The sequence below is a fragment of the Oncorhynchus mykiss genome, chromosome 23 (genome assembly GCF_013265735.2).
Source record: "Oncorhynchus mykiss isolate Arlee chromosome 23, USDA_OmykA_1.1, whole genome shotgun sequence".
NCBI lineage: Eukaryota > Metazoa > Chordata > Actinopteri > Salmoniformes > Salmonidae > Oncorhynchus > Oncorhynchus mykiss.
Genome location: NC_048587.1, coordinates 26,128,438 through 26,200,526, shown reverse-complemented (window position 1 = coordinate 26,200,526; position 72,089 = coordinate 26,128,438). Strand labels below are relative to the sequence as shown.

The window sequence follows — 72,089 nt, the reverse complement described above, 5'->3', positions numbered from 1 at the left end:
GCAGCTGTCTTTGCCCTCTGCTGTTCTCTATTTTTACTAATGACCTACCACTAGCATTGAATAAAGCCTGTGTGTCTATGTACGCCAATGACTCAACACTATACATGTCAGCTACTGTAGCACAGCAAATGAAATCATTGCAACCCTTAATAAAGTGCTGCAGTCAGTTTAGAATGGGTGGCTAACAATAAGCTAGTCCTAAATATATACACAACTAAAAGCATTGTATTTGGGACAAATCATTTGTTAAACCATAAACCTGATCTAAATCTAGTAATAAATAAAGTGGCTATTAAGCAAATTGAGGAGACTACACTGCTTGTTGTAAGCCTAGATTGTAAGCTGACATGGTTAAAACATATTGATTCAACGGTTGCTCAAATGGGGAGAGGTCTGTCCGTGATAAAGCACTGCTCTGCTTTCTTGACATCACAATCGACCAAACAAGTCCTACAGGCCATAGTTTTATCATATCTACTGCCCAGTTATACGGTCAAGTGCTGCAAAGAGGGACATAGGCAAATTACAGTTGGACTGGAACAGAGCAGCACATCTGGCCCTTAAATGTACAAGGAGGGCTAATATCAACAACATGCATATCAATATCTCATGGCTCAAAGTAGAAGAATGATTGACTGATCACTTCTGGTCTTTGTGAGAGGTATTGATGTGTTAAAAGTACCAAACTGTCTGTCTAATTGGTTAACACACAGCTCAGACACTTATACTGTACATATTCCACAACACATGTCACCAAAGGTTTCCTCACAGGCCCCAAGTCCAGAACAGAGGCTAGTAAACGCACAGTACTAGACAGAGCCATGACTACATGGAACTCTCTTACACCTCAGCAGTGGTGACCTGTTATTTATTTATTTATTTCACCTTTATTTAACCAGGTAGGCTAGTTTAGAACAAGTTCTCATTTAGAACTGTGACCTGGCCAATATAAAACATAGCAGTTCGACACATACAACAACACAGAGTTACACATGGAATAAACAAAACATACAGTCAATAATACAGTAGAAAAAAAGAAAACAAAAAATGTATATACAGTGAGTGCAAATGAGGTAAGAAGGGAGGTAAGGCAATAAATAGGCCTTGGTGTAACGGTTTTCTATATGAGAAGGAGAGTCGGACCAAAATGCAGCGTGTCGATTTCGATTCATGTTTAATGAAAAAACACACTAAACACAAACACTACAAAAACAATAAACGTAACGAAAACCTAAACAGCCTATCTGGTGAAAACACATAGACAGGAACAATCACCCACAAACACACAGTGAAACCCAGGCTACCTAAATATGGTTCCCAATCAGAGACAATGACGAACACCTGCCTCTGATTGAGAACCATATCAGGCCGAACATAGAACTGGACAAACTAGACATGTAACATAGAATGCCCACTCAGATCACACCCTGATCAACCAAAACATAGAAATATACAAAGTAAACTATGGTCAGGGTGTGACACTTGGAGGCGTTGTAAATTACAATATATCAATTATACACTGGAATGGTAGATGTGCAGAAAATGAATGTGCAAGTAGAGATATTGGGGTGCAAAGGAGCAAGATCAATAAATGAATACAGTATGGGGATGAGGAAGTTGGATGGGCAGTTTACAGATGGGCTATGTACAGGTGCAGTGATCTGTGAGCTGCTCTGACAGCTGGTGCTTAAAGCTAGTGAGGGAGATATGAGTCTCCAGCTTCAGTGATTTTTGCAGTTTGTTCAATTCATTGGCAGCAGAGAACTGTAAGGAAAAGCGGCCAAAGGAGGAATTGGCTTTGGGGTGACCAGTGAGATATTCCTTGCTGGAGCGCGTGCTACGAGTGGTTGCTGCTATGGTGACCAGTGAGCTGAGATAATGTGGGGCTTTACCTGACAGAGACTTGTAGATGACCTGGAGCCAGTGGGTTTAGCGACAATGTATGAAGGGAGGGACATCCAACAAGAGCGTACAGGTCTCAGTACTGGGTAGTATATTGGGCTTTGGTGACAAAACGGATGGCACTGTGATAGACTGTATCCAATTTGTTGAGTAGAGTGTTGGAGGCAATTTTATAAATTACATCGCCAAAGACGAGAATCGGTAGGTTGGTCAGTTTTACGAGGGTATGTTTGGCAGCATGAATGAAGGATGCTTTGTTCCAAAATAGGAAACCAATTCTAGATTTAATTTTGGATTGGAGATGCTTAAAGTGAGTCTGGAAGGAGAGTTTACAGTCTAACCAGACACTTAGGTATTTGTAGTTGTCCACGTATTCTAAGTCAGAACCGCTTTAATGGACGGGCAGGCAGGTGCGGGCAGTGATCGGTTGAAGAGCATGCTTTAGTTGTACTTGCATTTAAGAGCAGTTGGAGGCCACGGAAGGAGAGTTGTATGGCATTGAAACTCGTCTGGAGGTTAGTTAACACAGTGTCCAAAGAAGGGCCAGAAGTATACAGAATGGTGTCATTCAGGGCAGGCGGGGAAAAAAATAAAAGGCTTTGCCTGTTTTGCATGTTATTTTGACATTGATACGAGTCACAAATCAGTTTGCAAACAATGTAAAGAAAATATATATCATTGAGTTAATAAAGCCGCATACAAACATGGTCTCTTTTTTGATTTATTGAGTAAGGCAGCTCCAACATGCAGATCTTGCAGCCTAGCTCAGTGCTTTCTGTGGTGGTGGGGCAAGACACCAGAAAATAGGAGCATTGCGCCATGATGGGCTCAGTGTTCTGTCACTCATGGGGACACAACGTCACACTCAAGTAGTAAGGATAGCCCTTTGGTTCCTGCCATAGAATTATATAAGTAGTGCCCTTAGAAGAAGGTATTGGCCACAGATAAAATGACGTCAAATCATGTTATATGTACAGTAGCTTTGATTGGACTGATCGTGTCAACATCTTACTTTCAAAATCTTAGCTTGCAGTCATCATCGTGAATCAATTCAACAATCTACTTGCAAATCCTTTTTAATACTTGTCATATGAAGAGAAACAATGAGGATAAATTATAGATAAAACGTATCAGTGCTCATCGGCCATTGGACATAAACATTACAAAACAAGTTGGAAATCGCAAATTCAACGATGAGTGGTTTGGAAGGAATCGGGGACAGTGGCTACCTGCAAGCATTGTAACTGGGACGTCGGGAATAAACGAGCTCAAACTGGGAACATTTGTTTTAAACGGCCATCCAAATCCAACTAGGAATTGTAAATCCGGCCTTTTTCTCTTTCCTTGATGACAAAATGTGACCACAAAGGACTGCCGCGCCAACTTCCTGTTCAAGTGAGCACATCACAACAAGGTGAGTCCAAAAATGTTTTATATACTGCTGCATAAATTATGTAATATGCTAGGGAGATATGTATACTGTTGATAAGAAAGAAATACTAAGTGTATGTTGTCTAGTAAGCTGTTAGTAGCTCATGTGCTTCACCCTAATAATTTGGTATATTTTCACCTCTTAATTTTGCCTACTGTTCTGACACAGTGATGAACATGTAGCCTATAGCCTGTTTTTGAGAAATCCAATCATTGAATATTGTAGGAGCTTTCATTGTCTGTTAATATATGCCCCCTTTATTTATCCTATGGTTCTGACTTGCTGTACAGGGAAAACACTGTATGAATGGCCCGTGTTTTGAATTCTGTCGCTGTACATTTAAAAAATTATGAAGAAATACTTATATTGACTACGTCCGTCACTCATTAATGTCTTAATCAAATTACGGATTGCCTCTTATCCGCTTGTCATCCCCTCATGCTATAGTTTGTACATCTCAGTTGTCAGTAGAAACCACATTTGTTTAAGCAAGTCAGCCCTAACAGCTCTGTTTTTTTTAAAGGCAGTAAATGAGGCTGAATTAACTGTTTCACTGCGAGACAAGGCTCCGCTGATATCCAGGTGTAGCGGGTGTTGGGACTACTGTTGAGACCCTGCTGTTGAGACAACTTTATGTACTGTAGGCCCTAACAGTTTGTGGGCACCATTTGTCACCCTTATAGTGCAATTCATGTATTGTTTAGTGTTGAGTAGTGACTTTGCTGGCATGCATCCCACTTACTTTTTTTTCCCCCCACCAAGACTGACATGCTAAAATCGCCACTGACCTCAGTTAACTCAAGCTAGAAGTCAAATCAGATTTTAAAAAACAGATAAAACAACACCTCACGGCACAACACGGACAGTGAAGAGACACTCTAAAACACACATTTTACACACACCTACACATTATTCTTAGTAATATATTGTAATATTGTAAAGTAATAACGGAGCAATGTAAATTTGTATAATAACACAATGTTGTGTATGATGTCACGTTTTATATCTGTTTGGACCCCAGGAAGAGTAGCTGCTGCCTTGGCAACAGCTAATGGGAATCCTAATAAAATATTAATACTTTACAGATACAGATCATGAATTAAAAAGACAGATGCAAAGATAGATGTCAAATGTTTTACTTTAAGGTAAAGGTTTTATCTGTATGGTTGACTGATAAATCGTCACAATGGGGAAGAAAAACTTGAAATACATCATATAAAAATGTGATTCAAAGAAGCAAATGGCTCTGCAAAAAAAGAAAGAAACAAAAAAAGAGACTACAAATATGGATTATCTCTCTATTTCCCATTGTTAACATCCAACCCAGCAGACAAAACTGGAATTATGGTTTTATGGTGTAATTTCACTGGGAAGGTATAGGGTAAGAAACCCGTACGATACCAATGTATGATAGAGCCCAATAGCAGACCTGCTACTAACCAACTAATTGACCACCTCAGTGAGTTAGTCTGTGTGTGAAGTCTGCAGCCAGCCAGATACGCTCTGGGATAATTAGTGGGAGAGACCATGTTCCTGACAAGCCTTCTCCCTACCACACTATCGCCCAGCTGGGTATGAGGGAGCTTTGGGCTGGGGGAGGCAAGACACTAGATGAGGGGAGGCATGGAGTGAGGATTGGACACACTGTGTGTGTGTGTGTGTGTGTGTGTGTGTGTGTGTGTGTGTGTGTGTGTGTGTGTGTATGTGTGTGTGTGTGTGTGTGCGTGTTGGGGGGGGGGGGGTTGGGGAAACGGGGGCGGCATGTCATTGCATCTGAAAAACAGGAGACATAATCTCCAGCAGTGAACTACAAAGGCTCCTCTTGCATTTCGTCTGGTCTATTGACCACATCTCCTTGCCTAATTGGGAGAGAAAAGAATAAAGATACACTGTACAGATGGAGGAAATAACACTTTCAGATACCGATTCCAGTCACTGAATTGTGTGGCAGAATTAATGTCTCAACTGGACCCGAAAAAAGACACCCATTGAATGCACCTTTTCTTGTTTAAATCATTCACATTACATGGTTGAATAATATCCAAAGGTACTGTTGACCGTAAAGTCCTGATGTCTCCACAACTTTGACTGTTTCTTGCAACAGCAGCACAGCACGAACTCAGAAGAACATATTCTGGATAGTGTATTTTATTACTCACGTTACCAACTGAAGCATACATCTGTTACATTAAGTTAAAAGAGAGCATACGTCACAGGGACATTGGATATATTTGCTATGACTAAGTCATCCTGTCACAAAAATAATGTTGGTTTGCTGTCATGTGCACTGAAATGTAGATGTAGTGATATTTTGGACAATGATGAGTTTGAGGCACATTGGAGCCTGCAGCATCTCCCCTCCTCAACGTACACAATGTACACCCGCACGCACGCACACCCACATACACACACACAGACCCATGCACACATGCAAGCATCAACATACACAGAACATCATACCACAGCAGATGTGAACAGGCTCTGACTCTTGCTGGATGTGGCAGTGCTCTGGTAGACACTGGGCAGTCATGAGCTTCCCAGTGCCTACCAGACAAGCTAAATGTCTGTTATGCTCGCATCGAGGTAAGCAACACTGAACCGTAGGTGAGAACATCAGCTGTTCTGGACTACTCTGTGATCATGCTCTCCATAGCCAATGTGAGTAAGACCTTTAAACAGGTTAAACAAGGCCACAGAGCCAGACAGATTGCTAGGACGCTTACTCAGAGCATGCATCTACACAAACTTTTTCAACCTCTCCCTGACTCAGTCTGTAATATCTACAAGTTTCAAGCAGACCACTCACATTTGTAGCCATGAAATGCTTTGAAAGGCTGGTCATGGCTCACATCCACACCATCATCCCAGACACACTGGACTGACTCCAATTCGCATACCGCCCCAAAAGATCCACAGATGACGCAATCTCCATTGCACTTCACACTGCCCTTTCCCACCTAGACAAAAGGAACACCTACGTATGTGAGAATGCTGTTCACTGATGACAGCTCAGTGTTCAACACCATAGTAACCTCAAAGCTCATCACGAAGCTAAGGTCCCTGGGCCTGAACACCTCCCTCTGCAACTGGATCTTGGACTTCCCGACGGGCCTCTCACAGGTGGTAAGGGTAGGCAACAACACTTTTGCCACACTGACCCTCAGCACTGAGGCCCCTCAGATGTTCGTGCTTAGTTCCCTCCTGTACTCCCTGTTTACCCATGACAGCATGGCTGTTCACTACTCCAACATCATCATTAAGTTTGCCGATGACACAACGGTGGTAGGAACGATTACCAACGACGATGAGATGAGGTCAGCTCAGTTTTGAAGAAGGCACGACAATGCCTCTTCCCTCTCAGGAAGCTGAAAAGGTATGGCAGGGGCCATCAGATCCTCAAAAAGTTATTAGACTGCACCATCGAGAGCATTTTGACTGGCTGCATCATCGCTTTGTATGGAAACTGCTAGGCATTCGACCGCATGGCGCTACATAGGGTAGTGGGTACAGCCCATTAGATCACTGGGTCCAAGCTTTCTGCCATCCGGGACCTTTATACCAGGCGGTGTCAGAGGAAGGAAAATAAAATTGTCAAAGACTCCAGCCACAAAAGCCAAAGACTGTATCTCTGCGACCGCATGGCAAGCATTACCAATTCACCAAGTCTGGAACCAACAGGAACCTGTACATCTGTCATGTCTTGTCATGTTATGTCTTGTTCCTGTTCTTTCTCTTCACTCTGTCTCCCTCTGCTGGTCGTATTAGGTTACCTTCTCTTTCTCTCCTCCTCCAGCTGTTCCTCATCTCCTCTAACTACCTCGTTCACCCTCTTCCCACCTGTTCCCTTTTTCCCTCTGATTAGGTCTCTATTTCTCTCTCTGTTCCTGCTTCTTTCTCTGTCAGATTCTCGTTTGAGTTTCTCATGCCAGAAACAAACTATCGTCTCGTTTGCTTCACCCTTGTCCTGTCCCGTCCTGTCGGAATCCGCCTGGCAAGTGCATCCTGTACTCAGCTAACTGTCTTGTCGTTTGTACTGTGTCCAGTTCATCTGATGCTACGTGAGATCAGGTACCACTGTTCCTCTACGACCCGCGCCTACCCAGAGAGACCTGCAGCCTGTCGCCGCTAACCCAGCTATTCTCCTCTGCTGCTAAGAAGGGGGCTCTTTTGTAATTATCAGAAGGACTTTTTGTTTCATTTGTCGCCCTCTCTGCGGGTTGTCTATTTTTCCATTATCTACATCTGAAGAGGATCTATGTCTTCCCTGTGTTTACATTAAAATACTCTGTTTTTGTTAAAACCGCTTTTGGGTCCTCACTCACCTGCACAACAGAAGAATCTGACCAAGATGGACCCAGCGACTCCGGATCCTTTCCACTCAGCCGTCGAGATCCAGGGAGCGATGCTAGGCAGACACGAGGAGGAATTGTCTGCTGCTCGACATGCCGTTGAGACCCTGGCCGCCCAAGTCTCCGACCTCACAAGACAGATTCACCATCTCCGCCTCGATCCACCGGCCATTTCCAGGGCTTCCGAATCTCAGGAGCCCAGAATCAATAACCCGCCGTGTTACTCTGGGGAGCCCTCTGAATGCCGCTCGTTCCTCACTCAGTGTGATGTTGTGTTTTCTCTCCAGCCCAACACTTACTCCAGGAGCACAGCTCATATCGCCTACGTCATATCTCTCCTTACTGGACGGGCTCGTGAGTGGGGCACGGCAATCTGGGAGGCGAAGGCTGAGTGTACTAACCAGTATCAGGACTTTAAGGAGGAGATGATACGGGTTTTTGACCGTTCTGTTTTTGGGGAGGAAGCTTCCAGGGCCCTGTCTTCCCTATGTCAAGGTAATCGATCCATAACAGATTACTCTATTGAGTTTCGCACTCTTGCTCCCTCCAGTGACTGGAACGAGCCGGCTTTGCTCGCCCGTTTTCTGGAGGGTCTCCGCGCGGAGGTTAAGGATGAGATTCTCTCCCGGGAGGTTCCTTCCAGCGTGGATTCCTTGATTGAACTCGCTATTCGCATAGAGCGACGGTTTGATCTTCGTCGCCGAGCCCGTGGAAAGGAGCTTGCGTTCTCCGTTGCCCCTCTCTCCGCATCACTACCATCTTCTTCCGCCGGCTCGGGTTCTGAGCCTATGCAGCTGGGGGGTATCCGCATCTCGGCTAAGGAGAAGGAACGGAGAATCACCAAGCGCCTCTGTCTCTATTGCGGTTCCGCTGGTCATTTTGTCACTTCATGCCCAGTAAAAGCCAGAGCTCATCAGTAAGAGGAGGGCTACTGGTGAGCGCTACAACTCTGGTCTCTCCTTCAAGATCCTGCACTACCTTTTTGGTCCATCTCCGCTGGACCGGTTCGTCAGCTTCCTGCAGTGCCTTGATAGACTCTGGGGCGGAGGGCTGTTTTATGGACGAGACCTGGGCTCGGGAACATGACATTCCTCTCAGACAGTTAAGGGATCCCACGGCCTTGTTCGCTTTGGATGGTAGTTCTCTCCCCAGGATTCAGCGTGAAACGCTACCTTTAACCCTCACTGTCTCTGGTAATCATAGCGAAACCATTTCTTTTTAAATTTTTCGTTCACCTTTTACACCTGTTGTTTTGGGCCATCCCTGGCTAGTTCGTCATAATCCTTCTATTAATTGGTCTAGTAATTCTATCCTCTCCTGGAACGTCTCTTGTCATGTGAAATGTTTAATGTCTGCTATCCCTCCTGTTTCCTCTGTCTCTTCTTCACAGGAGGAGCCTGGTGATTTGACGGGGGTGCCGGAGGAATATCACGATCTGCGCACGGTGTTCAGTCGGTCCAGGGCCACCTCTCTTCCTCCGCACCGGTCGTATGATTGTAGTATTGATCTCCTTCCGGGAACCACTCCCCCCCGGGGTAGACTATACTCTCTGTCGGCTCCCGAACGTAAGGCTCTCGAAGATTATTTGTCTGTAGCTCTCGACGCCGGTACCATAGTCCCCTCCTCCTCTCCCGCCGGAGCAGGGTTTTTTTTTGTTCAGAAGAAAGACGGGTCCCTGCGCCCCTGCATAGATTATCGAGGGCTGAATGACATAACAGTTAAGAATCGTTATCCGCTCCCTCTTATGTCTTCAGCCTTCGAGATCCTGCAGGGAGCCAGGTTTTTCACTAAGTTGGACCTTCGTAATGCTTACCATCTCGTGCGCATCAGGGAGGGGGACGAGTGGAAAACTGCGTTTAACACTCCGTTAGGGCACTTTGAATACCGGGTTCTTCCTTTCGGCCTCGTAAACGCTCCAGCTGTCTTTCAGGCATTAGTAAATGACGTCCTGAGAGACATGCTGAACATCTTTGTTTTCGTTTACATTGACGATATCCTGATTTTTTTCACCGTCACTCCAGATTCATGTTCAGCACGTTCGACGCGTCGTCCAGCGCCTTTTAGAGAATTGTCTTTATGTGAAGGCTGAGAAGTGCACTTTTCATGCCTCCTCCGTCACATTTCTCGGTTCTGTTATTTCCGCTGAAGGCATTAAGATGGATCCCGCTAAGGTCCAAGCTGTCATTAATTGGCCCGTTCCTAAATCACGCGTCGAGCTGCAGCACTTTCTCGGCTTCGCAAATTTCTATCGTCGTTTCATCCGTAATTTCGGTCAGGTGGCAGCTCCCCTCACAGCCCTTACTTCTGTCAAGACGTGCTTTAAGTGGTCCGTTTCCGCCCAGGGAGCTTTTGATCTTCTCAAGAATCGTTTTACATCCGCACCTATCCTTGTTACACATGACATCTCTAGACAGTTCGTTGTCGAGGTTGACGCGTCAGAGGTGGGCGTGGGAGCCATTCTTTCTCAGCGCTCCCTCTCTGACAACAAGGTCCACCCTTGCGCGTATTTTTCTCATCGCCTGTCGCCGTCGGAACATAACTATGATGTGGGAAACCGCGAACTGCTCGCCATCCGCTTAGCCCTAGGCGAATGGCGACAGTGGTTGGAGGGGGCGACCGTTCCTTTTGTCGTTTGGACTGACCATAGGAACCTTGAGTACATCCGTTCTGCCAAACGACTTAATGCGCGTCAGGCTCGTTGGGCTCTGTTTTTCGCTCGTTTCGAGTTCGTAATTTCTTATCGTCCGGGCTCTAAGAACACCAAGCCTGATGCTTTATCTCGTCTCTTCAGTTCTTCAGTAGTCTCCACCGACCCCGAGGGGATTCTCCCTGAGGGGCGTGTTGTCGGGTTGACTGTCTGGGGAATTGAGAGGCAGGTAAAGCGAGCACTCACTCACACTCCGTCGCCGCGCGCTTGCCCTAGGAACCTTCTTTTCGTTCCCGTTCCTACTCGTCTGGCCGTTCTTCAGTGGGCTCACTCTGCCAAGTTAGCCGGCCACCCCGGCGTTCGGGGTACGCTTGCTTCCATTCGTCAGCGTTTTTGGTGGCCCACTCGGGAATGTGACACGCGTCGTTTCGTGGCTGCTTGTTCGGTCTGCGCGCAGACTAAGTCCGGGAACTCCCCTCCTGCCGGCTGTCTCAGACCGCTTCCCATTCCCTCTCGACCGTGGTCTCACATCGCCTTAGATTTTATCACCGGACTGCCTTCGTCAGCGGGGAAGACAGTTATTCTTACGGTTGTCGATAGGTTCTCTGAGGCGGCTCATTTTATTCCCCTCGCTAAGCTCCCTTCTGCTAAAGAAACGGCACAAATCATCATCGAGAATGTTTTCAGAATTCATGGCCTTCCATCAGACGTCGTTTCGGACAGGGGCCCGCAGTTCACGTCTCAATTTTGGAGGGAGTTTTGCCGTTTGATTGGGGCTTCCGTCAGTCTCTCGTCCGGCTTCCACCCTCAGTCTAATGGTCAAGCCGAATGGGCCAATCAGACTGTTGTTCGCATCTTACGCAGCCTTTCTTTTCGTAACCCTGCGTCTTGGTCAGAACAGCTCCCCTGGGCAGAATACGCCCACAACTCGCTTCCTTCGTCTGCGACCGGTCTATCTCCTTTTCAAAGTAGCCTCGGGTACCAACCTCCGCTGTTCTCGTCTCAGCTCGCCGAGTCCTGCGTCCCCTCCGCTCAGGCTTTTGTCCAACGTTGTGAGCGCACCTGGAAGGGGGTCAGGTCTGCACTTTGCCGTTATAGGGCGCAGACTGTGAGAGCCGCTAATAAGCGTAGAACTAAGAGTCCTAGATATTGTCGCGGTCAGAGAGTATGGCTCTCCACTCAAAACCTTCCCCTTAAGACAGCTTCTCGCAAGTTGACCCCGCGGTTCACTGGTCCGTTCCGTATTTCTCAGATCATTAATCCTGTCGCGGTGCGACTTCTTCTCCCGTGATATCTTTGTCGCGTCCACCCGGTCTTCCATGTCTCTTGTGTTAAACCCGTTCTTCGCGCCCCCCCCCCCCCCCCCCCCCCATCCTTGTCGAAGGCGCACCTATCTACAGGGTCCGTAAGATTTTGGACATGCGTCCTCGGGGCCGTGGTCATCAGTTCCTAGTGGATTGGGAGGGGTACGGTCCTGAGGAAAGGAGTTGGGTTCCCTCTCGGGACGTGCTGGACCGTTCGCTGATCGATGATTTCCTCCGTTGCCGCCAGGTTTCCTCCTCGAGTGCGCCAGGGGGCGCTCGTTGAGTGGGGGGTACTGTCATGTCTTGTCATGTTATGTCTTGTTCCTGTTCTTTCTCTTCACTCTGTCTCCCTCTGCTGGTCGTATTAGGTTACCTTCTCTTTCTCTCCTCCTCCAGCTGTTCCTCATCTCCTCTAACTACCTCGTTCACCCTCTTCCCACCTGTTCCCTTTTTCCCTCTGATTAGGTCTCTATTTCTCTCTCTGTTCCTGCTTCTTTCTCTGTCAGATTCTCGTTTGAGTTTCTCATGCCAGAAACAAACTATCGTCTCGTTTGCTTCACCCTTGTCCTGTCCCGTCCTGTCGGAATCCGCCTGGCAAGTGCATCCTGTACTCAGCTAACTGTCTTGTCGTTTGTACTGTGTCCAGTTCATCTGATGCTACGTGAGATCAGGTACCACTGTTCCTCTACGACCCGCGCCTACCCAGAGAGACCTGCAGCCTGTCGCCGCTAACCCAGCTATTCTCCTCTGCTGCTAAGAAGGGGGCTCTTTTGTAATTATCAGAAGGACTTTTTGTTTCATTTGTCGCCCTCTCTGCGGGTTGTCTATTTTTCCATTATCTACATCTGAAGAGGATCTATGTCTTCCCTGTGTTTACATTAAAAGACTCTGTTTTTGTTAAACCGCTTTTGGGTCCTCACTCACCTGCACAACAACATCTTCTACCCCCAAGCCATAAGAGTTCTGAACAAGACTACTAAATATCTACAGTACCAGTCAAAATTTTGGACACACCTGCTCATTACAGGGTTTTTCTACTTTGTAGAATAAAAGTGAAGTCATCAAACCTATGAAATAACACATATGGAATCATGTAACAGTTCACTGAACATTACTCACCCTAGCAGAGCTGGTTAGGCCGGTATGTTATCCAGAGCGTTGGTGAGCATTGGTGACTGCAACTGTGCTATCAGATTGTCCGTTTGTAACAATATTCAACGGATGTTGTACACATATCACGTAACGTTAGCTAATGAGCCAGCCAGCTAACATACAGTACCAGTCAAAAGTTTGGACACACCTACTCATTCAAAGGTTTTTCTTTATTTTGACTATTTTCTACACTGTAGAATCCTAGTGAAGACATCAAAACTATGAAATAACACATCATGTATCCCCATGTGGTAACCCTAAAAGTGTTAAACAAATCAAAATATATTTTGCCACACTTTGCCTTGATGACAGCTTTGCACACTCTTGGCATTCTCTCAACCAACTTCATGAGGTAATCACTTGGAATGCATTTAAATTTACAGGTGTGCCTTGTTAAAAGATAATTTGTGGAATTTCTCTCTTTCTTAATGCATTTGAGCCAATCAGTTGTGTTGTGACAAGGTAGGGGTGGAAAACAGAATATAGCATAATTTTGTTAAAGAACAACTACATGTTATGGCAAGAACAGCTCAAATAAGCAAATAGAAACAACTGTCCATCATTACTTTAAGACATGAAGGTCAGTCATAATGAAACATTTCAAGAAATTTCTTCAAGTGCAGTCGCAAATACCATCAAGCACTATGACTCTCATGAGGACCGCAACAGGAAAGGAAGACGCAGAGTCACCTCTGCTGCAGAGGATAAGTTCCTTACGGTTACCAGCCTCACAAATTGCACCCCAAATAAATGCTTCACAGAGTTCAAGTAACATACACATCTCAACATCAACAGGCCTTCATGGTCAATGGTCAACCTAAGTGTATGTAAACTTCCGACTTCAACTGTAACTTCAACAAATTGACCCCGCCCTTCTGCTGTGAAGGCAATCAAAATTCATTTTTTTCAACTGGTAAAATGTGTATGCGTGTATGATGCATGCAAATGTGTATGATGCGTGCAAGGGCGTTGCATGAATGAAGCATACACAACAAATTGGTTGGGCATGACAGAGTGAGCAGATTCTGGGACAGAATAGGGATACAAAACTGAGGGGGCAGAATATTCCAACTAAGGCGGCATTGCCCCCTTTTGTCCCCTCGTGCTCTGAAAACTTATGTAAATACGGTATTTCTGCTTTTAATTTGGAATGTATTTACAAACAGATCTAAAAACCTGTTTGTGTGTAGATTAATTCGGAATTGTTTTAGATAACCCGTTTTAGAATAAGGCTGCAACATAATTTATTTTTGAATAACGGAAAAGGTCTGAATACGCTCCCTAAAACTCTTCTGCGAACAGGCCTTTCTAATCGACCTGGCCCGGGTATCCTGGAAGGATATTGACCTTATCCGGTCAGTTGAGGATGCCTGGTCATTCTTTAAAAGTAACTTCCTCACCATCTTAGATAAGCATGCTCCATTCAAAAAATGCAGAACTTAGAACAGATATAGCCCTTGGTTCACTCCAGACCTGACTGCCCTCGACCAGCACAAAAACATCCTGTGGCGGACTGCAATAGCATCGAATAGTCCCAGCGATATGCAACTGTTCAGGGAAGTCACGAACCAATACACGCAGTCAGTCAGGAGAGCAAAGGCCAGCTTTTTTGAACAGAAATTTGCATCCTGTAGCTCTAACTTCAAAAAGTTCTGGGACACTGTAAAGTCCATGGAGAACAAGACCACCTCCTCCCAGCTGCCCACTGCACTGAGGCTAGGTAACACGGTCACAGCCGACAAATCCATGATAATCGAAAACTTCAACAAGCATTTCTCAACGGCTGGCCATGCCTTCCTCCTGGCTACTCCAACCTCGGCCAACAGCTCGGCCCCCCCGCAGCTACTCGCCCAAGCCTCCCCAGCTTCTCCTTTACCAAAATCCAGATAGCAGATGTTCTGAAAGAGTTGCAAAACCTGGACCAGTACAAATCAGTTGGGCTTGACAATCTGGACCCTCTATTTCTGAAACTATCCGCCGCAATTGCCGCAACCCCTATTACCAGCCTGTTAAACCTTTCTTTCATATCGTCTGAGATCCCCAAGGATTGGAAAGCTGCCACAGTCATCCCCCTCTTCAAAGGGGGAGACACCCTGGACCCAAACTGTTACAGACCTATATCCATCCTGCCCTGCCTATCTAAGGTCTCACTCACGCCGCCAAACTTACCCTAGTAAAACTGGCTATCCTACCGATCCTCGACTTCGGCGATGTCATCTACAAAATAGCTTCCAATACTCTACTCAGCAAACTGGATGCAGTTCATCACAGTGCCATCCGTTTTGTTACTAAAGCACCTTATACCACCCACCAGTGCGACCTGTATGCTCTAGTCGGCTGGCCCTCGCTACATATTCGTCGCCAGACCCACTGGCTCCAGGTCATCTACAAGTCCATGCTAGGTAAAGCTCCGCCTTATCTCAGTTCACTGGTCACGATGGCAACACCCACCCGTAGCACGCGCTCCAGCAGGTGTATCTCACTGATCATCCCTAAAGTCAACACCTCATTTGGCCGCCTTTACTTCCAGTTCTCTGCTGCCAGTGACTGGAACGAATTGCAAAAATCGCTGAAGTTGTAGACTTTCATCTCCCTCACCAACTTTAAACATCTGCTATCTGAGCAGCTAACTGATCTGCAGCTGTACATAGTCCATCGGTAAATAGCCCACCCAATTTACCTACCTCATCCCCATACTGTTTTTATTCATTTACTTTTCTGCTCTTTTGCACACCAGTTTCTCTACCTGCACATGACCATCTGATAATTTATCACTCCAGTGTTAATCTGCAAAATTGTAATTATTCGCCCACCTCCTCATGCCTTTTGCACATAATGTATATAGACTATTTTTTTCTGTTTTCTACTGTGTTATTGACTTGTTTATTGTTTACTCCATGTGTAACTCTGTGTTGTTGTCTGTTCACACTGCTATGCTTTATCTTGGCCAGGTCGCAGTTGTAAATGAGAACTTGTTCTCAACTAGCCTACCTGGTTAAATAAAGGTGAAATAAATCAAATAAAAAATGCACTGTATAAGTATGTGAATGGTGTGTATAGACATAGACATTATGACAGTATGTGAATAGAACAGGGAAGGGTGTAGGGCACCACAAGTTATAAGACCTTTGTTCTCTCTCTTTTGTCCCGACAGTGCATGTTTAGTTGTTGCTGTTTCTTTAGGGTTTTGTTTGGCATGGGCTATGACCAGACAGTAGCCTGTGAGAGTTTGGTTCAATAAACCATTTTCATTCGAGAACTCAAGAACTGTTGTGGACATTCGCTCATTTATGATGTATCGAGGTCATTACAATAATATTGAAGCATCTGTGACGCTCCAGGTACAGATCTGGCAGAGACAGAGCTCTATTTACTCTCATATCTATGAACAGATAAGAGAGGCAAGGATAAAAGCTGGGCTGGCCATTATTTAGTTCTGAAGCCACTCTCAGTAAGGGGCTTACTGAACCGTGAGTTTAGGTGTAGACTCCGTGACTGCCACATACCTGTTAAGACTGCCGTTGGGGATGGTCTGTGTTGATTGACAAAATTTAATTGAAAGGCTCAAATGATTGACAAAATACATTCAGAATCTGTTCCAAGATAGGTCGTTTTGACATGGACCCACTACTCGTAACAGAGAAAGCTTTGACATACTCTAACTACAGTACAACAGTGTCATATGTGCTACTTTCCACACACAAACACTGCCCAAATTTACGTTTCACGAGATTACCATAATAGATTCTTGTATGACCACAGACACACTGAGAAATTCCGATTGTTCTTGCTGTCCTCTCCTGGCAGCGATATTCAAATGATTCAGTAGATAGGCTAGATTTAGCTCAGCCCCATTCAATATTTACAACAAAGCACGCAAATCACTGAGCGACTTAACTCAGGGGAGAGAATAGGCAGTCATGCGTCTCTGTTAATTCCCTTGCACCTGAAAGACCCCTTTAATGTCAACGTGCAGCACTTTAAAATGGCTCTGTGAATTGTTTTACAGCCCTTGCCAAGCCAATTAACCTCAATCACTAACCATCTCTATTCATCTCGATTCCTCGCTCTCAGATTTTAACATGCACATATTATGCATCCTGAGGTACATGTACATGTGAGGAAAATCCTGCTCCTACTCTTCCAGTTACAGTAGAGTAGGCTATTTAAGCACAGGCTTCTTGGAATCATGACATTGAGACTGTTTTACTGAGATCTGAGGGTATGTGGATCTCAACCCTGAGACAATTCTGATACTCCAAATGTGACCTCTATCTGGACACTCGGATCGGATTTTATTACCTTGAAGGGTTTTTTCCCCCGCACGTGATCTGCTGTTACCATGACAACCACCCCAAAATGTAAAGTGGAACAGACAGAGTTTTAACTACTTTGCAGATATGAAACAAACAGACAATCATAACATCAGCAAAAATAAATACAGTTTATTCTACAAAACCAACTTTATGAGGTTTTTAAAAATAGGTTATATTTGACTGAAAATTCCATGTCGTAGAGTAAGACATTGTTGGCAGAATAGATGGATGCAGTTCAATGCATGGTTAATATAATTTACCAATAAATGTCTTGGAAGTCCAACAAATATTGTCAGCAAGTTGTAAATCACAGCTGGCCTGGTACATGTTTTGCTTCCTCCAGTCATTCGGGATGCACTGTTTCAGTTTCAATGACTCAATATTTTGGACAACAATGGGCGGATGGAAATGTCCAATGCAATGAACCTAGCAAGGACAATGATCACAAGTCAGTAATAATGTGGCTAATATTCTAGCTCATATATTTATGAAGCTATTTATTTACCAAGCTAAAAACACAGAGCATAACGTTAGCTAGCTAGCTAGCTGCTGGGAGGATGTTATGTCATAGGACGAGTGGGTGAATGGCCGACTTTTTCCCCCATAGAGTTTTTCTGTAGCTACAGCTAGAGATGTGTCATTTGGATAGCTAGCACGAAATGTGAATAACTTATGCTAGCTAGCTATATTGAACTTGAACAACTGTTATCCACAGTTACCATATCTCTTAGTTTTCAATCAGATGTATTTGGCATTGCTCAAATGGGCAGACAGGCAGGCAGGCAAGTTCCCATTCAGTTGTCAAAACGTGGTTTGGGACAAGCATGCGTTGTAGGCAAGCTGCAGACGGAAGAGCAGGCTACTATTCCCCATTGTTTATCAGTGCAATTTTGATTGACAAGTTGAAAAAGTTTGAGAGGGTTTATCTACTCTTCCCTCATTAGATTTTAGCCTATCTCCCTCTGGCTAACACTAATTGTTGATCTTGTTGTAGTGCATATACCGGACAGCCGAGTGTCCAAAACGTAGTTAGATTGTGTGACAGTATGAGCTGATTAAAATTAATGAGGCTTTGGAAACATTTCTACTGTTAGAAAATTTGAATAGAGTTAATTTTAAATTTTATTCAAAGTACATGTCATTTTTCTTATCGGAGTTAAAAAAATGAATGCAAAGAATGCCTGACCATTCTTAAATCCTAAAACCTTTGTGTAAATATTTGTCTGGAACTTGCGTCATTTCAACAAAGCTTAAAGCTAGAATCCTTAATTGAAACAATAACAAAGCGGGCAACCACCTCTGTATTGGTAAAAAGCTGAGGGATGGGCGTGGAGAAATGTAACCACTCTCAAATTCATAGACAGACCTATGGATGCAAGGATGCATGATATCAAAATTGTGTTGTTGCCTCATGTTTTGAGGCTATACAGTGTTTAGTTACATTTGAATTGTTTACAAACATTGGAGTAAAACAAGCTTATATGTTGGGATCTGATGGGAAACGACAGTTGAACTAATCTCATGAGGCATTCATAAGTTATATTCTTTGAGAATCAATGGGTATATATGATGAATGTATTAGTCCAAAACATGTACTGTATGTAGCAACTAACTAAACAACAAAGGATTCTAGCTTTAAGATGAAGTGATTCTGGCTGAGCAACTATGACAGCTTCCACACGAGTTCCCCCCCCCCCCCCCCCCCCCCCCAAAACTATGTGTATTCATACAATAAGTACATCTGCACTACCTGAATTTTTATGTTATGTGAGAGCAGAATGAACACAGACCCAGCCCTGGGACTGGGGTCTGTTGTGCAGTCAAATTAAGAAGCACGATGGGATTCCTTTAGGCTGAAATTGAAGTTATACACGCAGTTCAACCATGACAGATTACTTCTGCTCTGGCCCAGTGGAATACAAAGATTTTTCTCTTTCTGTTTGTCCCTGATAATGAGACATGTTGCCTTTTGATGAGAATATTGTTATTCAAGTTAATATTGTTAATATTGTCTTGTTAATATTGTTAATAAGTCATGTGTGGTCGAGGCATGTAATCAAAGCAAACACAGACATAATTGGGACCAATCCTGTTTTCATACCTGACTGTCCTAATCAAAGGCTGTTCTGTTCCTGTCCTGGGTCTACCTGGGTCTATGGTTATAATTAAGCACCAGACCACTGGTTACTCAAGGGTCCCCAGTTTGACTGCACAAATAACTGATATCCCAAATACCTGACATGAATCTGTGATATATCATATAACTATGGTCACAAATCACAATTCTAATCACTTTTTTCAAAACGTGACTACATTTTCCAATGCAAAGAATGGGACTTCCCATATGTTTTGTAATAAACTAATGGTAATTGTCAAAATTAGTCAGATTCACGTCTGTCTCTCGCTCGCTCTTAGCCCTCTGGTGATGGGCCATACAATTTAATTAATAGGGCTGACTGCTATCTGAATCACTGAACCAGATAGAAACGTTGGGCTGTTCCCAGCAAGTATGACGTCATACTTAAAATGTTAACAAAGAATTGTCTGAAATTAAATTTGAATTTGGTTGATGACTAACATAAGATGCCTCCTAACCTTGTAAAAAGCCTTTTTGGCACACTGTCGTTGTAGTGTCTGTCATAGAGTTTTTTTTATTCTTATTTGTTGCTGATAATTATCATTGTCATAATTAATGTCAGCATAGCTGGGGAATAATCATCATCAACATTGTTGTCATTGTCATCATCACCATCATCATTATCACAATCGTCATCATCACGATCGTCACCGTCATCATCACCATCATCATCATCGTTATATGTGTTTGGTGCCTTTCTCATCCTAAACCTAACTAGATAGAAACTCACTTTCATACACTTTTTCATGTGCAATTTAAAGCACTACTAATGTGGTTCTTTGTTTAGTTGGTAACAACTCTAAAACAAAAGGAAGCCTGATGTTTGATTAGCTGGATCAACTATGCTGGTTTTCCCCCCTCATTGTGTGGTTCCTATCCCCATGACAACATCTCTAGCCTGCTCTGTGCTACACCATATTTCTGATAGTGTTAACAAGTGGAATATCCACCATCAAATCAAATTTATTTATATAGCCCTTCGTATATCAGCTGATATCTCAATGAATGTATTAGTCCAAAACATGTACTGTATGTAGCAACTAACTAAACAACAAAGGATTCTAGCTTTAAGATGAAGTGATTCTGGCTGAGCAACTATGACAGCTTCCACACGAGTTCCCCCCCCCCCCCCCCCCCCCCCCCCCAAAACTATGTGTATTCATACAATAAGTACATCTGCACTACCTGAATTTTTATGTTATGTGAGAGCAGAATGAACACAGACCCAGCCCTCCGATCGCTGCAGCTGTACATAGTCTATTGGTAAATAGCCCACCCATTTTCACCTACCTCATCCCATACTGTTTTTATTTATTTATTTTTCTGCTCTTTTGCACACCAATATCTCTACCTGTACATGACCATCTGATCATTTATCACTCCAGTGTTAATCTGCAAAATTGTAATTATTCGCCTACCTCATGCCTTTTGCACACATTGTATATAGACTCCCCCTTTGTTTTCTACTGTGTTATTGACTTGTTAATTGTTTACTCCATGTGTAACTCTGTGTTGTCTGCTCATACTGCTATGCTTTATCTTGGCCAGGTCGCAGTTGCAAATGAGAACTTGTTCTCAACTAGCCTACCTGGTTAAATAAAGGTGAAATAAAATAAAAAATAAATAAAAAAGTGCTGTACAGAAACCCAGCCTAAAACCCCAAACAGCAAGCAATGCAGGTGTAGAAGCACGGAGGCTAGGAAAAACTCCCTAGAAAGGCCAAAATCTAGGAAGAAACCTAGAGAGGAACCAGGTTATGTGGGGTGGCCAGTCCTCTTCTGGCTGTGCCGGGTGGAGATTATAACAGAACATGGCCAAGATGTTCAAATGTTCATAAATGACCAGCATGGTCGAATAATAATAAGGCAGAACAGTTGAAACTGGAGCAGCAGCACGGTCAGGTGGACTGGGGACAGCAAGGAGTCATCATGTCAGGTAGTCCTGGGGCATGGTCCTAGGGCTCAGGTCAGTTGAAACTGGAGCAGCAGCACGGCCAGGTGGACTGGGGACAGCAAGGAGTCATCATGTCAGGTAGTCCTGGGGCATGGTCCTAGGGCTCAGGTCCTCCGAGAGAGAAGAAGAAAGAGAGAAGGAGAGAATTAGAGAACGCACACTTAGATTCACACAGGACACCGATTAGGACAGGAGAAGTACTCCAGATATAACAAACTGACCCTAGCCCCCCGACACATAAACTACTGCAGCATAAATACTGGAGGCTGAGACAGGAGGGGTCAGGAGACACTGTGGCCCCATCCGAGGACACCCCCGGACAGGGCCAAACAGGAAGGATATAACCCCACCCACTTTGCCAAAGCACAGCCCCCACACCACTAGAGGGATATCTTCAACCACCAATTTACCTTACCTTACCTCACCTTTACGTGATAATAGCCAGAGAAGACATGCTATGCTGCTGCTTGGACTTGGATGGGCTGAAGGGATGCACTCATGTAACATGGAGGGCAGATGACTGGTCGTAAAAGATTAAACATGGTCTAATAAATATTTATTTCATCATTTTCCAAAATTCTGATTCACATTTATTGTGAATCTTTATTGTATGGTATTGTATTGTATGATGTTTTCAAGTTTAATCTTTCTCTGTTCGCCACACATTACTCAGTTCTCTTGTTTCTCTGGATCTGTTATAGGTCCTAGATGTCTCTTTAAAATTGTCAGCAGCTATCAAGTAATCTTAAACATTTTGAAGAGTAGTATGAAGTTAGAAATTGTCCTTTAATGACAGTCTAGACTTCCTATCAATTGATCTTCAGTGGCCTTCAGTGGCCAAATTACTTGAAAGATGTTCCTGTTCTTAAAGCACTTAATTGTATGTTTCAGTACACTACTGGATGAGACAGAATGGAGAGTAAGTGGTACTTTGAGAAATATAATTGTGTGACATTTGGGCAATACAACTTTGAGTAGTCTCTCTTAAAGACATACAGTAACATTTACAGGTGAGTCCAAACATAGACTCAACAATACAGACATTTGGTACTAAGGTACTTCCATACTTACTTGGGTAAATTAGAATGGGTATTTCTAGTGGATTAGAAAGAGGAAACAGGGCCTCCATTTTGTCCTGAGAATGTACAGTACAGTCACCAATGTATGACATACCCCTATAAAAGGATTATCATTATTATTCATTTTTTCCACCTTTATTTAACCAGGTAGGCGAGTTGAGAACAAGTTCTCATTTACAACTGCGACTTGGCCAAGATAAAGCAAAGCAGTGCGACACAAACAACAACACAGAGTTACACATGGAATAAACAAACATACAGTCAATAATACAATAGAGAAAGTCTATATACAGTGTGTGCAAATGAGGTAGAATAAGGGGGGTGAGGCAATAAATAGGCCATAGTGGTGAAATTATTACAGATGATTTATTATTAAACATTGGGGTGATAGATGTGCAGAAGATGAGTGTGCAAGTAGTGGTACTGGGGTGCAAAGGAGCAAAATAAATCAAATAAATAACGAGGTAGATGGATGGGCTATTTACAGATTGGCTATGTACAGGTGCAGTGTTCTGTGAGCTGCTCTGACAGCTGGTGCTTAAAGCTAGTGAGGGGGATATGAGTCTCCAGCTTCAGTGATTTTTTTGCAGTTCATTCCAGTCATTGGCAGCAGAGAACTGAAAAAAATAGACAAAAAAATCCACCTTTCCAGAAACAAGTCTCTCACCGTTGCCGCTTGCTATAGGCCACCCTCTACCCCCAACTGTGCCCTGGACACCATATGTGAACTGATTGCCCCCCATCTATCTTCAGAGCTCGTGCTGCTGGGTAACCTAAACTGAAACATGCTTAACACTCCGGCCATCCTACAATCTAAGCTTGATGCCCTCAATCTCACACAAATTATCAATGAACCTAACAGGTACAACCCCAAATCTATAAATACAGGCACCCTCATAGATATCATCCTAACCAACTTGCCCTCCAAATACACCTCTGCTGTTTTCAACCAAGATCTCAGCGATCACTGCCTCATTGCCTGCATTCGTAATGGGTCCGCGGTCAAACGACCACCCCTTATCACTGTCAAAAGCTCACTAAAACACAAACTGTCAAACGCTCACTACAGCAGGCCTTTCTAATCCTGGAAGGATGTTGACCTCATCCCGTCAGTAGAGGATGTCTGGTCATTCTTTAAAAGTGCCTTCCTCACCATCTTAAATAAGCATGCCCCTTTCAAAAAATTTAGAAACAGGAACAGATTTAGCCCTTGGTTCTCTCCAGACCTGACTGCCCTTGATCAGCACAAAAACATCCTTTGGCGTTCTGCATTAGCATCGAACAACCCCCGTGATATGCAACTTTCCAGGGAAGTCAGGAACCAATATACACAGGCAGTTAGGAAAGCTAAGGCTAGCTTTTTCAAGCAGACATTTGCATCCTGTAGCACAAACTCAAAAAGTTCTGGGACTGTAAAGTTCATGGAGAACAAGAGCACCTCCTCCCAGCTGCCCACTGCACTGAGGCTAAGAAACACTGTCACCACCTATAAATCCACAATAATTGAGAATTTCAATAAGCATTTTTCTACGGCTGGCCATGCTTTCCACCTGGCTACCCCTACCCCCGCCGACTACCCTGCACTCCACACAGCAACTCGCCCAAAGGCGGCCGAAGGAGGAATTGGCTTTGGGGGTGACCAGTGAAATATACCTGCTGGAGCGCGAACTGCGGGTGGGTGCTGCTATGGTGACCAGTGAGATGAGATAAGGTTAGGCTTTACCTAGCAACAACTTATAGATGACCTGGAACCAGTGGATTTAGCGACGGATATGAAGCGAGGGCCAGCCAACGAGAGCATACAGGTCACAGTGGTAGGTAGTATATGGGGCTTTGGGGACAAAACGGATGGCACTGTGATAGACTGCATCCAATTTGCTGAGTAGAGTGTTGGAGGCTATTTTGTAAATGACTTCGCTGATGTCGAGGATTGGTAGGATAGTCAGTTTTACGAGGGTATATTTGCCAGCATGAGTGAAGGATGCTTTGTTACAAAATAGGAAGCCAATTCTAAATTAAATTTTGGATTGGAGATGCTTAATGTGAGTCTGGAAGGAGAGTTTACAGTCTAACCAGGCACCTAGGTATTTGTAGTTGTCCACGTATTCTAAGTCAGAACCATCCAGAGTAGTGATGGATGGGTGGGTAGGTCTGGGCAGCGATCGGTTGAACTGCATGCATTTAGTTTTGCTTGCATTTAAGAGCAGTTGAAGGCCACGGAAGGAGAGTTGTATGGCATTGAAGCTCGTCTGGAGGTTAGTTAACACAGTGTCCAAAGAGGAACCAGAAGTATACAGAATGGTGTCATCTGTGTGGAGGTGTATCAGAGAATCACCAGCAGCAGGAGCGACATCATTGATGTGTACAGAGAAGAGAGTTGGCCCGAGGATGGAACCCTGTGTCACCACCATAGAGTCTGTCAGAGGTCCGAACAACAGGCCCTCCAATTTGACACACTGAACTCTGTCAGAGAAGTAGTAATCATTTGAGAAACCAAGACTGTTGCCGATAAGAATGTGGTGATTGACAGTGTCACGATTGTTGTCGGGAGAAGGAGAAGAGGACCAAAGTGTAGCGTGGTACGTATCCAGAATACTTTTAATCAAGAAAGAATACATGAACAAAAAACAACAAAACGATAAACAAAAGGTTCTGAAAGGTGCAACAAATACTAACCAGAAAATAACTAGCCACTCACATCAAATCAAATCAAATCAAATTTATATATATTGCCCTTCGTACATCAGCTGATATCTCAAAGTGCTGTACAGAAACCCAGCCTAAAACCCCAAACAGCAAGCAATGCAGGTGTAGAAGCACAGTGGCTAGGAAAAACTCCCTAGAAAGGCCAAACCTAGGAAGAAACCTAGAGAGGAACCAGGCTGTGTGGGGTGGCAGCCTAACGGCCAGGTGGACTGGGGACAGCAAGGAGTCATCATGTCAGGAAGTCCTGAGGCAAGGTCCTCAGAGAGAGAGAAAGAAAGAGAGGAAGAGAGAATTAGAGAGAGCATACTTAAATTCACATAGGCCACCGGATAGGACAGGAGAAGTACTCCAGATATAACAAACTGACCCTAGCCCCCCGACACATAAACTTCTGCAGCATAAATACTGGAGGCTGAGACAGGAGGGGTCAGGAGACACTGTGGCCCTATCCGATGACACCCCCGGACAGGGCCAAACAGGAAGGATATAACGCCACCCACTTTGCCAAAGCACAGCCCCCACACCACCATCTGTTTGCGGTGATGGCTCTGGCGTGGGACATGGACCCCACTCCACCATAGTCTTGGCCTACTTAAGTGGCGCCTTTGTAACGGCGACCCTCGCCGCCGACCTCGGACTGGGGACCCTTGCAGCGGGCACCAAATAGACGGGAGACTCCGGCAGCGCCGGACAGGCGGGGGACTCCGGCAGCGCCGGAGTGAAGGGCGACTCCGGCAGCGCCGGAGTGAAGGGCGACTCTGGCAGCTCCGGAGTGAATGGCGACTCTGGCAGCTCCGGAGTGAAGGGCAACTCTGGCAGCTCCGGAGTGAAGGGCGGCTCTGGCAGCTCCTGAGTGACGGGTGGCTCTGGCAGCTCCTGACTGACAGGCAGCTCTGGCAGCTCCTGACTGACGGGCGTCTCTGGCAGCTCCTGACTGACGGGCTGCTCTGGCAGGTCCTGACTGACGGGCGGCTCTGGCAGCTCCTGACTGGAGGGAGATTCTGGAAGCACCGGAGAGGAGGGAGAACCTGGAGGGAGGAGACAGGACCCACCAGTCTGGGGAGACCTACAGGAGGCCTGGTGCGTGGAGGAGGAACCGGATGGACCGGGCTGTGGGGGAGCACTGGAGCCTTGGTGCGCGGCCTTGGCACCACTCCTCCAGGCTGGATGACCACTTTAGCCCGGACCCTCCAAAGTGCAGGCACAGGTTGAACCGGGCTGTGGGTGAGCACTGGAGATCTTGTGCATACCACTCACACCTCTCCCTTAGGCTCAATGCCCACATTCGCCCGGCACAGGCGGAGAGCACTGCACCCTCCCAACGCCTCGGAGACACAGCACGCAGCGCCGAAACGGCGTACCGGAGACCAAACACGCTGAGCCGGCACAATATGCCCTTGCTGGATGCCCGCTGTTGCATGGCACTTGCGGGGGGCTGGCCTATAGCGCACCGGGCTATGACCACATACTGGCAGCACCGTGCGCTTGACCGCAGAGTCCAGAACCCTCTGCTCCTAGTTACCACGCTGCTTGGTCCGGTTGTGGTGGGTGATTCTGTCACGATTGTCGTCGGGAGAAGGAGTGGAGGACCAAAGTGCGTGGTACGTATCCATAATACTTTTAATCAAGAAAGAATACATGAACAAAAAACAACAAAACGATAAACGAACAGTTCTGACAGGTGCAACAAACACTAACCAGAAAATAACTACCCACCCACATCGCACCCTGACCAAACTAAAATAGAAACATACAAAGCAATCTACGGTCAGGGCGTGACAGACAGGGTCGAAAGCCTTGGCCAGGTCGATGAATACAGCAGCACAGTATTGTCTCTTATCGATGGCAGTTATGATATCGTTTAGGACCTTGAGCGTGGCTGAGGTGCACCCATGTCCAGCTCGGAAACCAGATTGCATAGCGGAGAAGGGACAGTGGGTTTCGAATTGGTCAGTGATCTATTTGTTAACTTGGCTTTTGAAGTCCTTTGGTTGAGTTGTTGAACAAGCTAGTAATAGGGGTTGCAACAATTTCTGCAGATAATTTTAGGAAGAGAGGGTCCAGATTGTCTAGCCCTGCTGATTTGTAGGGGTCCAGATTTTGCAGCTCTTTCAGAACATCAGCTCTCTGGATTTGGGTGAAGGAGAAATGGGGAGGGTTGGGCAAGTTGCAGTGAGGGGTGCAGGGCTGATAGACTATGTATCTTTAAGAAACAAAATTATGTCCACGTTTTCCTTTACCAGCAAACGCAATTGACACAATGTGAAAAATTTAGTTAGCTTACCTTACTTTTTTTTTTATCTAAGTGGCAATGCAATGAATCATATACAGTACACCATAGTTAATTCAGTGATGGGAATATAAACAATTTATTCAGCCTGGCTGCTATTTTTGTGCTGCGCTGCTGTTTGTGGTGAAATACATTTGCATAATTCTTCATGATATTATTTACCGAAAATGAGACAAGAAAATGCAAAATAGTCTCTCTGAGTTACACTTCTTGATTTGATTGTGGTGATAAGTTGCCTTCTGCTTGAGTTCCCGCACCTCCTATAGAATATGAGGAGTTCCTGCACCTACTGTAAATATAAACAACACCGGCACCCAAAATGCGTATCGGCACCTATTTCAGTCCAAGTCAAGCACTGATTATTATTTATGCTACTTAACTTTTAAAGTCACTGTAAACTAACATAAATAGGCACAAGTCTTTGAAAACACTGTACAGCAAGGGTCCTAAGTAAGGATGCCATGGGACATGTAGAAGTGGAGCCAGGATTTTTTACTGACCAAGTGACCTGACCAGGAAAAAATCCCCTTGACACTTGGTCTGGAAAAACTCTTGTCCCTATGCATAAGCAAGACAATAAGTCCTTCAATTGCAGTGCATAATGTACCTGTCCCCTCCAAATACAGTGATGACTTTTTACATGACCAGCATAATGATGAGCAGTAATTGAGACTCCTCACCCTTGGTACGAGACATGAGTATTGTTTGACGACCTAATGACAAGCTCATTTTATGACAACCACTAACATATGAATCACTCTTGCATTACAGTGTTATAGGAAAACATTTGGACTGATCATATAAAGGGGAGGAGTACTGTTGATAGCACAAGGAGAGGGCAATCAACCACGCTTCACTTCTGCTTCTTCACTCACCACTCACTTGCCACTGTAGAAGGAGAGTTTTGAGGAAATGCCACCATCTATCCACGGTTTCTGGTTAGGGTAGGTTTTAATAGTCACATTGGGTACAACATCTCCTATACACTTCTTATAAACTCACTCACCGAATTAGCGTATATGATGATATTATTCTCTGAGGCTACCTGGAACATATCCCAGTCGGCATGATCAAAACTGCTGTTTATGTTGTGTTTGTATCTAATTCATGTCTTTCAAGTTGGTGTATTGGGGTGGCCTGTTCTGTTGTCTGTATTTCCGACCAAAGCAAGACGATGTTTAAAGCTCACTATGGATCTACAAACAGGTTAGCCTCTATAAAGTCTTTGGATGTATTTGCAGTGTGATTATTGTTTGTTCTGGTAGTCCGATGTCTTTGTATTATCAAATACCAACTGAATGGTGAATTAATGTATTTACAGTCAATCAATCAATACAGCGTGATTATTGTGTGTTCTGTGTAATTCCTTTGTCTTTTCCAAAGCTAACTAAATGGTGAATGTCTGGTGTCAGTTTGTCTTATTTTTGTATGTGAGAAGAGAAGTTGTTTCTTAAGGGAAAGGAAATGTTTCTTTTCCATGCTGTATTATTTGAACAAAATTCAACTCCAGTTTAAGAACTGGGATAAGTTACAAATCTCATTGTGGGGTAGGCCACATGTTATAAAGATGGCTAAAGCTCCTAACCTGAATTATGTCATCAGTATGTTTCCACTGTCCATACCTGCCTACACCTTTAACACCATCGTCAAAATGATCACTCAGTTTACTTGGACTATTAAAAGGGCAAGGAATAAGCTAGCTAGATTACAGGCAAAGATATAGAAGGGAGGATTAACATAATAATTATATCAAGAAGCCTTTATAACTGCCCAAATATGCTCTATTTATTGAGAACTCGTGTAAGCCAATTTGGGTTGACATGGAATAAGAACTTAATGCCCCATTTGGAGCATCAAATTATCTGAGTCAACACTTAAATGTGGGACTTCAGAATCCCATAATGTACCATACTAAGATATATGGGGTCAGATAAATAAGAGAGAGACATCTTCACCTTTCCTGACCAGTTCTGCTTCATTATGAAACAACCAAAAATACAAATCAGGAGGACGGATTGTCTGGAAAGAGTGGTATCAGTTTTTTTTAGCCTCAACATTAAGAAATCTCACTTCAACATGGATTTGAGTGTGGCTGTGGAAGACTGGTCCCTAGATGATGTCTGCAAGTGGCTGAGAAAGTATGTTTGTTGCAAAGTGGACAATTGAATAAAGTTGCCCATCTGCAGACAGATTGTGAACCTTAGAATGATGTGATGGCATCATAGGGATCATTGTTACTCAGTGTCCAGACTACTCACACATACCTGTATTGGCCTCGATCACCAGCATGAACCACATTTTCTAATCACCTGTGGCCTTAATGGGTGTGGGAAAACAAAATAGATTTTTCAGCGCCTATCGGCCACACATCTACCAGAACCACAGTGCTTTTAAGCTCCAACTTAGGTGAGAATTGCCCTCATGATGAATTTGAGACTGGGACTGATTCCATTGAAGATGACGGGAGCGATGTAGAGAGTCTGCCAGAGGCTGAACATGTTAAGCCACAGAGAGCAACACTGAGCAGCTAATTGAAGTTCTCAAACAGAATATGTCTTTGTATTTTGAAAATCAGGGAAGGTCAGCGCGGTACAGAATAGCATTGTTGAGGACCTCTGAACCATTTTTTATGCATTTATGACACACTACAGTGATGCCGCAGGTTTCACTTTCACTTTAAATGTGGATGAAGATGACAATCTCAGGGACTTGCTTAACGACTCAGCAGTATTTGAGGAATGCATTAGATGCATAAACTCTGAGTAGATGCTGGAGTATTACTGTGTGAAATAACTGGGCATGTTCAGGCCAATTGAAGTACCCCTGAGCAACAAAAAAGGTCATTTCAATACATCCCATTGGTCAGCATACTGCAAAAAAAATGCCAAGTAATGAAGAGGTCTGGGCCACCTTGAATCAAGACCAAAAGCCACATAATGATGAAATTATGGAAGACTTTACAGGCGGTGAATTGTTCAAATCAAATCCCAACCTAACAAAGCAGAGCCTGTCTGCAGTTCTATGTAAATTAATTTGAAGTTGTCCATCCAATGGATTCTAAAAAAGGCAAGCACAAATTGACCACAGTGTACTTTAGAAGGAGATGTTGACCACAAGGATACTTCCCATCTCCACACTGGTTCATCAACAACAAGTCACCACTTATAAAGAGGTATTCAAGCCTTTGATACGTGATATCCAGGAATTGGAATTTCACCATGCGTGACCCAGACAACTGCAAGTACCATCTGCAGATTGTGGAAGAAAATCCAGACAACACATCGATGTATGGCATCAAAAAAGCCTGTTGCTTCTTTCTGCTGAATCATGTGCCATCTCCAAGTACCTATCTGTTTCTACCAGACGTCATGCATGACCTTCATAAGGGCACCATACCCAGAGTGCTCCGACTAGGGCTGCAACAACTGGTTCAAGAGAGGCAAATTACTCTTACCCAGATTAACTATGAGATTGAGAACTTGTTTTATGGCAAACGAGATATGTCTTCTAAACCTATGCCACTATCTGAGAGAGTCCTAAGGAAGAATGGCCATCAGAAAAATGTACACTTTTACGTTTACTCCCCCAAAACAACTGCTCTGGAAACACAACAACACATTGTGCAGACACAAGAGATGTCCCACTGCATGCACTTCCAAACTCTGCCCTTGCAGTACTAAGTGTCAGATTCGGAGAAGCTATCAGAGGAAGTCCATTGCAGTGAACAACACGCAATACAATGTAGGAGACTATCTGGTCATCGACACTGCTCATTCTGAAGAGATCCCTGTGTTCATAGAAGTGTGTGTGGAATATTACAGATTCCTTGGAATTTACTGTATATCTATAGAATGTACTGTATATCTGTCCATATTGTCTTTTTAAACGTGTCATAACTTATTGAGTATCTATAGAATGTCTATCTGTCTATATTGTCTTTTTAAAAGTGTGATAACTTTAGAAGTTTCAACAGCCATTTCAACAGCCATCACCATGCATATATGGTTCAACACAGTCAACAATGGATTGCTATAAGGCCTGGTTGGTGAGGAGATGGATTTCCATGGGATAGAGGGACACAGGGTGGCCAGCGGGAAGGGTGCCCATTCCACTCCACCACTGGATTGCAGTTAGTGGAAATTGATTTATTAAGCACAACACACTTTTGTTTTCACATTTTCAAATGTGTTTCTTATTCTGATATGCACTGACTAGAACACTGATCTTTTTTGGACCACATTGATGGAGAGACGTTGATGTCATTGGACCAAAGAATGCTAGAGCAACTCGTTCCAATAATCAAAGTTGAAAAAAATTTACAAAATAAATTGAGATTCTAAAAGCTATAAATTGTTCAGTCAATATATGATTGTTATCTGCATCATTCATTCTATCACATTGATCCTATTCCAATTTTCGGCTATTTTATTTTTGCTGAGGCTGAAACCACAAAAATAAACAATGTTATTGTTAGTTCACAGATGCAGCAAACAGCCCAGCAAAATGTCTAAGCACCTGTCTGTCAAAATGACACACCAAAATGGCCTTCAGCATGACATCTCACACGGCCAGCAACAAGAAACATCAGTCAGTCAAAGAGTCTGGCCATCTGTGTTTAGACTTCCACAATTTCCAGCCGTATGAAAATAAAAACTTGAGGGACAAAAATGGATGCTCTCCATTGTGCTACTGTGCACTCGAAGTGGAAGTCTGAGATTGTGCAGGTGTTGGTCGACTTCATGTGTACCTACACTTGGTAAGTATAGTTTTGTATATATACAGGTATATAGTTATATACTGATCTTAGCTTCATGTTAATATTAGAAGTTCCTCAATTATGAATCACAATGTGTGTGCGTCACCCTGAGCCCTTCTCCTGTCCCTGTCCTCCATACTCTCCTCCATACCGTTGATATAATCACTGCAGCTGATAGAATAGCACATGCTCAACTTTTACATGATGATAATCAACGTAATCAATCAATGTCGTTTGTATTACAAACAGAATTGTTAGTCTAAATGTAATGTTTTATGTTTCTCGTTTGCTTTAGGTACTGCACTACCCGGCATTACATGGATGTGTGCACAGCGCTCATGCAAAAGTACCCCTCATTGAGAGACCAGAACGGGAAGGGATACAGTGTGTAAGAACTCTTCAGTTTTCCTACTCACATTATTTCACACTAATAATATTTTTGCACCATTTAGCCTACCCAGACCATAATGTGCTGGCTTGGATATGTTCTTCTCCCATTGTTAAACCTTCACATTTCTAGCAGCATAACAAGACCGTCTCTAGTCTGCTCCTCTGACCTCAGTCCCAATAATAACATTTCTCCTCTCCACATTACATTTTTTAAGGAGTCATGGCATGGCATGATAAAGAATAAATACAACAAAGAATGGCAGCCTCTTGCTCACGTTGCACAAGTACAGGAAATGCAGAAGAGGTTTGGGAGGCAAGGGATAAAGATAAGCCCAGATGACACCAAAAATGAAGACCCGACCAAAATAGCCAATGTAAATGCACACAAATAATGGCCCATATTCAGTGTTTCAAAGTTGAACCGCTGATCCCGGATCCGTTTTTAAGATCATAAATAAGATTGGGGACCTGGGGACCTGATCCTATATAATTTTGCCTTTTTCAATAGACTTTTATCGTGTTTGATGCTGTATGTGTCAATATTTAATCATATTTATATTCGTTTTTCAGATTGAGACGGATGCGGATTCCTTCAGTCAGAAATTACACGTTGAATAGATGAAGGCGGAGTGCCAAGAAATGAGACCGAACATATGTTCCTTACAACACAAAATGAAAAGTTCTGAAAAAGAGAGACAACAAGGCACAACTATTACATAGCCAAGTACTGTCATCTGAGTCCAAGATATACTGATGATGCATTATGAACAAATTGATTGTCAGATTTTCTCCGATATGATAAGCAAATTCGGTATGGATGTGGACAGAAAAAGGAGTGGTATGGCCATGGAGTTGCTGAATCTTTACAAGATGGCACTTCTCTCACACACGGAGGAGGCTCACAAAAGTTTTTTTTTTTAATCAATGTCACTGCATGTAAAATGTACCCTTAACAGAGTGGAGCTGTTCTCATCCAGCATTTTTATTACACACCGTCCAATTTAAGGTCTGAAGATCACTGCAGCCAGTTTGCTCCTCCCCTACTTCCTCAAAGAAGATCTGTGGGCTGTATGTCACAGACGGGGTATGTATTTCCCAGCAGACAAATAAATGCAAAGTTAGTAGTACTATGTAAGGAGTGCTCAGTTGTTAACTTACTGTTTGAAATATGACTTGAGTAACCTTCATTTAAAGAAAATTGACTTACAGTGTGTAAAGTTCTCCTCACCTACCATAAGAATAGAGGGGAATCCCTTTGCAGATCAGAGCCACATCCAACTCTTCCTGGATGGAGAGGAGCTACATCTCCATGCGATTGGGAGTAGCAATGGGGGGTCCATTTCCTTTTTAATATTGAGTATGCAGCATCAGTGAGAAGCTCTATGCTGTTCATTCAGAAATGTTTTTGGGGAATTGATGAGGGGGTGTAAATGACCAACAAATGTACAAATGCCAAACGTTTTCTGTAGGGAGGGACCAGATATTTATGTGACTTTTAAAGTCAATCAAATGAATGTGACTTTACAAGTTTGCCACTCAATATTATTTGTATTATTATTGTCAATATTATTATTATTATTATTCATAGTGGACTACATCGGACATAAAAGGTTCCTACAGGAACCTTAACACCCTAAACTGTCATTTGAAAGGTTCCTAGAAGCACCTTTAGGGGTTCCGCCGGTGTTGCAATCTGAGTAACCCCTAAAGGTGCCTCTAGGAACCTTTTCTTTTTAGAGTGTGGCACAGAAACCCGTTACTGTAATTATAAATATGGCATCAAAATGTTTCAAAATCTGATTTCCCCCTAGCTGATCATTGTCTGCACCTGGCTCTGATCATAGTGTAGGCCTAATGAAACAGGAGGGGGAGTGAGGTCGTCTGTGGTGGTCGGCTAACCCTTAACCTTCTGGCCCGTAACCCTGCGTGGCATTGACTGTGCCACAAAAGTATGCTGAAGCAGCAGTTAATATCCACGTTTATAAACACAGGGTCACTACAGTTGTTGTTATTTGTGGCCGTAAACATTATTTTGAGTTAATTCTATAAGTGGGGTGTACATTTCTACCTGTCCCTAAGCATTAAGTCGAGTACTCTAATATGACAATGAACACTTCAAAAACACTTCAACGCATGTGCTGAGACTTTCAACATTGACTAGAGATTGTAGTGGGTGGCTGGTAAGCTAGGCTTATTGCTTGATTTTATGTCAAATGTGTCCACGTACAGAGTGTGTAAAAACATAGAAAATACTGGAAAATATCAGTTAGAAACAAACAGGCCAGACTTTGGTAAGAAGATGGGTTAACATGATGTTAGGAAATGATAGATTCCATACTGAGTCTCTGTGGTTCTGCTGCCCTCTGGTGTGAGGACGTGTACCAATGTGTGTCTAGGGCAGTATAGAATGGCGTCTATGCTCAAACACAAATTTCATATGAAAAAAGCAGCTTATGACCATTTGTTTACGTCTTTAACATTTAATACATTTAATGTAGTTAAAATGAACATTGTATGGCCGTAGAAACAGGGTGTTTCGTGTTTGTTTTTAAAGATTAATAGAATAGAATAAAACTTTATTGCCCATCCAGGATGGAAATGTTTCTTTGGCATCACCTTCCATTACTTGAAGGCAACGTCATCTGATAAAATCCATTGTGCTGTTTGCTCCAATATTGTTTCTTACAGAATTATTTCACAATGACTGCAATTGAAATGCCCAGTGGCATACAGCAGTATTTTCAACTCCAGTCCTCGAGTACCCCCAACTGCACGTTTTTTGTAGCCCTGGACAAGCCCACCTGATTCAACTTGTCTATTAATCATCAAGCCCGTAATGATTTGAATCAGGTGAGTTTGCCGAGGGCTACAACAAAAATGTGTGCTGTTGGGGGTACTCGAGGACTGGAGATGGGAAACACTGGCATACAGTATTTAAAAATGATCCATCATTAGCATTGTGAAGGCTCTCCTTTCACTCTCAGTATGTGTCATGTGGAAAGCTTCCCACTAGAGGGAGTAGTCCACCAGGTTCTATCCTAGTCATTTTCCTGGAGTCTCCAAAAAAAAGCGAACTCTTCACCAACATGAAAGGGCACCGCCGTGAAACCACACAAAAAGGGCACCACCGTGAAACCACACAAAAAATGGTATCCTCCCGAGTGGCGCAGAGGTCTAAGGCACTGCATCTTAGTGCTAGAGGTGTCACTACAGGCCCTGGTTCAATTCCAGGCTGTATCACAACCGGCCGTGATTGGGAGTCTTGTAGGGTAGCGCACAATTGGCCCAGTGTCACCCGCATTAGGGTTTGGCCAGGGTAGGCTGTCATTGTAAAAAAAAAAAAAAATCTTAACAGGCCTGCCTAATTAAATAGAGGGTATTTAAAAAAGTACTAGACAGATGCATTGTTCAGTACCTCAGCCATTTTATTGTCTATACATTCACCCATTGTGACATGTAATGTCCATGGTTTATTCCACTTGACAGTTCATCTCATAGGACTCATAGGACCATGGGGGACTTACTCCTCAGGACTGTATCCATCTCTGATTGAGACATTCCTCATGTCTCTGTCCAGTGGAAGGCCTTGTTGTCCAGGACTGTGGCCAGTTTGTGGTTGAATGGCCGGTGGAACACCCTGAGGAGGTCCCTGGTGCTGGGCAACATGGGGCCCAAGCTCCTGTCTGCTGCCCTCCGTGTGTTGGACATGGGCCTCTTGGTGAGTGCTGCCTCGATCTGCTCAGATAAAGGCCCTATGCAAAAGACGAATTGTTGTTCAATATTTTGTTTATAAATAGATGATTGTGTTTCTATCGTCTGCCTTGGTATAGGCTCTGAGATTAAATAGGCTACGATGTCACGCTCCTAACCCTATCGCACAGCAATACTGTAGTATAATCATACTGTCACATACTGTCAACGCTACCCGTCTATTTACTTTCAAGCATGCTTGATTGATAAATGGTAGCCTACTATTTGTTGTGTAGCAGGAATAATTTAAACCAATTATGTCAGAAAAGGACCGACTTGGAACCGATGTCAGTTCAACGTCTAGTTTTGATTTACATCCAATCAGCTTTCCACGTTGATTCAATGTCATCACATTGAATGTTTTGGTTGAAATGACATGGAAACAACAATGATTCAACCAGTTTTTGCCCAGTAGGGAGAGACACGTACTGCAATATGATTATGATTCAGGCCTATGTAATAAAAGTAAAATAAACATATTAGACAACATGCTGCAATGCGATCTCCTTACCAACGGCAGATGCGTCTGTTTCAATATTTTGATTTGCTTACCATTATAATAATTCACAAGCATCAAACACCTCCCCATTTCCCCCAAATGAACAATAAAGCTTATTTTCTTGCAATTCAATTGATCAACCTTCTGGAAGTTGTGCACACACATCATTTGAGATTTGTGTGGAGATAGGCACACTTTTTCTTTTTTATGCACACACACCTTTGATAAATGAGGCCCCAGATGTTGAAATGCACACAGAGGAAGAAGCAGACATGTACATGCATCCACAATATTGTGTCCCAGCTCTGAACAAACCTAGGATGTTGATGTCGAATTCGAGCTGATAGCTGTGTTTTTCCAGTACGTACCCACATTTAGGAAGTCAAAGACTTTATTTATGGTGAGTCTCAGATTGGCAGCGTAGTCTTCTAACTGCAGAACCAGGATCTGATTCCTGTGGAAGACAGTCAACCAGTCCAGCAGGAAGACAATATATAGTCCCAGGTTCAGTCTGACCTGGAGAGGACCACAACAAACACTGAACATTAGACTATCATCACATTTACATAACTATTCTACCAAGGCTTCATTGTTAAGGTGGAGAACAAGGTACATGCTATAAGAATACTGGTGATAAAGAGTTACAGCATGACTCGTACCCAAGCTTACCTGCAGAGAGTGCTGGAGACCAACCAACAAAAGTAATTATACCTCTGCAGATACAGCAGAGAGGAGGGACTATTTTTTAAACTATCATAAGCTCAACAGCATGGATTCAGAAGTCAAATGTAAACAGGGAGCTACTTTAGGTCGACATCCATGACGCTGCTGTATGTCAAATAACTTATACTTTGTTCATATTTATTTACCTTAATAGGTACACACGGATCTCCAAAGGTACTCCTCTGAACACCATGTTGGCACCAATATAATAACATTACTACCACAAATCAGGCTGAGAGGTATGTAGAACAGTGTGAACAGTAGTGTTTATCTCTGGCTGTGGGTATCGTGATTTGTGCTTTTCCTATGTAAACTAGCTGTGCCCCAGGCTGTTACAGCTGCAGCCAACCTGGTATGCTACTGTGTGACGAGGGTACAGACAGAGCTAACTCAGCTCAATCCCGTGGAAATGCTGCTCGGTACATTACAGCATCTGGACGGTTTACAATTTACAGAGGGCATTTGGCAAGCCTTTACTTAGCTTTGCTGAACTCTGTCCAATAAGGAAATGTTTACAGCATTAAAGCTTATGGACCCAAGGAAGGGTAGCTGCTGCATGTGCAACAGCTAATGGGGATCATCATAAACTAAACAAAGCACACATACCTGTATAAAACTGAGCCAATGTCAATGTAGTAAAATAGTTAAAACAGCAAGAAAATGTATTGTCTGAAAATAAATGACAATATTTCTAGAGACTACTTCCTAAATAACTTCCAGTAAGTGCATCTCAGTTCAATCAGTTCTGAAAGGAAACTTCACAGTTCCTCACTAATCAAATCAGTGGCATATGTCACAACACATTTTCACCAGCCTCAAGGAAGTAGCCGTGATTTTAATAAAATATCCCATTAGACATGGAAAATAAAGGCCTGAGTTCTGGATCACAAGTTGGCATGGAATCAATCTAGCTAAGACATGGAAGCTGTATCACAATTTGGCATAGACAAAGCCATCTGAATAACTTTGTATGCACTTTGATGACATGCCACTGGTCAAAAACTGTTTAAATCCACAGTGTTCCCATGTCATTTCAACAAAACAAAAAACATGTGATGATTCTGAATCAACGAGGATTTGTAAAAAGTCATCAACATAATGGGGATTTAGTACTTTTTTCACCCACGTTTTAACCCATCTCCAACGACATACTGACATTTTTGGTTGATTTCACATTGAATTCAGGTTATCTGACAACTCAACCAAGCGTAAATCAAAAATAGACATTGAACTGCCCTCTGTGCCCTGTGGGATAACGCTCTTTCAATAAATCAAAATGAGTGTTTCTTCTTGCTCTGGCACATTACTTCCCATCTAGACAATACACTATCCACCAAAGATAATGACACAATAAACACAATAATGGAGGCCATCGCTGGAGGCTCCGGACAGAAGGACGTCGTTGGAGGCTTCGTGCCATGGAACATCACTCGAGGCTTCTTGCCATGGATCATCACTGCAGGCTGCTTGCCATGGATCATCACTGGAGGCTTCGTGCCATGGATCATCACTGGAGGCTTCGTGCCATGGATCATCACTGGAGGCTTCGTGCCATGGATCATCACTGGAGGCTTCGTGCCATGGATCATCACTGGAGGCTTCGTGCCATGGATCATCACTGGAGGCTTCGTGCCATGGACCATCACTGGAGGCTTCGTGCCATGGATCATCACTGGAGGCTTCGTGCCATGGACCATCACTGGAGGCTTCGTGCCATGGACCATCACTGGAGGCTTCGTGCCATGGACCATCACTGGAGGCTTCGTGCCATGGACCATCACTGGAGGCTTCGTGCCATGGACCATCACTGGAGGCTTCGTGTCATGGATCATCACTGGCGGCTTCGTGCCATGGATCATCACTGGAGGCTTCGTGCCATGGATCATCACTGGAGCGGAGAGACACACAGGAGGTCTGGCTCTGGGAGCAGGCACCGGACTCACCAAGCTGGGGAGACATACAGGAGGCTTAGTGCGTAGAGCTGGCGCAGGGCTTACCGGGCTGGGCAGGTGTACAGGAGACTGGGTGCGTGGAGCTGGCACAGGATATACTGGGCCGTGGAGACGCACCGGAGGTCTGGACCGCAGAGCTGGCACAACCCATCCTGGCTGGATGCTTACCCTAACCAGGCAACTGCGGGGCGCTGGCACAGGACGCACTGGGCTGTGGATGCGTACCGGCGACACAGTATGTGTAACCTCAAAGCATGGTGCCTGAAGGGTCACATGCTCCTCAAAGTGACTGTCTTGCTCCAGACTCCAACCCCTCCAAACTCTTTCGTCCCTCTCCACTGCCAACCACTCCTCACTCAAACGGTCCAAGAATTCCTCCTCAGTCTCAGACTCACCCCTCAGCACCGACACCCACGTCATCTGCCCCCCCCAAAAAGAAAAATATTTTGGGGCTGCCTCTCAGGTTTCCGTCGTGTCCTCTCCTCCTGACCACGCTGCTTGGTCCCTTGGTGGTGGCGAAGTTCTGTCACGGCCGTTGAATGAAGAGGACGAAGGCGCAGCGTGGTGAGTGTACATTTTCTTTTTATTTGAAAAGACGCCGAACAAAACAATAAACACTACAAAACAAACCGTGAAGCTAACGGCTATGTGCCATAAACAAAGTCAACTTCCGACAAAGACAGGTGGGAAAAAGGGCTAACTAAGTATGGTTCTCAATCAGAGACAACGATAGACAGCTGTCCCCGATTGAGAATCCTACCCTGCCTAAACATAGAAATACAAATAATAGAATATAGAATACCCATCCCAAATCACACCCTGACCAAACCAAAATAGAGACATAAACAGGATCTCTAAGGTCAGGGCGTGACATGTACATTTCCAATGCCAGGAATAAAAATATGCATGCATGACTGTAAAAGTGTCCTGCTAAATGGCATATGTATTATTATTTTATTTATTTATATGTTCCACTCACCGGCATGGCATTGGAAAGTCTAGTATTGTAGACACAGGAACGCATGGAGCTCTCTGCTAAACAAGCCTCAAACAGCTGTAAGGATTCTGAGACCCTCTGGTCAAAGTCCTCCACTGACTTGTTAGCCATGTTGAAGTACAGATAGTCTGAATACAACCTAAACCACAAGGAGACACAAACCAGAAAACATACTTTCATTAGATACATTGACCAAATGCACTATAGTGAAAACTATGTCGGACTTAATTTGACCACCCTGGTGTGTGAGAATAGTGTATTCAATGTTTAAAAAGGATTCTAAGGTTTGTAATTTCCACTTTAATATTTCAGACTTGATTTGCATAAACACAAAAATGGATCAACCCCGAAGAAAATGTTCATTAATTATAATCCACATGATAATGTACTGCAGTTGCCGCAGGATTATTTCCTGCTGTGAGAAACTGGTCAAATTATGATCCCACATCTGTACCTCTCTACTGGGTCTCTGAGCATGACGATGATTTTAGCATTGGGCTGAACAGTGTGGATGAAGTCCTGGGCCAGGAAAGGAGGCTCCCCATCCACCCGGTTGTCATAGAGATAGCTCCAGGCTTGGTTGTCCCACATTGTGGATGCGCTTGCTTCACCTGTCAATCCAACAGAAGTGTGATGCCCATTTAAGTGATAATGCCAGAGAAGCTGGTGTTTGGAGGCAAACTGTGCCAATATATCCTCCAGACACCGGATTTGAGGGAATTATCACTTTCATACAACGGGTTACCAACATATTAAATTAATGATTTACCTATTTTCATTAAAAACTTAATTTTTATGAATTTATTCATACTATTTCATCCTTTTACGAGGTATAGTCTGGTCACAAATGTAGGGTTGCTAACCAAGCCAGCTGGTTGTTCATTCTATCGGTTAGGTTGCCAGAGATGCAACCCAGTTGTGAAGTCTTTTTGTTGTACGTCTTTGGATGTGACCCAGTAATTTGTTCTAAATGTTCAGCATGGCAACTTTCTTATCCCTTGCTTGCTAGCTAGCCAACTTCAGCTAACACAGTCACATCGAACAGTAGCTGCATTAGCATTTCTTGAAGGTTTTTTCAGGTGACATTTATTTGGATATATCCATAATAGTATCTACGTTTCCATCCAATTAGCGGAAGATTTTCATGCAAATGTTCAAAAATCTGTATGAAGACAACATGCAATTTTTTCCACCGAACTGATCTGTGCGTGATGATGTAATGCACACAAAATGTACTTTTTCACTTAAAGATGCACTATGCAGAAATTACTCCGGCATTTCCTGTTTGCTAAAATTCGAATAGATTGCCTAATGTCAGATTCTGTGACAACACAAACAAACAAGTAAGAAATCACTGTACACTCAAAATAAAATAAAATTATATTTGTCACAACAGTTGTAGACCTTACAGTGAAATGCTTATTTTCAAGCCCTAAACCAACCAGTTCAAGAAATAGAGCTAAGAAAATATTTCCTAAATAAACAAAAGTAAAAAATATCCTAAATAAAATCCAAAAGTAACAGGTCAATGTAAATAGTCCGGGTGGCCAATTGATGAATTGTTTAGCAGTCTTATGGCTTGGGGGTAACCTTTTGGTCCTAGACTTGGCACTCCGGTACAACTTGCCATGCACTAGCAGAGAGTACAGTCTATGACTTGGGTGACTGGAGTCTTGAAAGATTTTTGGGCCGTCCTCTGACACACCAAGTATATAGGTCCTGGATGTCAGGAAGCTTGGCCCCAGTGAAGTATTGAGCTGTACGCACTACCCTCTGTAGCGCCTTACAGTCAGATGCCGAGCAGTTGCCATACCAGGCGGTGATGCAACTGGTCAGGATGCTCTTGATGGTGTAGCTGTGGAACTTTTTGAGGGTCTGAGTACCCATACCAAATCTTTTAAGTATCCTGTGGGGGAAAGGTGTTGTCGTGCCCTCTTCACAACTGTCTTGGTGTATTTGGACCATGATAGTTTGTTGGTGATGTGGACACCAAAGAACTTGAAACTCTAGACTGGCTCCACTTCAGCCCTGTCGATGTTAATGGGGGCCTGTTCGGTCCTAGTTTTCCTATAGTCCACGATCAGCCTCTTTGTCTTGCTCACATTAAAGGAGAGGTTGTTGTCCTTGCACCACACTGCCAAGTCTCTGACCTCCTCCTTCTAGGCTGTCTCATCGTTGTTGGTGGTCAGGCATGCCACTGTTGTGTCGTCAGCTAACTTAATGATCGTGTTGGAGTTGTGCTTGGCCATGCAGTCGTGGGTGAATAGGCTTTACAGGAGGGAGCTAAGCAGGCATCCCTGAGGGGTCCCCGTGTTGAGGATCAGCGTGGAAGGTGTGTTGTTGTCTACCATTACCACCTGGGGGCGGCCCGTCAGGAAGTCAAGGATCCAGTTGCAGAGGGAGGTGTTTAGTCCCAGGGTCCTCAGCTTTGTGGGCACTATGGCGTTGAACGTTGAGCTATAGTTAATGAACAGCATTCTCACATAGGTGTTCCTTTTGTCCAGGTGGGAAAGGGCAGTATGGAGTGCAATTGAGATTGCATCATCTGTGGATCTGTTGGGGCGGTATGCAAATTGGAGTGGGTCTAGCGATTCCAGCATGATGGTGTTGATGTGAGCCATGACCATCCTTTCAAAGCACTTCATCCCTACCAACATGAGTGCTATGGGGTGGTAGTCATTTAGGCCGGTTACCTTCGCTTTCTTGGGCACAGGGACTATGGTGGTCTGTTTGAAACATGTAGGTATTACAGACACGGTCAGGGAGAGGTTGATCACATCAGTGAAGACACATGCCAGTTGGTCCACTCATGCTTTGAATACTGGTATTCCATCTGGCCCTGAAGCTTTGTGAATGTTGACCGGTTTAAAGGTCATGCTCACATCGGCTACAGAGAGCATATGCTTCAGTGTTGCTTGCCTCGAAGCGAGCATAAAAGGCACTTAACTCGTCTGGTAGGCTCTCGTCACTAAGCAGCTCACGGCTGGTTTTCCCTTTGTCATCCGTAATATTTTTCAAGCCCTGCCACATCCGACGAGCGTCAGAACCAGTGTAGGATACAATCTTAGTCCTGTATTGACGCTTAGCTTGTTTGATGGTTCGTCTGAGGGCATAAGTGGATTGGTGTGCGACAGCTCCAGCCTTTAACTCGGTGTGGATGTTGCCTGTAATCCATGGCTTCTGGTTGGGAAATATATGTATGGTCACTGTGGAGACGACGTCGCCGATGCACTTATTTTTTAAGCCAGTGACTGAGGTGGTATACTCCTCAAAGCAATTGGATGAATCCCGTAAATGTTTGATTTGTTCGAAAATGTCCATCATTTTTGTCCAAAGAGCTACTCTTGTTAGCACGTTTGGTAAACAAATCCAAAGTCATGAAAGTTCCGAAATGTCAAAAAGTTCCGTTACTGTCCGTAGAAACATGTCAAACGATGTATATAATCAATCTTTAGGATGTTTTTAACATAAAACTTAAGTAATATTCCAACCGGAGAATTCCTTTGTCTTCAGAAAAGCAAAGGAACGCAGCTACCTCTCATGTGAAATACTTGTGACCAGCCCGTGACTGCTGGCAGACCTCTGGCTCATTCCTCTCTCATTCGGTCCCACTTCACAGTAGAATCCTCAAACAAGTTTCTAAAGATGGTTGACATCTAGTGGAAGCCTTAGGAAGTGCAACATAACCAATATCCCACTGTGTATTCAATAGGGGCTGGGTTGAAAATCGACTCAGATTTCTCACTTCCTGTTTGGATTTCTTCTCAGGTTTTTGCCTGCCATATGAGTTCTGTTATACTCACAGACATCATTCAAACAGTTTTACAAACTTCAGAGTGTTTTTTATCCAATACTAATAACAATATGCATATATTAGCAACTGGGACTGAGGAGCAGGCAGTTTACTCTGGGCACCTCTGGGCATCTTTCATCCAAGCTACTCAATACTGCCCCTGCAGCCATAAAAAGTTTTAACCAACCATGCTATTTTGTTTGTCTTTTCATGTTGTTCTTAACTTGTTTTGTACGTAATGTTGCTGCTACCGTCTCTTATGACTGAAAAGAGCTCCTGGACATCAGAACTTGGATTACTCACCTCAAATTGGATGAGGAGTTCTTCTTCAATGAGTCGGACGCAAGGAATATACTACGGACGCCCGACCAGGCCCAGATCCCTGTGATTCGCTGGAAAAGGAAACGTAGGTTTCGCGAAAAGAGATTGGGATGCCTTGTGAGGATCAGGCAACGAGTGGCTAATCTGCCCTTGCTCACATTCAATCGCTGGAAAATAAATGGGACAAACTGAAAGCACGTATATCCTACCAAAAGGACATTAATTATCTTATGTTTCACCAAGTCATGGCTGAACAAAGACATTAAGAACATACAGCTGGCAGGTTATACACTATATCGACAGGACAGAACAGCAGCCTCTGGTAAGACACGGGGCGGGAGCCTATGCATTTATGTAAACAACAGCTGGTGCATGATATCTATGGAAGTCACAAGGTTTTGTTCGCCTGAGGTAGAGATAAGATGTAGACCACACTATCTACCGAGAGAGTTTTCATCTGTATTTTTCGTAGCTGTCTACATACCACCACAGACCGAGGCTGGTACTAAAACCGCACTCAATGAGCTGTATTCTGCCATAAGCAAACAGAAAAATGCTCATCCAGAGGCAGTACTCCTAGAAGCAGAGGACATTAATGCAGGGAAACTTAAATCCGTTTTTTCCTCATTTCTATCAACATGTTAAATGTGCAACTAGAGGGGAAACAATTCTAGACCACCTTTACTCCACACACAGAGACACGTACAGAGCTCTCCCTCGCCCTCCATTTGGCAAATCTGACCATAAATCTATCCTCCTGATTCCTATTTACAAGCAAGAATTAAAGCAGGAAGCACCAGTGACTCGGTCTATAAAAAAAAGTGGTCAGATGAAGCAGATGCTAAACTACAGGACTGTTTTGCTAGCACAGGGTGGAATAGGTTCCGGAATTCTTCCTATGGCATTAAGAAGTACACCACATCAGTCACTGGCTTTATCAACAAGTGCATCGAGGACGTTGTCCACACAGTGACTGTACATACATACCCCAACCAGTAGCCATGGATTACAGGCAACATTCGCACTGAGCTAAAGGGTAGAGTTGCCGCTTTCAAGGAGCGGGACTCTAACACGAAAGCTTATAAGAAATCCCACTATGCTCTCCAACAAACCATTAAACAGGCAAAGCGTCAATACTGGAATAAGATTAACTCATAGTACACCGGCTCTGACTCTTGTTGGATGTGGCAGGGCTTGAAAACTATTACAGACCACAAAGGCAAGCACAGCTGAGAGCTGCCCAGTGACACGAGCCTACCAGATGAGATAAATAACTTCTTTGCTCGCTTCGAGGCAAGTAACACGGAAACATGCATGACAGCATCAGCTGTTCCAGACGACTGTGTGATCACGCTCTCCGCGGCCAATGTGAGTAAGGCCTTTAAACAGGTCAACATTCACAAGGCCGCTGGGCCAGACGGATTACCAGGGCGTGTACTCCGAGCATGCACTGACCAACTGGCAAGTGTTTTCACTGACATTTTCAACCTCTCCCTGTCTGAGTCTGTAATACCAACATGTTTCAAGCAGACCACCATTGTCCCTGTGCCCAAGAACACTAAGATAACCTACCTAAATGACTACCGACCCGCAGCACTCACGTCTGTAGCCATGAAATGCTTTGAAAGGCTGGTCATGACTCACATCAACACCATTATCCCAGAAACCCTAGACCCACTCAAATGTGCATACCGCCCCAACAGATACACAGATGATGCAATCTCTATTGCACTGCACACTGCCCTTTCCCACCTGGACAAAGGGAACACCTATGTGAAAATGCTATTCATTGACTACAGCTTAGCTTTCCACACCATAGTGCCCTCAAAGCTCATCACTAAGCTAAGGAGCCTGGGACTAAACACCTCCCTCTGCAACTGGAAACCTGGATTTCCTGACGGGCCGTCCACAGGTGGTAAGGGTAGGTAACAACACATCCACCACGCTGATCCTCAACACGGGGGCCCCATTCTCAGTCCCCTCGTGTCACGACTGCATGCCCAGGCATGACTCCAACACCATCATTAACTTTGCTGACGACACAACAGTGGTAGTCCTGATCACCGTCATCGATGAGACAGCCTATAGGGAGGAGGTCAGAGACCTGGTGCAAAGTCAAGAACCTCTCCCTCAATGTGATCAAGACAAAGGAGATGATTGTGGATTACAGGAAAAGGACAACCGAGCACAACCCAATTCTCATTGACGGGGCTGCAGTGGAGCAGGTTGAGAGCTTCAAGTTCCTTGGCGTTCACATCACCAACAAACTAACATGGGTAATCAGATCCTCAAAAGGTTTTACAGCTGCACCATCGAGAGCATCCTGACGGGTTGCATCACTGCCTGGTGTGGCAACTGCTCGGCCTCCGACCGCAAGACACTACAGAGGGTAGTGTGTACAGCCCAGTACACATCACCATGGCCAAGCTTCCTGCCATCCAGGACCTCTATAGCAGGCAGTGTCAGAGGAAGGCCCTAAAAATGGTAAAATACTCCAGCAACCCTAGTCATAGACTGTTCTCTCTGCACCGGAGCACCAAGTCTAGATCCAAGAGGCTTCTAAACAGCTTCTACCCCCAAGCCATAAGACTCCTACTGAATAGCTAATCAAATGGCTATCCAGACTATTTGCATTGCCCCCCCCCTCCCCCACCCACCCCCACCCACGCTGCTGCTACTCTCTGTTATTATCTATGCATAGCCACTTGAATAACTCTACCTACATGTACATAATTACCTCGACACTGGTGCCACCGCACATTGACACATTGACTCTGTACCAGTGCCCCCTGTATATAGCCCCCGCTATTGTTATTTACTGCTGCTCCTTAATTATTTGTTATTCTTACCTCTTACTTTTTTGAGTTTTTTCTTAAAATTACATTGTTGGTTAATTAAGGGCTTGTAAGTAAGCATTTCACTGTAAGGTCTGTTGTATTTGGCGCATGTGACAAATAACATTTGATTTGATTTGAATCACACATTACCTCCTCCTCACATAAACGTATACACACATAACACACACACACACACACACACACACACACACACACACACACACACACACACTAAGACGGCAGCCTCCATGACTTTCTTGAAAAGAGTGAAGAAGCCAGCCTATATGACTAACTTTTGGAGTGCAACCCAAGAGTTTATAAAGACTTTCAAATTACCTAAATTATTATTGAAGATGTGTCCTGTGTACATAAATGACCTACAGTACATATATGACAACCTGTATGTTACCTGTGATGAGGTGTCGCTGGCTGTCATCTCCAGAGGTATTCCCCAGTATTCCCTGCTGGATGTGGTAGGCAGCCAGGTCAAAAAGGTCCAGGTAGTCCTCCACAGGGAAGCGCTCCAGGAGGCCGTCTTTAAGATGGATGATACCTGCACCACAAGGGAAAACAACATCATGGTCAATGACTTCATCATTCAATCTCATTTTACTACCACTTCCATCTATGATCTGTCATAACTATAGACCCTCTCAAAAGCAAATCATATTTTTCAACAAAACGTCTCTGCCAGCTTAAGGTGATACAATTTTGACTGTAAGTTCCTTCCATATTTTCACACCTGTCAGAGCTCAGAGAAGATTAAGACCTCCGACTACGTCGCCACAGGAGACCCGATGTAGCTGCCTTTCTGATCCATTGTCAGCAGAAAGATCAACATCTTCAACCATCTCCCCCACTGCTTTGAACGCCCACAAATCCACTTGGCGATGGAGTCGGCAATCAATGCACTCTGTGTGCTCTACAGTATGGCTCTCCTCAGAGTGTGATCCGACACCTACGCTGCCTCTCAGACTATCATGAAGCATTCCATTCAATTAAAGGAATTACAACAGACACTAGGCTGGAGGGGCTGGACCTGGTCTCGTCTATCACCCGCACACTACAGTAGAGGTCTAGAACAACACTTACTCACTCTGTACAAAGGTTTTGAAAAATAACTGCAGGGGGAATTATAAGCGGAGATGATCAAAACAGAGCCAACTCTTTGGGTTTTCATTCAGTTATACTGTTACTAGTGTACATGATGTAGATTTCGGCATAGTCATTGGAAAAAGAGGCACACTGTATTACCTCAAAATATATGCCATATGAATATGAATAGAAATAAGTTCATCCACACATTACTGGTGGTTCCCCCTGGAAATGTATTTTGGCAGGGTGAAAAGTCTGTTGAAGCCAACGTAAAGGTTTTCCATCCAAATTCAAGGGAAGTAAAATTCTTTGGGCAGTTCTACCAAAGTGAAGACAGGGGGACTAGGGCTTACCAAACCTTTTCCTTGTCCACCAGTGGGGCTCTTTCATGGTGGTGAACTTGACCTCCGGGTGTAGCAGCAGTCGGTGAAACAGGTCCGTTGTGCCACATTTGGGCTGGCCAATGATGTAGAAATATGGCAGACAGCGCAGGCGGTATTGCTTGTCGTCGACGCTGTGGGACAAGTGTTCCTGGAAATGATTCCTCAGGTAGTCACGGACCGTCCGGAAGGTCTTGGAGCGAACTGCATACAAGTTTTTCCTGTAAGGATCCACTTTGGTTTTCCCAGAGAGCTCCTCATACCAGCATGGACTCTTGATATTGGGGAGGAACTGACGAGGAATAATGGAAAACAACTGGGAAGTGCAAAACAGATATAATGTCAAACAGTCCTAAACAATTTATCTTAATTGATATTATGATTGAAATAATTTTTGCCCTGAAACAAAATAGCACACATGAAGCAACAGGCCAGACACATACTCACATGAGAGTCACTATTTACAATGTCCTTCAGAAGAGGCAGCTTCCTTGGGCTGAACTCAAGCTTAGCTGTAATGCACTTCACCAGGAGGTTAATGTTGACATAGTCCTTGGTAGAGGGCAGGTTAGGGGAGATGGTGCTGCTGGGGTTGACTATAGTACTGAGGTGGAACGGTGGCGGTGTCAGCATCAGACCCTTTTTATCCAAGGTCAAGACGTAAGAAGCCATAATGAGGATGGTCAATGTTAGTCCGAACAGGAAGCTGATAACCTTGACCTTTGTGACACTCCTCAGGGGGCCCAATGGCCACAGAGGAACCCGCCTCACCTCCAGGACACTGGGCAGGATTATGTGACCGTCATCCACATCGTCCAAACAAAGCATTGTGGGTCTTTTCCTGTAGTTCTTAACTTCCATGGGGCAGAGTTGGCCATATGTGTAGTCCGTTTGAGAAATGGCACCATTTTTGTAGTCTGTACGAGACATTATGTAGACAGGATGGAACAGGGCTGTGGAGAGGGGGATGCAGATGTCAGAGGGGAGGGACTGGGGCCGTCAAGGCACATCTATTGTGGGATGGGAGGTGTGTGGAGGAGCAGTAGAGGGTTTATCCATCATGGCTGCTCCAAATGTTGCTGTAGGCACAACAGGTACTGTAGCACCACAGTCTGGCCTTCAGTAGTGTTCTCCTGTCAAACGAGATAATTATATTTATTTTTGAACTGTTTTTAAAAAAGAGGAACATTTTGAACACTACAATGGTCAATTAATCTGTGATTGGTTTTCCCCTTCAATGGTGTAGTGTTTTGTGGACTTTGTCATATACAGCTCACAGCTATTTCCTGACCAGGTGCTAAGTATTATTCCAGGATTAGGGTTCAGTCAGAGGCGATCTAACATGTGAGACATGTAACATTAATTCTGCTTCCTCCACTAGCAAGTCTGACCACTCAAATTACATATCACAACCTCTCAGGAAGCTCATATCAGAGAGTGTGTTCTTGTCAGGCAATGCTTCCCTGCTTTAGGTATAAGGACCAAAACAGTGGGTACAATGTGAAAGCAAAAGGGTCTGTCTGTACCTTCATCTTCTGAATTTAGGGCTTATCAAAGTCCTCTGCCTATAGGATAAAATAAACCTTAATATTTTAGAACACATTTCCCTCTATTCTACGGGGGAATGAAAGGTTGATCCAAGAAAATGTTATGATTTGGAGATTAAAGGTTTTCTTGTGACATCAACAGTACTATTGATACAGGTGGACAAGCAGCGCGGCAGTCTTTTAGATAGAGAAAGCAAGTATTATTTCTGGAGCTGTGTGCTGAATAATTCCAGACAGAGGACTGACAAAATTCTTTAAAAACACTTCCATCACACATCCTGGAACCATAATTCATTCTGTTTTCTTTTCTTTCCAGAGTTTATACGAATGAACAATCCCTCTGGATGTTGAAATGAAATCCCAGCCCAGTTACAGTGAATTACACTTGGTACATTCAATGAATTTACAGTGTTATTCCTCATTGCATTATGGTTGTTCTATTCACACTGGGGCCTCATTAAACAGAGGCCACTGAACACTTCAGTGATTTTAAATTGTCACATCATATTTCTAGCACTGGCTGTCAAAAATGTTAGGTTACACTCTACTTGAGCGATGTGTCATCATACAACCTATAACATTCAGCAATTAAAAATAGATTTAGTTAAAAGACATATTCAATGTGGGGTAGAGTGGGGTAAGTTGAGTAATTTTTTACATTCAGCATCACTCCCTCAAGGGAAATATAGTGTCCTTTCTAACAAAGATTTCTACATATATTTCAGGATGTTGTGCATCCCTCAAAATAATCTGAATTTGTGTAAATAATAGTTTTGAGAACATATCTTGTCCAAAAAAAGAGGTCACTTGGCACAATTCACCCCAGCTATGGTGTAAATTGAGCCACAGGGCAGGGTAAATTAAGCCACCTACAAATCTGTACTGAATCAAATATGACCATTACTTTTATAAAACAATGCCTATCTTTATTTCCCAAAAACAACACCTAACAAACACTTTATTTTTGTACACTTTTAACTCCAGGCCTTTTTGTTATCACATATCCCAAGGATAATGCCTTGCATTACACCATGGAAGAAAACACTTCAATTTGTTCGACCATTGGCTCAACTTACCCCAAGCAATCATTTTGACTATATTAGCCCACACAGCCACAATAATGCACTTTCATGCTAGATTCAGAACCTCATATTGAGACCCCAACTGATGTATAGAACAGTCTTAAAATTATCTACTTTGGTTTAGATACAGTATCATGAGTTGGATGAAAATCATTTTTTTTTACCTAACTTGCTTACCATTTTTTCTATGTGGTTTCTTCCTTCACAGACTCCATGAAATGATGACCTCTTCCTAAATATTTGGTCAAACGATTAATTCTGTGCATGGTTTCCTAGAAACAAGGGTGGCTCAACTTACCCCTTTGACCCCTTTGACTCAGCTCACCTCTTTGGCTCAACACACCCCTTTGGCTCAACTTACCCCGTTGGCTCAACTTACCCCGTTGGCTAAACTTACCCCACTCTCCCCTATCATTATGTGATGGTATATAGCCTATAAAGGTTTGTATCCTACTTTCAAGGTCTCAGCTGAATGTGTTCTTCTCCTGGTCCTGCTGTTGCTGATAAAGGGAGGGGGCCTCCTGTCCTCTCTTTAAAACTCATGGAAGGTTATTGTCTGCCAGAGCCAGCAGCCAACATCCCAACTGTAGGCTTGATTTCTGAAGAGAGACTACAAGAGGGGGCAAGATCAGCATTATTAACCCCATGGGAATAAAAGCGTCTAGAATCGATCTGTGACGGAACTTGTGTGGGAAACAGGCAGAGTGTGGAATGGAATGATTGATAAAGTAACACGCACCCCCAGTGATTTCAACCATAACCTAAAATCCTTGTGTATAGCCTAACATATGTTTGTATCCCACATGAGTGCTCAATGTTCCAAAGATTTATGTGAGTCAATATTCCATTTGAATTACTCACAATGTCTACATGCTTTTGAGCTGAGTTAAAAATTCAACGACTTAAAAAATGCTATGTGTTTGAGGTCATCTCCACAAGGTGTAGGTCCAGTATGCAGTATCCAGCACGCAAACAGAGCATACAAAAACTGTGTCTATGGGATGAGAGGACAGTGCTGGTACTGGTACTGATGGGGATGGTGGAGGGAGATTTAAAGATGAAAGCTGGTATACCAACTGCTCTCTTCTGTGTGTTTTTGTTGTTGGAGGGTTGAGGGTCAGTGCGGGGTGGCATACTCCGTGGCATCTCATTCATAGTTTGCTGGGTGCTGCTGTTCTGATTCTAAGATTCTGCTAACACACACTCGTATGCACGCACGCATTACAGTTTTGATCGTCATCACTGCATCCTGTATCAAAAGGTTGGCTGGACTTCGCTAATGACCCGTAGATCTATACATTACTCCCTTTTTGTTTACAAGGTTAAGTTTTAATGCACCGTCTTGCTATAACTGTCAAGTCTACACTCGCTCCGGCGCTCCGCGTCGCCGGTTTACTAACCACCGGTCCTGGCAACCCTCATTACGCACATCTGCGCCCCATCACTAGCGTGATTACTTCTCCTTTATCTAGCACTCCCTAGCATCACCGTTCAGGCAGTATTGGTTCTGTGTTTATGTCCAGACGAGTCGCTTGTTTTGTATCGCTTTATGTTCTTTATTAAACTCGCCAACTGCACCTGCTTCCTGACTCCCAGCATCATTGTTACAGAATACTGCTTCAACAAATGGAAGCAGCAGGGAATCATGGTCGGCACACAGGGATATCTACTTCGTCAACACCACGACCAGCTGGAGTATCTGGGGACGGCTATGGATGAAGTCCTCCGCGTTCCTCAACATCTCAACATTACCCGTGGGGCGTCACCTCCAACAAGCGGAGGATTCTCTACCACGAGTCGACCCAGCGAGCCAGCACCCTAGCTGATCCAGTAGTCCACGCAGATCAGCGATGCCCGTTTGTCCCTCCCGGACAAATATGACAGGACTCAATCCAAATTCCACGGCTTCCTACAGCGGGGATCCCTTTATTTTGCTCATCAGATGGGAGTCCCCACCACCAAGAGGTCCAAGGTTGCCATGGTTATTTCCCTGCTGACCGAACGCGTGTTGGAGTGAGCTACGGCCGCCTGGGAGAGAGGAGGAGTTGGGTTCCTATGAGGGGTTCATGGCTCTGTTCAAACTAGTCTTCAATCATCCACCAGAGGGCAGAGAGGGGAGTGAGCGCCTACTCAAACTACGGCAGGATGGCCAGACCGCACCTTCAGTGTTCCAGGCATTCGTTAACCAGGTGTTCTGGGATATGCTCGGACGCCAGGTGTTTGTTTATATAGACGACATCCTGGTCTACTCAGCTGCCTGGATTACCTCCTGGCCAACCACCTATATGTCGAAGCGGAGAAGTGCCAATTCCATCAAGAGGCTGTCTCCTTTCTGGGTTACCAGATCAGCCTGCAAGGAGTAATGATGAATGGTAAAAAGGTAGACGCTGCCAGGTCATGGCCAGTCCCAACCAAAATAAAGGGGTTACAATGGTCTTTGGGGTTTGCCAACTTCTACCGCCACTTCATCAAGATCTTTCACGCTCTCCTCTCACCTCTCTCCTCAAGGGTGGTCCCTGTAAGTTGGGGTGAAGTTCTGCAGCCGACAAAGCCTTCCGCCTACTGAAGGGACATTTCACCTGCTCAAACACCCAGATCCTACGCTGCCCTTTGTGGTGAAGGTGGATGCTTCAGAAGTGGGTGTGGGGGCTTTCCTGTCCCAACGACAAGGTAATCCACATAAATTGTTTCCATGTGCATATTACTTAAAGAAACTGTCCCCTGCAGAAAGGAACTATGATGGCGATGGAGCTCCTCCAGGCGGTGAAGTTGGCATTAGATAAGTGGAGACACTGGCTTGAGGATGCCAAGGACAAATTTCTCATGCTCACTGACCATCGGAACCTGGAGTAAATACAGACAGCGAGGCGGGTGAACCCACGCCAAGCAAGGTGAGCCCTTTTTTTCCACTAGATTTGACTTCACTCTGACATATCGCCCAGGTTCAAAGAACACCAAAGCTGATATCCCGTCTCTACGATTCGGGAGAGGTTCCTGCCCTGAGTGCACCCATAATTCTCCTATCTTGAGTCTTGTCATGACTTCTGCCGAAGTCGGCTCATCTCCTTGTTCGGGTGGCGTTCAGCGGTCGACGTCACCGGTCTTCTAGCCATCGCCGCTCCACTTGTCATTGTTCCATTTGTTTTGTCTTGTTTCCCCGCACACCTGGTTTACATACCCTAATCACACTACATATATATCCCCTCTGTTTCCCATATGTCTTTGTGTGGAATTGTTTTGTTACATGTTTTGTGTTACGCGCCACATTGTGACTGTTGTCACGCTTTGCACTTTTGCCATTTGGCTGGAGGGTTTTGACTCTGTTGCGTCCGTCTGTTGTTACTTCTGCCAATTAAAGTGTGTGCCTGATCACAACTCTCCGCTCTCCTCCACCTGACTTCTTACCAGTAGCGCACAACCTGACAAGCCCCTGTGGTCTGGTACATAGATGTGGACATTCGCCAGGCCCTGGAGAGGGAACCCTCACCCGCTCCTCCTGAGGAAATATACGTTCTTATGGAGATAAGGGATCGGCTGCTGACCTGTCATCGCTGGACATCCAGGTATCACCCGCACTATTCAATCTATCTCCGAAAGGTACTGGTGGCCTACCTTGGCGTAAGACGTCACACGCTATGTCAACTCCTGTTCCGTATGTGCACAAACTAAATCTCCCCGGCACGCTCCAGCAGGGAAACTCCTTGCTTGCTCCTCCTCAGCGTCTATGGTCTCATCTGTTCATTGATTTTGTCACTGATCTCCCTTCTCATGGTTTCACCACCATTTTGGTGGTTGTGTACAAATTCTCTAAATCCTGACATTTTATCCCTATCTCTCTCAGTCTAACTGGCAGGTGGAGAGGATTAAACAGGAGCTGGGTAGGTTCCTGAGAAGTCACTGCCACGACTGGCAGGAGGAGTGGGCCCAATTCCTTCTCTGGGCGGAGTATGCTCAGAATTTATGGCGTCACTCCTCCACCTGACTTCCAGCGTCATTGTTACAATAACAACATTCTAGATACATTTCATCTTAATGTTCTGGTGCCGTTCGGGCAGTTTAGAGTATTGATTTGGGAATTATTTGTGGAGGAATGTTAGTTTTTCTGAGGGATTTGTGATGTTTTACATGTGCTTCCCATTATTGTGTTTTTGTATTGTGTATATTTGTAATGTGCAGGGAACATTTGAAAAAGAGACCTAGATCTCAATATCTTCCCTGGTAAAATAACACACACACACACACACACACACACACACACACACACACACACACACACACACACACACACACACACACACACACACACACACACAGAGAGAGGTTGTTACCACTCGATATTGCAAGTGTGATTAATGGGATGTGGACAGGCATCCCTATGTTCCACTCCATCTGGGTTAGAGTTCAACCCTGCTGCTAATGTAAAACCCACCTGACCCACCACACAAAGGAGGGCACGTAATGGACCTGAATACACAACCGAAAACTGAAAAAATAGCTCAGCCATGAGGGATGCAGCAGATCTCCACCTTTTAATGATATGCAGTTATAAGCCAGATGCCTAGAGACTCAGGGCCACAGAAACCCTGAAGCCCCAAAACTCATGTTTTAATTTCTCAGCCTCCAGGATCCCCTTAGAGCAGGTCTTTCTCCCTGTGCCACTGCCCACACACATGCCACTGCCCACACACACACACTGCCCACACCAAGGTACACACATACACGCACACCACTCCCTGCTCCATTCCATCACATATTCCAACTGTCAGTGTTTGCTCCTCTGACTGTTCCCCCTGGTCTCTCTCCATGCCCAATCCACATAATTACCAGTGGTGGGGGTGTATTTTCCCACATTCCTGTAAAGATTAGACAGGAACTCATGTTAAATACTGTTGAAGTAATATGGCCACAGGTTCATCTGCCTCACCTAAAGCCCATTCTAGTGGGAAGCTGCTGTAGACCTCCAAGTGCTAACAGTCAGTATCTAGATAACGTGTGAAATGCTTGAGAATGTATGTGATATCAACAGACAGGTATATTTTCTGGGTGATTTAAATATTGACTGGCTTTCATTTAAGAAAAAGCTTCACACTGTAACCAGTGCCTGCAACCTGGTTCAGGTTATCTGTCAACCTACCATGGTAGTTAGAAACAGCACAGGAATGAAATCAACATCATGTATTGTCACATCTGTACTAATGCTGCAGACATGTGCTAGAGAGCAGTATCCAGACCCATCGGATGTACTGATCACAATATAGTAGCCATATCTTTGGAAAACCAACGTTCCAAAGGCTGGGCATGATATAGTGTGTGAGAGGTAATAAAATCAGTTTTGTAGTTATTCCTATGTTGATGACGTAAATAATACTTGTTGGTCCGTGGTGTGTAATGAAGAGCAAACAGACGTTGCCCTTGACACATTTATGGAATTGCTTATCCCAGTTACTAATAAGCTTGCACCCATGAAGAAAATTACTGAAAAAAGTGTTCAATCCCTGTGGATTGATGAGGAATTTAAACATTTTATAGTTGAGAGGGTTGAGGCAAAAGGAATGGCAAATAAATCTGGCTGCATAACCGATTGGCAAACTGTGAAATCGTGTGACTAAACTGAATAAAAAGAAGAAGAAACTACACTATGAAACAAAGATAAATTACGTAAAGAATGAAAGTAAAACACTTTGGAGCAGCTTCAGTGAAATTTTAGGAAAACAGGCTAAATCAGCTCCATCATTAATCTCACAACCAAATGGTATTGCCAACTGATTTAATGATTTTTTCATTGGCAAGATTAGCAAATTTATGCATGACATGGCAGAAACAAATGCTGCCAAGTATATCTGACCAAATCATGAACGGCAAGAATTGTAATTTTGAATTCCGTAATGTCAGTTTGGAAGAGGTGAAAAAATTATTGTTGTCTATCAACAATGACAAGCCACCGGGGTCTGACAACTTGGATAGAAAATTACTGAGCATAATAGCGGTCAATATTGGCAATCCTATTTGACATATCTTCAACTTAACTCTATTAGAAAGTGTGGTCCCTCAGGCCTGGAGGGAAGCAAAAGTAATTTCGCTACCTAAGAATAGTAAAGCCCTCTTTACTGGCTCAAATACCCAACCAATCGTTCTGTTACCAACCTTTAGAAACTTTTGGGAAAATGGTGTTTCACCAGATACAATGCTATTTTACAATAAACAAATTGACAGACTTTCAGGATGATTATAGAGAAGGATATTCAATAAGCACAGCACTAACACAAATGACTGATGATTGGCTGAGAGAAATTTATGATAAAAATATTGTGGGGGCTGTTTTGTTGACTTCAGTGTGGCTTTTGACATTACCAATCATAGTCTACTGCTGGAAAAAAGTATGTGTTATGGTTTTACAACCCCTGCAAAATTATGGATAAAGAGTTACAGTTGAAGTTACAGGTATATCCTTCCTGTTTGGCCCTGTCGGGGGTATCATCGGATGGGGCCACAGTGTCTCCTGACCCCTCCTGTCTCAGCCTGCAGTATTTATGCTGCAATAGTTTATGTGTCGGGGGGCTAGGGTAAATTTGTTATATCTGGAGTACTTCTGTCCTATCCGGTGTCCTGTGTGAATTTAAGTATGCTCTCTCTAATTCTCTCTTTCTCTCTTTCTTTCTTTCTCTCGGAGGACCTGAGCCCTAGGACCATGCCTCAGGACTACCTGACATGATGACTCCTTGCTGTCCCCAGTCCACCTGGCCGTGCTGCTGCTCCAGTTTCAACTGTTCTGCCTGTGATTATTATTATTTAACCATGCTGGTCATTTATGAACATTTGAACATCTTGGCCATGTTCTGTTATAATCTCCACCCGGCACAGCCAGAAGAGGACTGGCCACCCCACATAGCCTGGTTCCTCTCTACGTTTCTTCCTAGGTTATGGCCTTTCTAGGGAGTTTTTCCTAGCCACCGTGCTTCTACACCTGCATTGCTTGCTGTTTGGGGTTTTAGGCTGGGTTTCTGTACAGCACTTTGAGATATCAGCTGATGTACGAAGGGCTATATAAATACATTTGATTTGAAGTCAGAAGTTAACTACAGCGTAGCCAAATACATTTAAACTCAGTTTAAAAAAATTCCTGACATTTAATCCCAGTAAAACATCTATTTCTTAGATCAGTTAGAAGTACCACTTTATTTTAAGAATGTGAAATGACAGCATAATAGTAAAGACAATGATTTATTTCAGCTTTTATTTCTTTCATCACTTTCTCAGTAGGTCAGAAGTTTACATACACTCAATTAGTACTTGGTAGCATTGCCTTTAAAATATATATTTAATCTTGGGTCAAACGTTTCGGGTAGCCTTCCACAAGCTTCCCACATTAAGAAGGGTGACGTTTGGCCCATTCCTCCTGAAAGAGCTGGTGTAACTGAGTCAGGTTTGTAGGCCTCCTTGCTCGCACACGCTTTTTCAATTCTATCCACAAATGTTCTATAGGATTGAGGTCAGGGCTTTGTGTTGGCCACTACAATATCTTGACTTCGTTGTCCCTAAGCCATTTTGCCACAACTTTGGAAGTATGCTTGGGGTCATTGTCCATTTGTGACCAAGCTTTAACTTCCTGACTGACGTGGGGCGGCAGGGTAGCATAGTGGTTAGAGTGTTGGACTAGTAACCAGAAAGTTGTATTGTAATGTCTTGAGATGTTGCGTCAATATATCCGCTGAATTTTCCTACCTCATGATGCCATCTATTTTGTGAAGTGCACCAGTCCCTCCTGCAGCAAAAGCACCCCCAAGTGGTGCTTCACGTTTGGGATGGTGTTCTTCGGCTTGCAAGCCTCCCCCTTTTTCCTCCAAACATACCTATGGTCATTATGGCCAAGCAGTTCTATTTTTGTTTCATCAGACGAGAGGACATTTCTCCAAAAATGTGCAGTTGCAAACCGTAGTCTGGCATTTTTATGGCGGTTTTGGAGCAGTGGCTTCTTCCTTGCTGAGCGGCCTTTCAGGTTATGTCGATATAGGACTCGTTTTACTGTGGATAAAGATACTTTTGTACCTGTTTCCTCCAGCATCTTTCCCAAGGTCCTTTGCTGTTGTTCTGGGATTGATTTGCACTTTTTGCACCAAAGTACGTTCATCTCAAGGAGACAGAATGAGTCTCCTTTCTGAGCGGTATGACGGTTGTGTGGTCCCATGGTGTTTATACTTGCGTACCATTGTTTGTACAGATGAACATGGTACCTTCAGGCATTTGGAAATTGCTCCCAAGGATGAACCAGACTTGTGGAGGTCTACAATTGTTTTCTGAGGTCTTGGATAATTTATTTTGATTTTCCTATGATGTCCACAGGTACACCTCCAATTGATTCAAATGATGACAATTAGCCTAACAAAAGCTTCTAAATCCATGACATCATTTTCTGGAATATCCAAAGCTGTTTAAAGGAACAGTCAACTTAGTGTATGTAAACTTCTTACCCACTGGAATTGTGATACAGTGAATTATAAGTGAAATAATCTGTCTGTAAACAATTGTTGGAAAAATTATTTTTGTCATGCACAGAGTAAATGTCCTAACCAACTTTTCTAAGCTATAGTGTGTTAGCAATACATTTGTGGAGTGGTTTAAAAACAAGTTTTAATGAATCCAACCTAAGTGTATGTACACTTCCGACTTCAACTGTACCTGTCTAACAGAACACAATGGAAGCCTCTCCAATGTAATCCAGATAGAATCAGGAATTGCCAGGGCAGCTGTCTAGGTCCCTTAATTTTTTCAATCTTTACTAACGACATGCCATTAGCTTAGAGTAATGCCAATGTGTCTATTTACACGGAGGAATCAACACTATACATGTCAACTACTACAGCAACTTAAATTACTGCAAAACTTAACAAAGAGCTGCAGTTAGTTTCAGAATGGGTGGCAAGGAATACGTTAGTCCTAAATATTTCAAATACAAAAAGCAATGTATTTGGGACAAATAATTCACTAAACCCTAAACCAACTAAATCTTGTAAGAAATAATGTGGAAATTGAGCAAGTTTAGGTGACTAAACTGCTTGGAGTAACCCTAGATTGTAAAGTGTCATGGTCAAAACATATTGATACAACTGTAGCTCAGATGGGGAGAAGTCTGTCCATAATAAAGTGCTACTCTACTTTCCTCACAGCACTATCAACAACGCAGGTCCTACAGGCTCCAGTTTTGTAGCACCTATAGTACTGTTCAGTCGTGTGGTCAGGTTCCACAAAGAGCGACACAGGAAAATTGCAATTGGCTCAGAACAGGGCAGCACGGCTGGCCCTTGGATGTAGACAGAGAGCAAATATGAATAATATGCATGTCAATCTCTCCTGGCTCAAAGTGGAGGAGAGATTGACTTCATCATTACTTGTCCTTGTGAGAGGTATTGAGCTGTTGAAAGCACTGAGCTGTCTGTTCTTACGTATAGACCCTTTAATTCAATTTTACATTTTTAAGTTCAACAATTGCGAAACAACCAGTTTTCATAAATTCATAACTCTGAATATCCTTGTGATTTTTGTCCAAAATGAAAAGGCATGCTGTCATACAAGGTTGGAAGCTACATTTTACAACATATATATGGTTTCCAGATACTCCCGTAAAGCCCAGCTCATTGGCTGTCTAGCTAGCTTTATTTGACCCCGATTGGTGCTTATTTGACAAAGATACAGTTGTTCAAGTGATGGCCGCCCGAATCATCGGCGTGCCATGAAGGCGTCACTCTCTGACCAAATATGGTGTCCTATAGGATATACTATACGCCTAATGAAATAGTGAAGTCTTGTTACATTCTAGGACCTCTGAGGAATAGATTAGATAGGAATGTGATTTGAATCGTTCAATCAATGTTTAGGGTGAGATTTTTCCAGATTCCCTTTCTTAGCACATTGAACGAGTGGAAATACAAAAACGATCGTGCGTGCTATATGGACCTTTATAGGACATGAAAAATGATTTTATCTAACAAAACAACACCTCATGTTATCTCTGGGACTCTTTAGATGATAAATCAGAGCAAGATTTCAGAAAGTAAGTACACATTTCACCTTCAGAGGTGAATTTATCAAAACTATCGAGTTGAAACATGTTTTTTGTTGTTAGGAGCTCTCCTCAAACAATAGCATGTCCTTTTTTTCGCAGTAATAGCTACTGTAATTTGGATAGTGCAGTTATATTAATAAGAATTTAAGCTTTCAGCCGATATAAGACACTTCTATGTACCGACATTTGTTGTTACTCTAAAATCTGCAATCTTGATATAACGCACTGCATGATTTACAACTGTCCCATTGACGGAACGCCGACCCTTAAGAAGTTTTTAAACAACTAGCACACAGCCAAGATACCAATGCATACCCCACAAGACATGCCACCAGAGATATCTTCACAATCCCCAAGTCCAGAACAGACAATGGGAGACGCACAGTACTGCATTGAGTCATGACTACATGGAACTCTATTCCACATAACTGATAAACAGATTTTAAAAAACTGTGGAGAGAGAACCTTCCAGAAGGACAACCATCACTGCAGCACTCTACCAATCAGGCCTTTATGGTAGAGTGGCCAGACGCAAGCCACCCCTCAGTAAAAAGCACAGGACAGCCCGCTTGGAGTTTGCCAAAAGGCACCTAAAGGACTCTCAGACTATGACAAATGAGATTCTCTGGTCTGATGAAACCAATATTGGTTTTGATGAAACCAATATAACTCTTTGGCCTGAAAGCCAAGCATCACGTCTGGAGGAAACCTGGCACCATCACTACGGTGAATCATGGTGGGGGCAGCATCACGCTGTGGAGATGTTTTTCAGTGGCAGGGACTGGTAGACTAGTCAGGATCGAGGGAAAGATGAACGGAGCAAAGTTCAGAGAGATCCTTGATGAAAACCTTCTCCAGAATGCTCAGGACCTCTGACTGGGGCGAAGGTTCACCTTCCAACAGGACAACGACCCTAAGCACACAGCCAAGTCTCTGAATGTCCTTGAGTGGCCCAGCCAGAGCTTGAGTGGCCCTGACAGAGCTTGAGAGAATCTGCAGTGAAGAATGGGAGAAATTCCCCAAATACACGTGTGCCAAGCTTGTAGTGTCATACCCAAGAAGACTCGAGGCTGTAATAGCTGCCAAATCTGCTTCAACAAAATACTGAGTAAAGGGTCTGAATACTTATGTAAATGTGATATTTCTGTTTTTTTTTCGTTTTTAAACATTTGCAAACATTTCAAAATGAATAGTTTTTGCTTATTATGGGGTATTCTGTGTAAGTTGATGGGGGGGACTATTTAATCCATTTTAGAATAAGGATGTAACATAACAAAATCTCCAAAAAGTCAAGGATACTTTCCGAATGCACTGTATTTCACCCCCTCACTCATTCACATCCATCCATACACACACACACACACACACACACACACACACACACACACACACACACACACACACACACACACACACACACACACACACAAACACACAGACACACACAAAAACACACACACACACATACACACACACACTCACCAAGCAATCAGACCCCTCTTCACCCCCTCTCTGTGCTGTGGGAGAATGTGACAGGCAGCAGCCCAGTGGGATTCCTAGGTAGGCTTTCAAAGACAAAATGTGCTGTCATAGTGGATGTCTCCTTCCTTTAAAGTATTCGACTTCATCCATCTCCGTGTTCTGGAATGGGAGTGTGAAAAATTTGATATATTCAGTGTTCACAGGCTTCACAAAGATCTTCTTTGAGGAGGATTGACTTCTAAAAGAATGTAGGAGATAAAATGTTACAGAGAGTAGGTTATCAATAATGTCATTATTTCAGATATAATATTAAATGAAAAAATATTGCCTCCAATATCTAGCAGTCTTCTCTTTTCCACCACAAACCCCAGGCCAAAGTGATTCCCTCTCTCCCCTTATACCCCATATACTGTACCCCTTATACATTTCTCTTTCCTCTCCCATTGACTGACTGTAGATCACTCTTGTCTGACTGTTGTGCAGTCCATCTATCTGTTAATACTCTGTTGTTCCAGAGACATAGCAGAGCAGTCAGACAGAAGAGTTATATAGCTATCTACATGTTTACCACTTCCACGGGAATGTCTTGGTACAGTAGACTGTGAGGGGCTATTGGTAGGAGACCATATAGTTTTCTTCTCTGGAAATGGGGAAGAGACAGCATAAAAACACTGAACCATTGCACAAGAGCAAAACCATAAGTAAAAACTAGGCGCAGTGGTAATAAGGCATGAAGTGCTTTGGAATAACAACATTCATCATCCTCCATTGAGAATAAGTGCATCCAGGTAGAGTACTTAGCTGTAGGCCTGGCCCACAGCCAGTCTGACTAGATGTTGGCAGGGAAATTAAAATGTGTTCTTAGAAGAACACAGAGATCTGGAAGTCTGATTAATTTACCTCATTGGGTCAGATTTGGTTACCTTTTCCCACCATTATTTTAGTTACAGAAAAAGAGAGTGATTATCTACTGAAATATGGGTTTCACTGTCATGTCTGATAATTGATGGAAGATAGAACCACAATAATCCTCAATATTTGAACTCCTGACATGTGCAGTATGATTGATGTGTCTGTAAATTAATTAAGGATTGGACATTGTTTTTCAATTTTCGCCTAAAATGACATACCCAAATCTAACTGCCTGTAGCTCAGGACCTGAGGCAAGGATATGCATATTATTGATACCATTTGAAAGGAAACACTTTGAAGTTTGTGGAAATGTGAAATCATTGTAGGAGAATATAACACATTAGATCCGGTAAAAGATAAAAAAAAAAAATAAAAAAAAAATGTTTTCTTTATTTTTTTTTGTTCCATGATCTTTGAAATGCAAGAAAAAGACAGCAGGGGTTTGAACTGTAGAACCCAGTTCCTACATTTTAATATAAACATTGATTTTATCAAACAAAACTATGCTACGTTTTATCACTGGGATAATTTTATCCCTCATGATGACAAATCAGAGCAAGATTGCTGAATGTAAATATATTATTTACCTTCAGAGGTGAATGTATCAAACCAGTTGCCGTGATAAAACGCTTTTGTTGTTGTGCACTCTCCTCAAACAGTAGTATGCTATTTTTTCACTGTAATAGCTACTGCTTTCTGCCCATATAAGACATGTCTATGTCCTGGAAAGTTTGCTGTTACTTACAATGTCATTCTAGTTACATTAGCGCACGTTAGCAACAACCGTCCAGGTGTAGGGACCCTAATCCCGTAGATCCTTGAGAGGTTAATGAACTCACAACCCCATTGATATGGCTTGAATATCTATTCAACTAAAGACTCTTACCGGTAGCAACTATTACATAACATATGACACAACAAAGAACTTGGGGGCTTGAAAGGAGACTAAAGAGCCATATTGTTTTCCATTTCCCATAACTTGAGAGATAAGGAGAATTAGCCTAGTGTAATTGGAGTAATTCCCAACAGACACTATTTTCATCTATGAGGTCTTGACTAGTTCAGGACAAGTCATTGCAGTCCAGTACTGAGACATCTGGCACCCAGCTGTGGTTTTGAGCTGAGCTTTATGTTTCTGTTGAAGTGTGGGACCGTAACACATCATAACAAGCAACGAAATGTTGAAAGGTTCCTACTACTGTTTAACATGTGCATTTCCAGTGAAGGGCGAAGAGGACAGGGGATAGAAGACAGGGGGAAGAGGACAGATGGGGACAGGGGGCATCCAGAAGCAGTGAAAGTACGACTGAGTGTGGAAAGCATAAGAAGGCAACAGACAATCCATTGGGGCAATTCCACGATAACAGAATTATGCTTTGAGATCTTCTTTTTTTTTACTCTAAAATGTATGCCAAACAAAAACCACTGACTTCAAAGCTTAACAAATACAACTCTTTGCACGAGGTCTACTTTTAACAATTTCCACTGAAAAATGGACAAAAACTAATTTAGTGGAAGAACTGTCCAAGTCCAAACTTCGGTAACTGGATTACAGAAAAATCTCCCTCAGGTTTTTATGTGACCACGTTTTCCAAAAACTGTTCAAAATCTCCCCGGAATTAAGATTCAAAAATGTCTGCAGAAAGAATGGGGTGTCAATTATAACATGGCACCTTGAGGTTGAAAAAATATATTTTGGTTATTGAACTACAGCAAGGGAAGTGGATTTTCACCCGGTAACGGAATTACGCATAGAAATAATTATGGATATGAATGTCATTATCCAGAAATTTGGACATCACAGCGCAGCAAAAGGAAGAGTACATTGCAGTACAATGCAGTGCAGCAGTATAGAGCAGAGTAAAGTTCACTACATTGCAGTAGAGTACAGTCGAGTACAGTACAGTTGTCACGCCTACTCCTGCTCCCTCCCGCCGGAGCTAGATGTTGCCGGTCTACTAACCACCAGTCCTAGAACACTGATTACTCTCCCTTCATATAGCCCTCACAAACCTCAGTCATCTGGCAGTATTGGTTCTATTTTCATGACCAGATACTTCTCTTGTTTTGTTACGCTCTATGCTCATTATTATTAAATTCACCATTTGCACCTGCTTCCTGACTCCCTGCGTTGTTGTTACAGAATACTGCCTCAGAAATGACAGACGCAACATCTTCCAGACGGTTGAGGAACAGAGTCATCTACTCCACCAACACCACGACCAGCTAGCTCTACTGGGTATGACCATGAAAGAGGTCCCCTTTGTTCTCCACCGCCTCAACACCGGCTAAGGCCGTCTGGGAGAAAGGAGAGGATGAGTTGGGTTCCTATGAGAGGATCATGGCTCTGTTCAGGGCGGTCTTCGACCTTCGACCTGTGCAAGGAGGTCCAGATGGAGTTGGCATGTTGAGATGTCAAGCTATTGTTGGACGCTCTCATCTCGATGGCCATCCGTCTGGATAACATTCTTCAGAAGCACCAGTGTCCACCTAGCCACTCGCCTCCCTCCTTTGTCTATCCTGAAGCAGAGCCTGAACCATGGAGGTGGGGGCCACACACCTCTCTGGGGCGTAGACAGCTGGGATCCGACACAATTATTCACATCACAGCACCACTCACCCTCACCATTGGGCCCAAGCACCAGGAAAGCCTTTCCTTCTTAATCATCACCGCACCCGTACACAAAGTCATCCTTGGTCTCTCGTGGCTCCAACTTCATAACCCCACTATCACCTGGTCAAAGATGAAAATCACCGCCTGGGGACGGAAGACCAGCTTCCTGCGCCCTGTGGTTCCACGTTGGTGGAGGGTCCTATGAGTGTCCTCCAACCCATCAAGTGGACCTCCCATATCGTTGGCCCTGTGTTATGAGACGTAGATGTGGACATCCGCCAGGCTCTGGAGAGGGAACCAGCTCTTGCCACCTGCCCTCCAGAGCGCATCTACACACCCATGGGGTGAGAGATTGGCTGTTGATCTGGGCACACATTTCCCTCTCAATTGGACATCCAGGTATCACCCTCCAATCACTCTCCGATAAATACTGGTGGCCCACCTTGGCGCATGATGTCGCCCACTATGTCAACTCATGTTCGGTATGTACTCAATCCAAATCTCCCCGGCACGCTCCAGCAGTTAAACTTCTTACGCTTTCCGTGCCTCAGCGGCCTTGGTCACATCTGTCCATAGACTTTGTAATGGATCTCCCCCTTTCTGGTGGTTTTACCACTATTATGGTTGTTGACAGATTCTCAAAATATGGCCATTTTATCCCTCTCTCTGTTCTAACTTCCGCTCTCCAGGTTGCTGAGGCACTATTCCAGCAGGTCCTCCGGCATTATTGCCTTCCGGAAGGACATCGTTTCCGACCGTGGCCCCCAAATCACGTAGCAGGTCTGCAAAGCATTTATGGAGAATCTGGGGGAAACGGTCAGCCTCACATCCGGGTACCAGCCTCAGTTTAATGGGCAGGTGGAGAGGACCAACCAGGAGCTGCGGAGGTTCCCAATGACTCACTGCCAGGACCGGCGGGGGTAGTGGGCCCAGTTCCTTCTCTGGGTGGAATACGCCCAGAACTCACTTTGTCACTCCTCCACAGGGCTGACTCCCTTCCAGTGCGTCCTGGGATATCAGCCGGTCCTGGCTTCATGGACTCCGAGCCAGACTGAGGCCCCTGCAGTTGCCGAGTGATTCTGGCATGCAGAGAAGGTGTGGAATGCCGCCCACGTGAGGCTCCAGTGTGCCATCCACCATCAGAAGGATCAGGCAGATTGTCATCGCAGTGAGGCTCTGGTGTTCCATCCTGGTGATCGCGTCTGCCTCTCCACCAGGAACTTCAAGGTACTCCGGAGGGTCAATGAGGTAACCTATCATTTAGAATTCCCCACCAACTACCGTATCTCACCCTCCTTTTGTGTATCCCTCCTCAGGCAGGTGGTTCCTGGTCCCCTGGCTGATGCAGTCTCCCGCAATACCCCTCCGCCTCCCCTGGACATTGAGGGGACCTCTGCCTATGCTGTTAGGTCCCTCCTGGACTCCCAACATCGTGGGGTCGGCTCCAATACCTGGTGTATTGGGAGGGGTGGTCCTAAGGTGTGTTTTTGGGTCCCGGTGGCGGACATCTTGGACCCCAACCTCATCCGGGATTTCCATCTCCGCCATCCAGACCGGCCCGCTCCTCGCACTCGGGGCCGTCCTCCTGGCCGGCGTTGTCTTTCGGCCGAAGCTGCGTGTCGGGGGATACTGTCACGCCTACTCCTACATCCTCCTTCCAGCTCTCGACATCGCCTATCTTCATTAAGCACACCTGGACTTCATCACCACCCTGATTACTCTCCCTTCAAATAGCCCTCACCAGGCATCAGGCAGCATGGGTTCTGTTTTCATGACACTTCTCTTGTTTTTTTACTTTCTACGTTTGTTATTATTAAACTCACCACCTGCTTCCTGACTGCCTGCGTTGTCATTGCAACAGTAGAGTTCAGTACAGTACAGACGTGTGTTTTGTTTGTCCCGTGTAAATAATCATAAATAATAGTTTTCCTCTGGGTTTTTTTGTATATATTTCGTATATATTTTAATCTCCCTTTCCATCTACGGACTGAATATATTCTCCTGCAACACTTTTGGAACTCTTTTTTTCTAAGAGTGAATCAATCCCCGGATGTAGCTACAGTACATGGAGGATTGAAAATAGCAGAAGCTTTCCAAGGAGGTCTACTGTACTACTGTACTCGATGAAGGTGGCAAGGTGTATAGATGCAAAGTCTCACACTGCTGACATAAAGTAACAGTGATGTTGAAGCTTCTATCAGATAGTCTATCTATCATTCCACCTGGCACCTCCTCCTCGCTGGATTGGTGTCAGCGGTGTGGTTGGCTGGTCTTACTGTGATACTGCTTAGAGACACACACTGTCATCACCACTGCTATGGTTATGAGTGTGGTCCTCCAAGACAAACTGTCGGGCGCACACAAATAAAACCTATTCCTAAAATGACTGGAAGTATTTTCCCCCAATTTGCCCTGGAAGGCAGGGTAAGCTTCACCATAGCAATCTTTATTTGCATGCTATCAACAAGTGTCCAAAATAGTGCCAAGAGAAGCATAGCCTTGACATCTCAAAAGCTCCAGACCTTTGCTCACCCTATGGGCGACCACGAAACCTCTAGTATAGTGAGTCAGCCTCCAGGGTATGACACATACTGGGAAAAACAGGGTCTGGTGAGGTCCACCAACTTCCCCACCCCCCACTCGGCAGGTAGTCTAGCAGTTAGAGCATTGGGGCTGGTTTAAATACCCGAGTTGACAAGGTGGAAAACTCTGTGGATGCGCACTTGAGCAAGACACTTACAACTGTTTGTAATTTTTTGCTCAAAGGTACTTTAAGTGTATGTCAACATGAGTCAACAGAGACAGCTTTATCCAAAGGTCATCTGTCTATCTGCCATGGCCTCATGTCAGTGCCCTGAGCAATAGTCTACCACAGCTCCCGAACAAGAGGGGAGAGGAAGTGTACAAAATGTCAGAAGTACATTTTGCTCTGACATCTGGCAGATCGTACCCCTGCTTCAGACATCAAACACCTCTGGATACTGGTGGGTGATTACTGTAATACGATATGGTATTGCCATCTTGCCTAGCAGCCTGACAGAGCAGTGTGTGTGTGTGTGTGTGTGTGTGTGTGTGTGTGTGTGTGTGTGTGTGTGTGTGTGTGTGTGTGTGTGTGTGTGTGTGTGTGTGTGTGTGTGTGTGTGTGCGTGCGTGCGTGCGTGCATGCGTGCGTGCGTATGTGTGTGTGTGTGCGCGCGTGCTTGCGTGCATGCGTGAGTGCGTGCGTTTACCCTAAGCCTGTGCAGTCAGATATAAAGTAAACAATTATTGTGAGAAAGAAGGAACCTGGTTTCAGATTTGCTGAGGACAATAAGGACATTCTAAACTGTTTCTTAGTTAACTTGTTAATTCTGCCTCATGAAATAGCATTTTGTAGTTTGGTGTCTGGTGGACTAGGAGTGGATTCAATCCCAAGGAATGGCACTGAGAGATATTCTGCAGCTGTTCACTGAGGAAAAATAAGTCTGCCTCAGGAGAAGAGCTTAGAAACAACTCTGACACAGCTCCTATCTGACCAGGCACCACTGTAATATATCATGGTTGTGGAGGTAAAAGTGCAATTTGTCAATGAATCTGTATACTTTTAGTTCAACCTGAGTGCAGCGATTTGTCTTTAGATGTCTTCTAATGCAATCTCTTGTTGGAGTACATACACAAATCCTTAAACTAACTAGCTCCTGTTCATGTGCTGAAACTCTAGTTCGATTCCAAGAAAATTACTTTAAAATGTTAATAGCTCACCAAATTGGTCACTATCACTAAATTATCAATATTTGCAGGGGTATTAAAATCAATTAAACCAATTCAGTATAAGCAAATTCATAAAAGTTGAATTTCTGCAAAATCCTTGGTTCTCAGAAACAAGTGCAGGGTCCATTATATTTTTTTGAAAATACATCACAAGTTGGAGTGAAAGCTATAGTACAACCTCTGAATAGGTTCATATTTCTAGGTGGAATAGCAGTAGCCTACAAGAGAATGCTGTCATTATTATGCCACAGTAAGACCACAAACATAGTTTGGTTAACACATCTGGGTAAAAACTGTTAAATGTACCCATGCTAGTAATAAATGATATTGCTGTTACTCACATTCAAGATCCGATGAATCAATCAATTTCGACTCCTTTGCGCGCTCTTCATGACCATTCCATATCCATTCGGGTAATACAACATTTACTAAGTTTTATCTCCATGAGGTAAGGTACACACGTTTAAACTGGCACATTATAATGAATTCACAACTGTGTTGTTTTTGATAGCTTTCAACCATCATAATCTACTACTGGATTGATCGCAAACATTCAGAGACTATCCATCTCGTCTCTCGCGCTGCAACCGAGTCAGGGAGACTGAAGAGAGGGAGGGACCAAGGGAAGAAATGAAGTATACTGGACAGCCACAATAATCAGAGCAATACAATGAACATCCCCACTGGGCACAGACGTCAGTTCAACATCTAGTTTTGATTTACATTTGGTTAAATTGTCAACTAACATGAATTCAAGGTGAAATACAAAAAGAGGGTTACAAGTTGGGTGGAAAAACCCTGAAATGCCCTTACATTAGTTACTTTTTGTTAACCCAATCCGATTTCCACATTGATTCAACATCATCACATAGATTTTTGGGGTTGAAATGATGTGGAAACAATGTTGGTTTAACCAGTTTTTGCCTAGTGAGTCCCTCCTGTAGGTCCCTACACTAGTGTCTACATTGCTAGCCCCCTATCATCCATTGAAAGGTGCACACTGTTTAAATCTAGTCGTGAGACAAAGTTAGTTTTATCAATTGATAAGTGATACAAATTGAAGGTTGGCAAAAAATATTTTGGAACACTTTCAAAAAGATAAACAAAAAACGCTGAATACAAAGGATAAGGCCTGAACAGCTTTTCCTGCCAACTGCCAATATACTGTATTCTAGCATACTTGGTTGGCACAGGTGCAGGGTCTACCAGGCTCTGACCAGCCTCCCCATGAGCAATTCCAAAGCTGGCAAAAGTTACCAGACTTATTTAGACTGCGTTCATAACCAAGTGTGAAGGTGGTAATTAACAGTTGTTTTGACCACACACATAAAAAGCAAACATTTTTACCATTCAAGCAGGCGTTCTTATCCAAGTGCATACGTTTATCCATACTGGTCCCCAATGGGAATCAAATACCATTACCATAAACAACAACTACTAAATATGCTGCCATGCTTGCTGTCTTCTTTCTTGACAAATTACATCAGAGAGGTGGAAGTAGGAAACTCAGAGCACGAGGATGAATGACGGGTTTCTCACTAATAATTACCAGTTGGAGGGGTGTTCAAGTAGATTTTTTCCTTGTTGTGTGCTGGTATATGAGATGTCATGAACGCAGCGTTATAGGATCTTCCCTCTTTGCCACAACTTGGATTATACCATGGCCCACTATCTAAGTGGAGAACGTATAATTACCTTCAGTGAAAAGGCATAATCAGGCAAAATAGCGTACCTCAATAGTACAACGCCCCTATAATCACATATCTAAAGCCATGGAATATAACATTGCAGATAATGTTCAAAATTACACAATTTGATGAGTACAACATCTATAAAGATCTGCTTCACTATACTAATAGCGTTGCCGTTTCGAAATGACATA

The 72,089-nt window shown here is 43.8% G+C and overlaps 1 protein-coding gene across 3 annotated transcripts; it reads right to left on the bottom strand.

Annotated features, from left to right (window-relative positions):
* Positions 1–34,779: 34,779 nt before the first annotated feature.
* LOC110502499 (carbohydrate sulfotransferase 15) lies at positions 34,780–70,835 on the bottom strand. 3 transcript variants are annotated; one of them, XM_036960419.1, is made up of 9 exons: positions 70,549–70,835; positions 51,844–51,999; positions 49,208–49,893; positions 48,734–49,052; positions 47,695–47,838; positions 40,789–40,945; positions 40,317–40,473; positions 37,031–37,178; positions 34,780–36,165 (listed from the first exon to the last, which is right to left on the bottom strand). In XM_036960419.1, the coding sequence occupies exons 3-9, from the start codon at positions 49,688–49,690 to the stop codon at positions 35,975–35,977; spliced, it is 1,599 nt and encodes a 532-aa protein (XP_036816314.1). In that variant the 5' UTR covers positions 49,691–49,893; positions 51,844–51,999; positions 70,549–70,835; the 3' UTR covers positions 34,780–35,974. The 3 variants fall into 3 exon arrangements, with proteins under 3 accessions (XP_036816314.1, XP_021436232.2, XP_021436231.2); XM_021580556.2 differs by having other exon boundaries at positions 34,789–36,165; positions 48,734–49,076; XM_021580557.2 differs by lacking the exon at positions 51,844–51,999 and having other exon boundaries at positions 34,788–36,165; positions 48,734–49,076.
* Positions 70,836–72,089: the final 1,254 nt, after the last annotated feature.

Excerpts from the sequence above, each read along its gene's own strand:
- LOC110502499 (XM_021580557.2), bottom strand. The coding sequence starts at position 49,690 with ATGTCTCGTACAGACTACAAAAATGGTGCCATTTCTCAAACGGACTAC. Across the intron at positions 47,839-48,733 it reads GTGGACAAGGAAAAGGTTTG|GTATCATCCATCTTAAAGAC; the intron begins GTAAGCCCTAGT and ends CTTGTGGTGCAG. Across the intron at positions 40,946-47,694 it reads CCAGCGACACCTCATCACAG|GTGAAGCAAGCGCATCCACA; the intron begins GTAACATACAGG and ends TTGGATTGACAG.